At 39.9% G+C, this 71394-nt stretch overlaps 6 protein-coding genes across 12 annotated transcripts in view; 3 read left to right on the forward strand and 3 right to left on the reverse strand.

Annotated features, from left to right (window-relative positions):
- The first annotated feature begins 17931 nt into the window (after positions 1-17931).
- Positions 17932-23070, forward strand: LOC116188296. Of its 3 annotated transcripts, none has more exons than XM_031517562.1 (4): positions 17932-18694; positions 20445-20531; positions 20635-21628; positions 22235-23070. In XM_031517562.1, exons 1-4 carry the CDS (start codon positions 18260-18262, stop codon positions 22282-22284), a joined length of 1566 nt encoding a protein of 521 aa, XP_031373422.1. In that variant the 5' UTR covers positions 17932-18259; the 3' UTR covers positions 22285-23070. The 3 variants fall into 3 exon arrangements, with proteins under 3 accessions (XP_031373422.1, XP_031373423.1, XP_031373421.1); XM_031517563.1 differs by lacking the exon at positions 22235-23070 and having other exon boundaries at positions 17933-18694; positions 20635-21009; positions 21092-21594; XM_031517561.1 differs by lacking the exon at positions 22235-23070 and having other exon boundaries at positions 17934-18694; positions 20635-22061.
- Positions 23071-25390: 2320 nt separating this feature from the next.
- Positions 25391-27228, forward strand: LOC116187132 (ammonium transporter 1 member 4-like). The gene has a single exon (XM_031515733.1). The coding sequence runs from the start codon at positions 25591-25593 to the stop codon at positions 27076-27078; it is 1488 nt and encodes a 495-aa protein (XP_031371593.1). The 5' UTR covers positions 25391-25590; the 3' UTR covers positions 27079-27228.
- A 1276-nt stretch (positions 27229-28504) lies between these two features.
- Positions 28505-30084, forward strand: LOC116187502. Its single transcript, XM_031516245.1, has 3 exons — positions 28505-28936; positions 29495-29748; positions 29887-30084. The coding sequence occupies exons 1-3, from the start codon at positions 28902-28904 to the stop codon at positions 29940-29942; spliced, it is 345 nt and encodes a 114-aa protein (XP_031372105.1). The 5' UTR covers positions 28505-28901; the 3' UTR covers positions 29943-30084.
- Positions 30085-32032: 1948 nt separating this feature from the next.
- Positions 32033-37079, reverse strand: LOC116188328 (alcohol dehydrogenase class-3). The gene is made up of 9 exons (XM_031517607.1): positions 36906-37079; positions 36634-36770; positions 36343-36389; positions 35855-36180; positions 33703-33785; positions 33541-33616; positions 33083-33240; positions 32575-32736; positions 32033-32449 (listed from the first exon to the last, which is right to left on the reverse strand). Exons 1-9 carry the CDS (start codon positions 36940-36942, stop codon positions 32336-32338), a joined length of 1140 nt encoding a protein of 379 aa, XP_031373467.1. The 5' UTR covers positions 36943-37079; the 3' UTR covers positions 32033-32335.
- A 5002-nt stretch (positions 37080-42081) lies between these two features.
- Positions 42082-49827, reverse strand: LOC116187512. 2 transcript variants are annotated; one of them, XR_004152078.1, is made up of 2 exons: positions 49097-49827; positions 42082-44591 (listed from the first exon to the last, which is right to left on the reverse strand). XR_004152078.1 is itself a non-coding variant. In XM_031516255.1 (2 exons), exons 1-2 carry the CDS (start codon positions 46263-46265, stop codon positions 44374-44376), a joined length of 816 nt encoding a protein of 271 aa, XP_031372115.1. In that variant the 5' UTR covers positions 46266-46290; the 3' UTR covers positions 42082-44373. The 2 variants fall into 2 exon arrangements, 1 of the variants encoding a protein (XP_031372115.1); XM_031516255.1 differs by lacking the exon at positions 49097-49827 and adding an exon at positions 45668-46290.
- A 19807-nt stretch (positions 49828-69634) lies between these two features.
- The window catches only part of LOC116188500, a 4765-nt gene continuing 3005 nt past the window's right edge, over positions 69635-71394 (reverse strand). For all 4 annotated transcript variants that reach the window (XR_004152262.1, XR_004152261.1, XM_031517903.1 and 1 more), the window contains one exon: positions 69635-70183. Coding sequence is in view for 2 of the 4 variants with exons in the window: in XM_031517903.1 (XP_031373763.1) it covers positions 70131-70183 (53 nt within the window). In the remaining 2 variants the exon portion in view is untranslated. The remainder of the gene's footprint in view (positions 70184-71394) is intronic.

A 71394-nucleotide genomic window follows, 5' to 3' on the forward strand; every position in this document is an offset into this window, starting at 1 on the left:
GATTATGAGGAAGATGATGAAATTCCATCCGTGGGAAGTGTGAGGAGAGCCAAAGGAGTTAGGAATGAGGGGCGAAGACATGGTAGGCGAGATCAATCAATTAGAGATGGAGTAGATAGGAATATTGATGAGATTTTTCTCCTTTGTTCTTCATTGAACTCCTTCGAACGAACAAGTGTGACAGCTTGTGATTGTTCGGTACACTTTGATATTATTGGTTCTTGTTTCTTCATAAACAACGGGTCAATAATCCTTGTCTTGATATTGTTGGTTCTTGTTTCTCTATAAACAACGGGTCAATAATCCTCTTTATCTAAATCTGTGTTTGGCTATCTGGGAATCGATTCAAGTTGGTCGTTGGGTTTCACAATCCTTCGTGAGGTCCGCATCATTTTGGTGATGCGAACCTCGACGAACCTGCCGCGAGACCCAACAACAATAGAATGAGATCAAACCCGGGATCGTCCAATGAAGGTTTCAAGGATAGAGAATATTGACCCGCTAACTATAAAGAGCCAGAAACCAATATTATAATATGGAATATTGACCTGCTAGCTATAAGGAGCTAGAAACCGATATTATAAATGTCGGGAATCACAAGTCATCACACTTGCAATATCGTCGAAGTTGCTGCAAAACAGTTCAGAGAAAATGATGCAGACCTCACGAAGGATTGTGAAACCCAACGACCAACTTGAATCGATTCCCAGATCGCCAAACACAGATTTAGATAAAGAGGATTATTGACCCGTTGTTTATAGAGAAACAAGAACCAACAATATCAAGACAAGGATTATTGACCCGTTGTTTATGAAGAAACAAGAACCAATAATATCAAAGTGTACCGAACAATCACAAGCTGTCACACTTGTTCGTTCGAAGGAGTTCAATGAAGAACAAAAGAGAAAAATCTCACCAAAATACCAGAATAGTCTACCTCTGATCAGCTACTCAACCTCCTTTATATAAGCTTAGGAGAAACTGGAAACTAATAAATTAGGCAACTGGAATATCCTTAGTTTCCTAAAGCCAGAAATAACAGAGGAAACTAAATAAAGGCTATCTAGAATAGTTGGCAGTCTTTTATTCCATCTTCAGCATCTCATGGCAAGTCAAGTGAATAAAGGCTTTTGGAGACCCAATTGAATTAGACTCCTCTTGGCCCAAAAAGCCCATCAGCAAGCTCTCCATAGCTTGTTGGATTTGTTTGACTTCGCCCGTGTGATTGGCCCGCTCGAAACATGCAAGCCTCCAAGATCTTGTGCTTCAGCTCCCTCTTCATGAGTCCGACTTCCATGGTCGTGTGCATCAGCCTCATTGTCATGCCCATGATCCTCATCATTCTCCCGCTCTTCAAAAAGATTCGTCCTCGAATCGAAACCTCCATGATAATGCAGCAGCTACCACGTTTTCCTTTCCTTGCTTGTACTGAATCACGTATGGAAACATCTCTATGAATTCGACCCATTTGGCATGTCTCCGATTCAGCTTGTTTTGCCCTTTCAAATGCTTCAATGATTCGTGATCCGTGTGTATGACAAATTCCTTCGACCACAAGTAGTGCTGCCACGTCTCCAAAGCGCGGACCAGACCATAGAGTTCCTTGTCATATGTAGAATAATTCAAAGCGGCTCCATTTAGTTTCTCACTAAAGTAGGCAATCGGTCGTTTTTCCTGCATCAAAACAGCACCTATACCAATCTCGAAAGCATCACATTCAATCTCGAAAGTTTTCGAAAAATCAGGTAAAACCAATAAAGGTGCAGAACAAAGCCTTTCCTTAATCAAATTAAATGCTTGCTCTTGCTCTACTCCCCATTTGAAACCTATATCTTTCTTAACCACTTCCGTCAATGGAGCAGCCAAAGTACTAAAATCCCGCACAAATCACCTATAAAAACTTGCCAGACCATGAAAACTTCTTACCTCGGTTATGGATTTCGGCGTCGGCCAATCCTTAATTGCTTTCACCTTTTCCTCATCAACCTGAATACCCTTGGAACTAACAACAAATCCCAAAAACACAACTCGATCCATGCAAAATGTACATTTCTTCAGGTTAGCATATAATTCTTCATGTCTCAATGCCTGAAGCACGCATCGCAAATGATGAATATGATCCTTCAAGCTCTTACTATACACCAAGATATCATCAAAATATACAACCACGAATTTTCCAATGAAAGCACGCAAAACATGATTCATGAGCCTCGTGAAAGTACTAGGCGCATTAGTTAACCCGAATGGCATAACTAACCACTCATACAAGCCATGTTTTGTTTTGAAAGCCGTTTTCCACTCATCACCCTCTTTCATCCTAATCTGATGGTATCCGCTTTTCAAGTCTATTTTTGTAAATATCGTGGAACCATGCAATTCATCCAACATGTCATCTAATCGAGGAATGGGATGTCGATACTTTACTGTGATTTTGTTTACAGCGCGGCAATTAACACACATTCGCCAAGTACCATCTTTCTTTGGCACCAGCAACACCGTGACCGCACAAGGACTCATGCTCTCACGCACATGCCCTTTAGCTAAAAGCTCGTCCACTTGCCTTTGTAGTTCCTTTGTCTCATCCGGATTACTTCGATATGCTGGCCGGTTCGGAATTGCGGCTCCTGGCACAAAGTCGATTTGATGCTCTATTCCCCTTATTGGTGGCAAACGATTGGGTAACTCCATGGGAAAGACATCTCCAAACTCCTGCAAAAGAGAGGTAACACAGCTTGGCAAAGAAAAATTAAGGTCAGAGAAATAAACCTCCTTGTAAACAAACAATATCATTGGGCGATTAGTTTTGAATGCACTCTTGATCTCTCTTTCTTTTGCATAGAAACTCATTTTCTTATCTTTTCTCTCAACTAACTCTTTCCTCTCATCTATAGCTGAACTCTCTTTCTTTTTACTATCCCGAATTTCTTCCTCTCTAGTCTTACCAGTTTCCTCTCTCACTTGCTCACTCTATTTTTTTCTTTCAATCTCAGCTTCTACCCCACTTTTCTCACAAATTGATCTCTTGATTCGGAGCTGATCCTCATACACCTGATAAGGTGTCAATGGAACAAGTGTCACATTTCTACCATCCTTGACCAAAGAGTATCGATATATATTTCAATGAAATTGCCTAGAGCGTTTCCTCTATTTTCTTATCTAAACAAGTCCCTTGTTTAGTGGCGAAAACCCCGATTTTTATCGTTCTTCCTTGAGCGTGGCGAATCAACCCGACCTTTCTTACTCGTGGCGAGTCATCTTATCGAGTGAGTTTTGTTGGTTCTACCCTCCACGATTCTTTCTTATCAAGTTCTGGTTCGTGAGCCTATCATTTGGTATCAAAGCGAAGGTTCTATTCTTGTTGGCCGATTGAAACACATGAGGGAGTGTACATACGTGTTTAGTGAGGAATCATTCTGAGAAACGCAATGGATGAGGAAAACGTCCATGAGGTTCCGAGGGGACTCACACTCGACCAAGCCCAGTTCTGTAGATTCCAACAGAGGCAAGACGAACTTTCTGCACGTCTCGATAAACTGACCCAAGTTGTTGAGCGAATGGCCTTGGCACGTGCTGCTCTACCACGTGCACATCGAGTTCCCAGACGGAATGTTCAAGTAGAAGATAAAGTTAACCGGGAGGATGAACTTCCTGATGAAGAAGAGCAACCGGTTCCACGACGGGAGAAAGGAGACGTCGATAACAACGTCAAGCTGAAGATTCCGCAATTCAAAGGCACGAGTTCCCCTGAAGAGTACCTCGAGTGGGTCCAGCGCGTCGATAAGGTGTTTGAATACTATGAGTACTTCGAAGCCCAGAAGTGTCAGCTTGCTGCCCTCGAGTTCACCGATTATGCGAATCTCTGGTGGGAAAACATAAAAGCACAACGAAGGAGAGATGGCGAGAATGAGATTCGTAGTTGGTGGGAGATGAAAAGACTTATGCATAGAAGATTTGTGCCTGAGTACTACAAGCAACAGCTTTATCTTCAATTGCAAAGTATTAGGCAGTGTGGTATGTCCGTAGAAGATTATGTTAAGGAATTCAAGCTGCTGACCGTGGGATGTGACCTGCGTGAGTCTCAAAAGACCACCATTGCGCGTTTCTTAAGAGATCTGAATACGGGGATTGCGGATATGATTGAATGGCTGCCTTTTGTGTCCCTAGAGGATGTGATAAAACTGGTTGTTAAGGTAAGGCAGCGGAAACATGGCCAACTAACTACGCCAAGAGTGTTCAACCTGAAGCCGGTGATTGCTGGATCCACACCCCAAGGGTCAGCCTCAAGGTGGAACGAGCCACGAAAGGAAGTTGAGGACTCGCTCAAGTCTCAAAGCTGAGTCGGCCAAGGTGAAGGAGCAGGAGGTCGATCCACAACCCCCTGTTCAGTGCCGAGACATTAATTGCCTTGAATTTCATGGATTCAGCACTTTATCTCCGAATTCCCCAATTGGCGAGATGTGACCATCCAGAACCCTCACGCTATCAAAAGTAAAGTTGAAGAGGCCGTTGAAGATGTTTGTGGAGTTACGAGTAAGGAAAAAGTGGAATATGCTGATGAGGGTGAGAAGCTAAAGGTTCAGCAAGTTGTGAGTTCGAAATCAAAGTTGGAAGAACAGCGAGAGTGCTTGGAGAACATTCCGAAGATACTGATTTCAAGCTCTCCAAAGCAAGTTATGAAGGAACCCATTTTAAGCTCAGCCCAAGAGGAACTTCAGGAAGAATTTGCTATTGAAGATCTATCGATGGTGTTTCATCAAGTGAAACCTGAGCTACCTGAAGCGCACATGACTCCGCTGAGGAAGGGGCAATCCAGCCAGAGAGTTGATCGGGGAGGAAGAACAAAAAATCTGATCTATGAGGAATTACAAGAGAGAGTTCATACATAAAAGTTAGTCATTAAGTGGCAAGCTAAAAAGCACCAAAACGCACACATGAAGACCAGCAGAAGATTGACGAAGACTCGAGGACGCGTCTTTTTCCAACCGAGAGGGAATGATGTGCTTCAGATTACAGCTCAACACATATTTGAATTTTCGGGTCCAAACGCATGTGCACACTCGAATTTCATCTTGTCGGGGCACGCGTGCGCGCGCCTAATGCAACGAGGCTTAGGAGTGTCCACCTTCCCGAGGACGCGCGACGGACGCATGTGAGAAGGAGTCGCCACTTGTCATTTTACGATCCGAAGGTCGAGGGCCGGCAAGTTACCCGGGTCTAGGGGTACGAGGTACACCTAATTACTAAGGCATATGGTCTGCGAAACCCGAGGTTCGGAATTCGAGGGTTCTGTTACATGCGAGCCTATATCTCACATGTCCTATTGGTACTCTAGCTTGTCTAGGCTTGCCATTTTAATTTAATTACCGCTTAATTAAGTTCCGCTCATCTTACGCGTTTTGACATCGTAAATTCGAAGAAACACTCCAACCGTCCACTCTCTGATCGGGATTCTTACATGAATAAATGTACAACATAAATCATTACATTGTCATCTCGAATAAAAAAAATGCGAATTACAACAACTGAATCCCGATCGGTTCGCGTTCGGTTATTATTCCACTCGTGCTCACCGTGTGGTTTGAAAAGACTGGAATTGAAATTAAGACTCCCGCTCAGTGTTAGGAGGATTGGACCCCGTGATCTACGATTGGGCGTTGGACCCCCTATGAATCGTGCCCTAAAGGATCGGGCTCGATCCGCATAACAAACAAGTGCAAGAATGTAACAAGCGGACACAAATAAACAAACAATGGGGTTTTGTTATTGCCGAATTTACGTGAATTAAACGATTATTAACCGGGGTATCTTGACATGCAAATCCTATCCTAAAGCAGACAAAGTGGGTACATGGTGTGAATCAATCAAGGATCGCCTCGGGAAGGTATTTCGCATTCGGCATTATTTTCCGAGGACCTGACAGACGTGACGTCTGTAGTTAGGTCTTGTGTTTATAGGTTGCTTTTAGGATGTTCTATGTTGTGACACTGCGGTTGTTACAGGTTATTACAGAATATGGATTCCGCCCGTAAACCCTAGAGCCTAGTGCCTAACCCGCTATTGCCCGTTTTTGTCTTAACCAAGTACACAATTAGTCCAGTATTTGTATTTTGAGCTAATCCACCCGAACTAACTACCCGAGACTATGTTATAATAATAAAAATTCATCGGTCAGATAGAGCGGGCTATGTAGATAAAGCTGCGCCTAGATAGGTAGCCCATCCCTACCCTGATACCGTAGTGTTTCTGTTATTCTAACCCTAGGGGTGTCGCTAAGTTGCAAATAGACGATTTTGCCCTTGAGGTGAAAATTGTTTTCGGAAAAGAGAGATTACGTGGTGCGGGCCACCTCGGCCTGTAACCGGCGCTAACCGATCCCCTGGACCTTCCAGGGTTGTCAAGAACCCTAAAAAGCCAAAGGATCGGTTAATCTATCCAGAAGTGATCCAAGAAGAACTTCCACGCCCCGACCTGAGTTTCCTGTAATCAGGTGAGGCCTCGAGTCAAGACGCGCAAGTCCTTCCTAGACGTCCATGTCACATTGAGCCACGTGTCTCGGGTTTTATAAAATTTGCAAGTTTTGAGAAGGGCACCAACGCATGTTTGCAACCTATCGACACGTATTATCGGTTTATTACCAATTCGTGCAAAAAATTATTAGGGCTAAGTGAGTTAATTAATCGCATGAACGTCCCAATTACCTCGTTAGTAGAATTATTGATAAAATTAATTAATGCTTTGCCAAATACTCTAAATATGCGGGTTTCAGACCGTCGAGCCGATCATTGATGGACCGTCCGATGCGAATCCTAATTCCCTACCACCTTGGGATTTAAAAATTAATTTTAGGTCTAATTTGCATGATTAAACCGATTCGTGTGAGGTTTCGATTAAAACGAGAAAATAAAGCGGTTGAAACACGGATCAAGAGCACATTATCACGTTAAGCACAACAAACATACGTATTTTACACAATCAGTGTCGCCATGATCATGATAAAAACATACAAACATACAATAACATAATATTAACGGAATCGATAAAACGGCACTGACTCATGGAAGTGGAAAATCATGCAAAGAGCACGTATTATCATGTTGTGTACATATAATTACAGAAACAAAATATTTAAACGGGACACACACGTTGTCGGTCGGGGATCCAAGTAGGAAAGGGTTGGGTATCTTTAGAAAATGTCCAGGGACTGATTTGAATCATTTCAAAAGAACAGGGACTGATTTGAAAATTCTGGAAAAACTGGGGACTGTGAAAGAATTACTGAAAATATCCCAGGACTTGTTTGAAACGAATTTGAAAATTCGGGCTGATCTGAAAAGTGAAACAAATGCCCCAAGGACCAAACTGAAACAACTTTAAAAGTTTCTGGAACTGGTTTAAAAATCCTGAAAAATTCAGGGACTGATTGGAACGTGCTAAAAATGGCTGGGACTCGGCTGAAACGAATTTTAAAATTCGGGAAAGATCTGAAAAAGACGGAAAATAGCCCAAGGACTAAACTGAAACAACTTAAAAAGTTCCTTGGAGTGGTTGGAAAATTCTGGAAAATTCAAGGACTGATTGGAAAATGGTAAAAAATGGTTGGGACTTGACTGAAACGAATTTTAAAATTCGGGGCAGATCTGAAAAGGGTGAAAAATGGCCCTGGGACTAAACTGAAACAACTTGAAAAGCTTTTTGGAGTGGTTGGAAAATTCTGGAAAATTCAAGGACTGATTGAAAAATGGTAAAAATGGATGGGACTTGACTGAAAAGAATTTTAAAATTCGGGGCAGATCTGAAAAAACAAAATGCATCCTCAGGACTGAAATGAGACAAAATGGAAAGTTCGTAAAATCGAGTTCGGGACAAATCCGATCACCCACGCAACCCAAGAACGCTCATTTCACGTCACATCCATCCAAGCAAACATTAATATTCAGAAATGGAGCCCTAAACATGCCACTAAGTCGAGAATTTACCTAGTTTTGGAAGTTGAAGGGTGATTTTGTAAATAAAAAAATAAAAAATGAAAAATATGGACTAATTGGGCTGCTGGGAGGACCGGATCAGGCCGGATTGGGCTGTTGGGCCGGACTGGGCCCAATGGGCCGAACTGGGGAGTTGCTGGGCCGTTGGGGCGACGTATGGACCGGGCCGTTGGTGGACTGGGCTGGGCGGCTGCTGGACGCGGGCCGGGCCGCTGGACGCGGGCTGGACTAGACCGCTGCTACCTGTGTTGACCCGAAAAAAAAAAAAAAGAAATCACCCCGATTAGCTAAACTCGAAACACAGAGGGAGAAGGGAGGTCCGAGGGAGCGTGGGAGTTGAGCTCCGGGAGCACGTAGCCCGGTCTGGAGCTGAGGGAGTCATTCGAATGAGCTGGAGGTTCGGCGAGGGAGAGCTGCCGGGTCTTGGAGCGAGAGCAAGCTCCGATTTTTTTCGAGAGAATTCGTGAGCTATGGGGTTTTCTTCCGAACGTTCGTGAGCTGAGGGATCCGCCGAAATCGAGCTTTGGGTTTTTTTCTTTTCCTCAAAACCGAGAGAGAGAGAGGATCCGAAAAATTTAAATAGAGCTCCGGCCGTGGAAAACTCGAGCCGAGGTTTTTTTTTTTGGAGAGAATGGGCGAGCTCCGGGAGAGCGTCCGTGAGCCGAGAGCAGCTGGGTTTTTTTTTTTCGACCTCGAGAAATCGAGCTGCATTTCTTTTTTTAAAAGAGCCGAGAAAGAGAGAGAGAGAGAGAGATGGCGTGCACAGTGACGTTGGCAATAAGGAAGAAGAAGAAAGAAAAAAAGAAAAGAAAACAGAGAAGGAAAGAGGAAGAAGAAGAACAAGAAAAATGGGGCATAGAGTCAACGGTCAGAAGTCGTCTGACTTATGACTGGTTCTGACTCTTTTTTTTTTTTCCGAATTCGACGCGCGTACAAAATTGAAAATTCTGTCTTCTTGATCGGACGTCGGAAAAATGATTCGAGACCGCCATCGTGCTCAGAAAAATTCGTTGATCGATATTATGCAATAAAATTATTTTCAATCTCGAATTTTATTCCGAATTTTGAAAAGTGACGTCGATGTACGTGAAATTCGAAAACGTCCCAAATAATATTATTTTTGAAAAATCATAAAATTGGTGTTAAATTAGGGAAATTTGCTGTTTCCAAAAAGTCGCAAATACTCGAGTAATTAATCGGAAATACTTCCCTTCCGGGTTGCAAAATGACAATTTTACCTCTCTAGAGCCGGTGGACCAAAATTGGGTGCTGACAACGCATATTCTAGAAAATTTCGAAACAAGAATTTAGCTTAATTAGATATTAAGTTTCCATATTGCTATAATATAGTTTCCCTTAATTAGATATTATTTCCTATATTAGCTTGAGTCAGTAATCTTAAGTTTCATATTTCAGATTGTTTCCTTATTATATTTTAGGAAAATAATACGGAGAATATTAGATGTCAATTTCCTATTCTAGAGTCAAGAGGGGTGTCTTCCCTCTATATAAATATGCAGCTATTGTAAGAGAAGACAGAGAATTTGATGAATATTTGAATGAAATTGCCTAGAGCGTTTCTTCTATTTTCTTATCTAAACAAGTCCCTTGTTTAGTGGCGAAAACCCCGATTCTTATCGTTCTTCCTTGAGCGTGGCGAATCAATCCGACCTTTCTTACTCGTGGCGAGTCATCTTATCGAGTGAGTTTTGTTGATTCTACCCTCCACCCTCCTTTCTTATCAAGTTCTGGTTCGCGAGCCTATCAACTTCCGAGAGGGGATGGTCCTTTCCAAGTCCTAGAGCGTATCAATGACAACTCTTACAAAGTAGATTTACCTGGGGAATACAATGTATGTGCTACTTTTAATGTTGCTGATTTACATCCTTTTGATGTAGGTGATGATTTGAGGGCAAATTCTTTTTAAAAAGAGGGGAATGATGCAAATCGTAGCACAACTTCAAGGGATCCAGTTCAAGTTCCAATTGGACCGATTACGCGAGCACGAGCAAAGAAGTTTAAAGATGAACTCAACGGCCTGATTCAAGAGGTTTGGGCTCAAGTAAATTCGTGGAGGCCCATTGGACATGAATCACGTGATCAACAAAGATCCATTAACGTAATTCAAGTTATAGAAGATTCCGAGCAAGGCTAAATTCAGCAAGTATTTGAAGAAACTTCTAGAATATTTGATGATCAAGAGAAGATATCATCAGATTTGTTTAAAGTTTAAATCTCATGGAGATATTCTCGTGATATTTAGATTTCATATCTTTATAGATTATGTCATATCTCTATCGATATTTTAGGTTTTATTTTCCTTATCTATAGGAGGAGATATGGCCATATTAGGATTACTTTATGTCTATATATATTTATCTTAGTGAATTTTAATAAAAATGAACATTCAGAAAATTGTGAGAGTATTCTCTTTGGTTCTTGAAGAACTAATTCGAACTTATCGGAAGTTTCCGTGGCGTTCATCATCGACTTATCAAACGGCTTTCCACCACCGTTTGTGGCATCTTCCTATATACCGAGGTTCTTGTTCCGCAATAAATAACGGGTTGAGGTCAGTTATACCAAGGTTCTTGTTTATGTTGTAAACAATGGGTTGAGGGTTCGTCAATCAAATCTAATCGTGGAACGATCTTGGGTTCCTTTAGTTGTCGGGTCTCGTCATTCTTGGCGGGAATCACCAACGGAAATCCAAATTGAGTCCACGAGGAATTGGACCATTCCAAGTCATAGCCAAGATAAATGATAATGCCTACAAAATAGATTTACCATGTGAGTATAATGTTAGCCCAACTTTTAATGTTTCTGATCTTTCTCCGATTGATGTAGGTCTCGATTCGAAGACGAATCCTTTTGAAGAGTGGGGGAATGATGAGGATTGTGGGCATGACAATGAGGCCGATGCACACGAGCTTGGAAGTCGAACTTGTTAAGAGAGAGCAGCATAAGATCATGGAGGCTTGCATGTTCCGAGTGGGCCAATCACACGGGCGAAGGCCAAACAAATCGAACAAGCTACGGAGAGCTTGCTGATGGGCTTTTTGGGCCAAGAGGAGTCTAATTCAATTGGGTCTCCAAAGGCCTATATTCAACTGACTTGCCATGGGATGTTGAAGATTGAATAAAAGACTGCCAACTATTCTAGAGAGCCTTTATTTAGTTTCCTTTGTTATTTCTGGCTTTAGGAAACTAATGTTATTTCAGTTGCCAAGTTTATTAGTTTCCAATTTCTCCTAGACTTATATAAAGGAGGCTGTAGCTGTTCATAGGTAGACTAATCTGGTATTTTGGTGAGATTTTCCCCTTTGTTCTTCATTGAACTCATTCGAACGAACAAGTGTGACAGCTTGTGATTGTTCGGTACAATTTGATATTATTGGTTCTTGTTTCTTCATAAACAACGGGTCAATAATCTTTGTCTTGATATTGTTGATTCTTGTTTCTCTATAAATAACGGGTCAAGAATCATCTTTATCTAAATCTGTGTTTGGCGATCTGGAAATCGATTCAAGTTGGTCATCGGGTTTCGCAATCCTTCGTGAGGTCCGCATCAATCTCCATCGTCATCTCCATAAACCTCACCATCCCCTTCCCCTTTTACTTTTGGCTCTATGTTTCTCTGTCAAGCTCGGCTTCCCCCTTCTACATGCCATCAACGCCACAGCCACCATCTCTATCACCATTAACTTCAATGTTCATCAACTTCCATCTCCATCACACTCTTGGCCCCCTACCACTACCGTGATTTCCATCACCTCTTCCTTCCATCTTCATCCTCTTTTCCTCTTCCTCTTCTTTCTGCTATCACCTCTTGGCCCTTATTACTGCCTCCCTCTCTATCACCTCATCCTCCCTTCCATCACCATCCTCACCTTCTATTGCTCTCCTATGCTCTTGCCATCACCTTCCTTTCCTTCAGTCTACCCACAGCCACTTCCATCTGCATCTTTTGACCACCATCTCCTACTATGCTCCTTCCTCACGCCCCCTCAGCTCTGCAGAGATGGTGATGATGATGGCGGTGGAGTAAAGGTGATAAAGATAGAGATGGATGGTGAATGAGATGACGAAAGAGAGAAGAAGAAGAAGAAGAAGAAGAAGAAGAAGAAGAAGAAGAAGAAGAAGAAGAAGATGATGATGAAGAGGAGGAGGAGATGGTTGAGGTGGTGTTGCTGCCGAAAAAGAGAGAGAGAGAGGGCAAAAGCAGTCGGGAATAATGGTGATGGTGATGTGGGTCCCACACGTGTCCACCATGGCGCCCAGCTGTGCACGGTTTGCCCCAAAAAAGAGTCACGTCAACATTCCATCAAATTTTGAATGGAACTCTAACGAAATGCTACGTAGTGAAAAAAAATTCTTGCTGCATAAAAAAATAATTTGAATTCGTGCTACAACAAGAAAAAGTCAAAAAACGTACTGTATGGTATTATTTTTCCTATCATAAAATATTGTCAAGTTATATATCCCTGGAAAGCATTGAAATTATATTTTTCAACGCAAAAAGCCGTATGAGAATTGGAGTTTTTCTCAATGTAGTTATGGACAATTTATTCCCGCCTTCACAATATAAATCAAGAAGACAAATTCGAACTTAAATAAGGAACTTGAGTATCAACTGTCATTGAATGTCGTCGAATTATATATTTCAAGGATGCTCTGGAAGTGTAGTTTTTAACGTAAAAAACTGAAAGAGACGTTGTCAGCACCCCATTTTGGCCCACCGGCTTCCCACACGAGGATTCCCGACCAAAGCTCGGGACGCTATTCGCCATCCGGCAATCAGGGGCAAATAGGCGGGCACGGAGTCATGAACAATGGGAGAAGAGCTGGGTCCACTGAGAAAGGCGGAAGAGAGCAGTCAGAAGAACGAACGAACAAGGAATCCCGAAAACAACGGAGCTGGCACTGTGGCACTATTCATCACCAAGTCACCGAAGCACCAAAAGGTACCCAATATGGGACTCCAAAAATCCCTCTCAGTGCTAAAGTGACCAATGACACGTCCGGACGCATTTCCGGGGTAAACCACATGAGCCGGGACACCCCGATCTCTCACGGACGCCTTTTCTGACAGAGCTCCCGGGGCCCGGCCCACTGATAAGTAAACGGCACCCGGAAACGGGCCTACAGGCACCTAAGGACCACCAAGGTCGGAGAACAAGCCTCAGATGACCTTCCGGAACTCGACTTGGTTTCCCGAGGGATGTTCCAGTGGTCACGAACGTCTCCCGGCGAGCCTTCGGGGCACGTCCACGAAAAACAGAGATCATAACAATCCTCGAGCACCTCACAACGATCCCCGAGCACCTCAAGACATTCAGGGAACACTGAGAAAATCCCGGTCACAAGTCCCTAGGCCTCCCCGGGCTAACGGTCCTCGACCGAGGGCGACGAGCCAACGATCCCCCGTAGGGTAGAAAGGTCACCGAAACGAATTTCAAAATGCACAAAGAGCAATCGGGGACCGGGGGGCACTAAACTCCACTCCGAACGTCCAAACAAGGCAAAACCGACTCTCAAGGCGCCGAGTCGCCCGAACGTTCGTTCACACGACGCATGGCGATATTAGGCTCATTCAAATCCTCGTCATTCAAGCATTCCAAATCTTCAAATTAATCGGACATCGGAGATCGGATGCGAGCTCAATCAAGTTTCAAGCATTTTCCAGCTTTTCTCTCAATCGAATGGGACCCACAGCTCAATCAAGCCAAGCCGTCAAGCCGCGGCTCAATCCCAAGCCACGGCTCAACCCCTCCAAGCTCGGCTCGCCTGCAATGAGCCATGGCTCAATCCATGGCCGGCGGCTCCAAGGCCTCCCCACCACACAATTTGAATTTTCCTTCACATCTTTCACTTCCTATCACACCCATCACTCTTTCCCTTCCTTTCCCCACACTCTACATGACACTTTCCCTTCCCTAATCTTCCCTCCAATTTCGGCAACCCCCTAACCCATTTTCGGCAGCCCATTAAGCCCATTAAACCACAATTAACTTCCCCAAAGCAAGTCATTAGCATAGCCTATAAGTTCTCATTCCTCATTAGACTTAATGACTTCTTCAACTCCACTCTCTCTCAAGCCAACTTCTCTCTAAAAAAGCTCTCAACCTCCAGCCCACACCCAAGTTCCGTTCAGCCCTTTGCCAAGGCCGAAACCGGCCAAAATCGCCGGAAAATCACCCGGTATTCCGGTAACCACCCGACCCGACTTAAGCCAAAAATCATCAAACTTCCTAGCCTACATATTTCCTACCCCCTAAGTCCATTTCCGGGCTTAGATTTTCGATTTGAGGTCCCCAACACCCCGTTCCAGCCGCAAGAACATTCGGGTCCCGAGACCTCCCTAGCCGCGCACACCGAGCCAACCATGTGCCATTTCTTCCCACGACTTCGGCGAGTCGTGCCATCACGTTCAAAGGGTTCCTCACAACCCTCACCCTCCCCCGTGAATAGGTGGTCACGATCCGAGGGCCGATCAACCGTGCACAACCGTCGTTCATCCGCTTCTCTCTTACCAGGTTCCTCACAGTTTTACCGAACTTTCTCTCACATTTTCGGGTTTGTCCAGGCCTTGGCACGTTCGGGTCTGCCCACGATCATCTAGATCTGCCTCTTAGGAGTCCAATGAACCCGACCTCGCACCGTGCCGTGGTCAGAGCAAGCGTGCCAAGCCGTTTTCCCGCGACTACACCTTCACCTGGGTCACCCACCCGTGACATCCAACCCGAGTCTTGCGACTCCCACGGCCGCTTTTCCGACTCTTTTCCTCGTGCATCGAGGCTAGGTAACATCCCTCTACAACCTAGAAGGGTTAGGATCTTCGATCTTTACTTATATGGAGTGTTTATGCGTTTTAGAGATTCGGAATGCATGAAAGGTTGCATTTTTCCTTTAGATCCGGATTTTCCCATGCAAGTCATGCATCGTCACGTGTTCCATTTCTTTATCACGTTCATATGTTGTATAAACATGCATGCATAACGTGAAATGGTCCGAATCCGTGAGGATGAGACCGCCATAGACTCGAGGAAGCCCTTGAGCCTCTCGGCCGAACCTCAAAAAGGGGGGCCTTGAGCCTCTTTGGCTCCCTAGGGTCCATGACCCTCTCATCCTTCCGGATTTGACAATTTCCACGGTCATGATGTCCGTAATCGTGCTTAAAATATGACGGCATGACGAGAAAGGCTCGAAATCTCGAAAGGAGAGGCCTCGGGGGGTTCGGTTGCGCCAAGGAGACCCACGGCCATCTCCTTGCTACGGGGGCCGTGAGGATCCTTGGTCCACCCGAAGCCCTAGGGCTCTCTTTTTCTTGAAGTCATGCGATTCCCGTGAGTTATTCCCAAATTCATCGTAGAGTAAGTTAACATCGCGTCGTTAATTCCTTGAATGCGGTGTTTTGGGTGTACCACATGTTTATTCGTGTAAATTGGGGTCGTGTCGATGTCGATTTAGTGAAAATGTGTGTCGTTATCACGTGCATATTACATGATGAATGCAAGGGATGATTAGGAACAATGCGAGAGACCCACCGAAACCTGAATCGGGTCAAGGGGGCATTCGGCCAACTACTCTAGTGGGAGTGGCCGACTCCTCCATGACCTCTTTCGGAGTCGCGGTTGGTCTCTTCGTCGTTCCGAAGTCTATCCTTGGAATTGTTCGTAGTTACGCTCCCTCTTAATCGTTGTCTATATGCTTATTACGTGCGGGACTTGTTAGATCCGGATGTTTCCCGTTAAAACCATAACCGCGACATGGAATAATAAATATCGAAGAATCTCACAAATGGGATAAACGGGACGTGTCATTCGGCTAATTAAGTCACTTGGACTAAATAATTGGATAAATTGATTATTAATTCGTAAACGCATCGATGATTCACGGAACGGCGAGAATGCCCTTCTCCATTAAAAACTCACAATTTCAAAATACCGAGTCGTGTAACACGAATAGAATTGATGTCTAGGGAGTACTCACGTGCCACGACTCTAGTCCGGGCCCAATTTGAGGCGGCCCGAGTCGGGGCACGAGAATCCTTCTTAGACTCCTTCGTGTGACGCGATCTCCAATTTATACACGAACATTGCAATTTTATTATCCAAGGGCACAATCGTCATTCCGTGATTCACCGATACCTTAGGCGCTAGGGAATCGGAAACGCCTCGATCTATGGACGGAAAAGGGCTACCCGTTCGGGTATGAGTCTCATTCGCACGGCCCATTCCGTCCACTTTCGGTGTTTCTATCTTCCTATCATAGATTCGGTGAAGAGCATTTTATTTCAGTTACAAAACACAAAGAACCGGACTAATCATACATCCGACCTAATCAAACACTAGATAATGGATAGGCGGAATGATAGATTCCAATCTAGAGTCAAAACACGAGTTTGGCTAATTCGGTGAAACCGCAGTGACACTTAACTGAATAAGAGTCATAAAACAAACACACACATGTAATTGGATTAGAACCCTATTCTAATCCACCATATATGTTTGCCTAGGTTATATACATTGTTTGCTAACCAACCCCGGTTAATAACTGATTAAATCACGTACATTCGGCCTAATACACAACTTGTCTGTATTCACTGATACTTATCAGTTGTTGTCTATATTGTGTCAGTTTTATCAGTTTTCTTTTGTTTTGTCTTTGCATATGATGATTTATTGCGGTTCGGGCCCGAGCCCATAGGTCACGTGCTGCACGGGGTCCAACGCCCCAAATCACCGAACACGAGGTCCAATGCCTATTAACTCACCGAGCGCGTGCAACCCAAGTGCGGAATGGGATCTAGCCTCGATTCACCGTCACACTCCGAATGCGGCCTATGTGGAAGGCAATTTGGATTGGGTGTGTGAAACGTGCTTAGATATCACCCGGGAGCTCGATCGGTCCAACAGTTACAGTAGGAATCAACCGGTTCCCTTGCATACCGTTGGTTCGATCGGACCCGACCCCCGGCTCCTTGAGCCCGCGTTGCCTTAATTCATTTATCGGTTATTCAAAACACACGGTGAGCCGGAGCGGAATATTGGCCCAATGCAAATTGATCGGGATCCATTCACTTATTCAGTTACATTTTGTAATTATTCGAGAGAACATTGTGAGGATTTTATTTGTACACTCACTCATTCATTTGTAAGGATCCCCGATTGGCGAGCGAGAGGTCCGAGTGTCGAACTGGTCAAGTCGGTCTATTGTTACTAAGAGATGAGTAAGCTCGAATACTCGCGGTTTCGGTTCGCGCAGGGAATCGACCATCACGGCTCGATGAACTGTAACGCTAAGATAGTGAACCGATTCCTCGACACGCAAGCCTACTCATCTTTCGGATTCTTGGCCCAACTTGATCAATTCATCGATTTTACGGTGTCAAAACGGGCGAGTCAAGTGCAACCCTAAATCACGCGATAAATAAACTAAACGGCAAGCCTAGCAAACTAGAGTACCGAAAGGGCGTGCGGGATATAGGCCCGCACGTAATAGAACCCCCGAATTCGGAATTTCCGGTTCCGTACGACCATTGCCTTAGCATTTAGGTGTACCCCGTACCCCTAGACCCGGGTAACTTGCCGGCCCTCGACCTTCGGGTCGTAAAATGGCAAGTGGCGACTCCTTCTCACGTGCGTCCGTCGCGCGTCCCCGGGAAGGTGGACACTCCCAAGCCGCGTTTGCTTAGGCGCGCGCATGCGTGCCCCGACGAGATTAAATTCGGGTGCGCACAGACGTACGATCACGAGATGAGGAATTGTGCTATGTGCTTATGTGAAAGGTTCTCGTTGCACGAACGGAAGAAATTTGTTACAGTAAGTCGAGTTACTATATAAATTTATATATTCCTCCCCTACATTCCCATTCGTAATTAAAATGCTCCCATTCTCGTTGGTAAGGGGTAACCCTTCTTTGAATGCAAGGGCTACTAAACGCCGGGAACATCCGAAATTTACCAGTTCTGTTGAGGGCTCTCTCTCTCTCCCACACGCGCGCGCGCACACCCTCTTGTGCCCTGCTCTACTACTACTACATCTTCTCTTTCTGCCACTCTTTCTTCAAAATTTCCCTGAACTTCCTCCTAAACCCCTCTCACCATGAACATGAACTGCTTCTTCTTTCTCCGAAATCTCAACTCCCGACTCTCCTTCGTCCTCCCCTCCAACATCATCCACCTTCCACTTCCCGAGAAACCCTCGAAATTCCCCTGAAAATCCTTCCTCCCTTCACTTCCATCTTCTCACTCTCTTCCCATTTCAGTTTCCATGGCGGAAGGGATTGATGTTATTCCTAGCGATTGCCCGGCCAACCCCGGGCATCTATTCCCGACGGACCAATGTCAGGCTCAGAGCCCTTTCGTGCTCGACATCAGTTCCGACGAGGATGGCAGCGGCCTCCTCGTGGAGGAACCCAAGTTCACAGGGAGCGACGACTTCGATTGGCTCGCCCAGCTCCTCAGGGACGAGAGCGCAGGGGCGTCGTCCGGCGGAGACTCGGATGAGGTCGTGGTGGTCAAGGAGGTCAACGCCAAGTCAAAGTCGAAGGCTCCCCGATTGGCTGTGGACGACGAGGATGATGATGATTGCGTCATACTAAACAGCAACCCCGACAAGGCTGCTGCTGTTGCTGCTGCTGCTGCTGGTGCCCTGGCAGATGATTCCTCTTCGGATGATTTGCTGGTTGTTGGAGAAAAGGGGCAGGTATGACATTTCTTTCTTGTGAGTGATCAATGCTTATACTATTTGGTCTGGTGGTGTTTGGTATACGCTCTGTTACGTTTGTGGGAGTTAATCCGAAGCCCGGTCTGATCGATTATTTGTTGTGATAACTCTCCGGAATTCGAAACCTCAAAGCTTAAGAAATGACATCATCATTTCTGCTTGTAATAAATAAATACAGTGAATTTGTGCTACTCAATGTACTCATCCTTATTTGTTATGGAGTTAAGGTTTCAGCAACTCTTTTTCCTATAAGGGAAAGCTGCCTAATCCATCATTTCAAGATCTCATTGATTCCACAACTCTTCGATGGTGATCCGCATTTTTCTTTTGACTTTGACGGTTGGGTTCACGTGAAGTTAAGTATAGCAAAACGTAGTCTCATGATGCTTTGGGAAACCTTGTCTTAGGCTACTTTTATTTTTTGGTTTACATAGGAGGCCATGGGCCTAATACTAGAATAGGGACAATGAGATAAAGGGGCAAGGGAAGTCTCATTGGCGAGGATCGAATCCGGGATCTCTTGGTTCCAAGTTGGTGACTTGTGCCACTGCACTAAGCCCCATTTCTCCTCTTATGCCGCTTTATAGAGACTGAGGATGACTGGTTTCGGATGTTTCTATCTCTCCACCTCTGTGCCTCAGTATGTTTGATGCTTAACTATAATCGCATAGCCTAGGCTAAGGCAAAGTTTGGACATTGAAGTCATTTGCTCTGTAAATCTCAGGCTGTTGTACCTCTCTCGTGTTTTAATTTAGATTATTCGTCCAGTCTATTCTAGTGGCCTAATCTGCAGAGTTATATGTTTGGAAATGCTTGTATTTTGATTGTGCTGAAGGGGGGCAACAGATTCCAATTGTTTTGAGCTAGAGCAAAAAGCAAGCCTTGGAGTGGGGAGCCTGCAGTCAGGTTGCTGGACAATTCTTTGTATGGCTCGACTTTCCATGAAAAGCGCTTATTGACTTTATAATCTAGTCTAGGCATCATTATGGCAGGGGTTCAACACTTCAGAAATTTTCCAGATTGTTTAAATACTTCTTATCTTCAGTGAGATGTTTTCTGATGTTAGATTACATGAGCTAAACATGACTTAAAACTTTTGCTTGATCTCTGCTCGTTTTGCCTTATTGTGGCATCTTGTAGGGTTGGAGGCTGGCTCCAAACTTTCAAGGTTCCTTTTTGTTTCGAGTTTTCCTTTCTTTGTTGCTCTTTGTTCCCAGTAGTTTGATATATTTACTTTTTGGCTGCGATGAGGATGTGTAAACCATGCCTCTTTTGGATATTAAACCTGATATGACAGTGCTTCAGGGTTTTAGGGTGCTTCAAGAGATAATACAGTACTCCTTTTCTTTAAAAAAAAAAAAAGGATATACAGCGTACAGAGGGAAGCCTGTTGGCTTTCTCCACCTACTTTTTGAGGATGTTAATGATTCATTTGTCTCCAATTTGCCCTGACTTACTGAATTGATGTTTCAACCATATATAGAGGTTAAATTGGTCTGCATAAGCACTCCCGACTTATATGCATCACGTCTCATAGTTTGTAGATTCATTTGGCACTCAACCTTGATGTGTTCAACCTATAATGAGTGTCTCTATTATGTAAACTTGCATAAGGAATGAAATAAGATATTCGTTTTAGGTTCAACACCCTGTTAATATATAGTGTACCTTGTTTCTACAAGTTAAAGTGCCATACTGCTGACTCGCCATAAATCTTTCCCATGTGCAGATTGCGTGCAGAGATTATCCTCATTCTCGACACCTGTGCGTTAAATTTCCTTTCAGCAGCACCTCGCATGAGAAGCACTGTCACCTCGTGAGAATCCCACTCTATATAAGAGCATTTAGGATAATCTGTTACTGCTTCTTACCTGCATTCTAGTTAACCATGATTAACGACTGGCAAATTTGTGATGCAGTGTCACTGTTATGTCTGTGATGCACCTGCGCCATGCATATATTGGGGTACTGGTGTGACAAACACTGACCACTGTCATGCTACTGACAAAGAAGAGCTCTGGAGAGTTTGGAGAAAACAATCAAAAGGGGAGAAAACCGGTCTGGTCCCCAGTGCGAAGCTCCCAAATGTTTCTATTCCTGTGGTATCCCAGTGTACTCCTGCTCCAGTGCCACTGGGCTCCACCCATACAGTTGCCAACTCCATATCAGACAATTTCGCTACAATACTAAATCCTTGCTCTGCCTATGCCTCTTCAAGTTTTCCCACAGGAAATGTTGCTACAGGCTGTAATCCTGGACTGCATTCACACTCGGTTTCACAGCATCTAATTCAGGTAAATGGAGGGGCAGTGCACAGATTCCGTGACCATAAAAATGGCTGTCAGCTGACGCCTCATTCTGTCTCCTCCATTACAGCATTCAAAAGATTTGGACCAGTCAGGTCGTCTTTTCCCTTAAACAACTGCTATGAGAGAACTACTTTACAACATGGTAGGAGTCAATTGGCCAGTACCGTGAATTCTGTGTGTGTACAGAAGCACCCTAACAGGAGGCAGAGTGAACTTCCGGGTGTGAGGCATATCCAGCACACCAAGGCAAGACCCTTGCCTCATCAACCGGTCAATGTCTTGCCACATCGAGGTCCTTCTCCACCCTTGAATAGCAAGGAGATCTACAGACATTCCCCTGCATATCCAGTTATTGCGGATGCTAATCATGGGTCATCAAATTATCTCAATCAAAGCTTTCAACCGCCGTCACCTGCTCAAGCTCTCTGCAGAAGTGGTAGGCAGATTCAGACATGTCAACCGGCACTTGTGAGTGAAGCCAATTCCCACTCTGCAGGAAATTGCAGCCTCACTGCAGCTGAAATTGAGAATTGGTTATTGGAAGACATGCCCTGTGAAGATCTTGGCAGTTTATTGGGGGACATGCCGGGTGAGGATATCGAAGGTACTCTATCATTCGATTTAGAGAACATTTTGGAAGAGGCCAATCATAACATGTAGCTGATTTTATCATTGTCCTTGGGATGAGGAGGCGAAGTTTCTGTTTAGGTCCTCGCTCTTTTGGTTAGACTTTTGAAACTGCAACTGGGGCAAATCTAGTTGGATGGATAGACAGTATAGAACTCAACGCGTCTTTTCAGTCATAAAGTTGTAAATATGCTGACTGCTCTCTTTATCTGCAATTTGTAGTGCTGGGGTTTAGGGCCCTTATTCAATTGGATTGAATATAAAGTCCGTATCGGGAAGTAGTAGGACCAACAACTTCTTCCAAGTTGATTTTGGTTTTTGTTTGGTCGATGTACTGGGAATTTGAGATGAAGCATTTGATCGCTTATTTGATTGGTCATGTTCATGTGTAAAGCTAGTATGTACATTCATTTGCTTGACTTTTTTCTGCTCTTTGAACATGTCAGGTGACTTTTGCTCGGTCCTTTTGTTTTTCTTCTTTATTATATTAGTCATTGTTAATGAATGAACTGCTTGGTGAAAGGCAATTCGCATGTGGCTGCAAGTTGGAGGTGTCTGGAATTACGGTTTACTTCTTGTGTAGGTGGTCTTGATGATACCATCTTGTACCAGGTCCACAGCTTTGCCTTTTAATTCAGATATAATATAATGGGAAAGAAGCAGCAGTCTACTGGGAAATCTTTCCATTCCACAAGAGGCTGGATCTAGGCTAGGTAAGGCCTATCTTCGGGCTGCACTTGGCATGGGCGGTTCAAACACACAGCAGAGGCCATCCTTGCATGCTTTTGATCATAATTCGTTTCAGCCTTAATCAGTGGAACAATGCAAACATCATAACCCTTACATACAATTCCCGATTAGTCCTTGTATCCATGTCGCTGTCGGTGCCCTAATTTGTTTTCGGGTAGCTAAGTTTTAGGAACTTACCAGATGGGATTTTGGAGCAGGGTATGATGATTATTAGAATATGCGATTCATGGGGTGGATGTCTATAGTGATTGGCAATTTGCAGGGCAGCAGTCAGGAGGAAATGAAAATGACCAAATAAAAACCTCTATTTGCTGTTGCTGGTGTCGTGCGACCACAGCAATCCCCTGTGGTGATTGAGGATTGCTGTCACCTGCATTGGTTGGCGGCCAGTGATGCCCGCCGATGATGATTGGTAAGGGTCCATTGGTTGCTGCAGACCATGATCATCATTGTGGAGTGGGGTCGACGCTGATTCGCCTTGGTTTGAAGGTGCATGGTGGCAGTGTCGCTGTTTTTTCATGAAACCGTGATGTGACCATTTGGAGGCTATCGCGAGGCTGAGGCTGACCGAGCTTGTCCTCCTTTTTCTCATGGATACACTTTAAATTGTAAATTTTAAAATATACACTATTATTTATTATTTTTAGTACATCATTGAACGTTTCGGCCTATTTTTGTTTTAGAGATTTATCTCTAATTATTGCATGCTTCCAAACTTTGAAAAACAACGGTTTTGTCATCCAATTCGTTGTTTTTATTTATCAATCACCCTCAATCCTAACATCTCCTTAGGTACAAGTTGATCGCATTTGGGCTTTTTTTTTTCAATTATAATGGAGACTGATGGGTCTCAATATAAAAATGATGAAAATGAAATAATGAATTACAGAGTTCCCACGAGCATGGATCGTCTCGAGACCTCTTGATTCCGAGCCGACAACTTGTGCAAGTGATGCGATTCCCGCCAAGAATGACGAGACCCGACAACTAAAGGAACCCAAGATCGTTCCACGATCAGATTTGATTGACGAACCCTCGACCCGTTGTTTACGACAAAAACAAGAACCTTGGTATAACTGACCTCAACCCGTTGTTTAATGCGAAACAAGAACCTCGGTATATAGGAAGACGCCACAAACGGTAATGGAAAACCGCTTGATAAGTCGATGAAGACGCCACAAACGGTGGTGGAAAGCCGTTTGATAAGTCGATGATGAACGCCACGGAAACTTCCGATAAGTTCGATTAGTTCTTCAAGAACCAAAGAGAATACTCTCACAATTTTCTGAATGTTCCTTTTCTTAAAAATTGACTAAGATGAATATATATAGACATAAAGTAATCCTAATCTGGTCATATCTCCTCCTATAGATAAGGAAATTAAAACCAAGAATATTAATAGAGATATGACATAATCTATAAAGATATAAAATCTAAATACCCCTAGAATATCTCTATGAGATTTAAACTTCAAACAAATCTGATGTTATCTTCTGTTGATCATCAACTGTTCTAGAAACTTCCTTAAACACTTGCTGAATTTAGCCTTGTCCAGAATCTTCTATAACTTGAATAATGTTGATGGATCTTTGTGGATCACGTGATTCATGTCCAATGGGCCTCCACGAATTTGCTTGAGCCCAAACCTCTTGAATCAGGCCGTTGAGTTCATCTTTAAACTTCTTTGCTCGTGCTCGCGTAATCGGTCCAATTGGAACTTGAACTGGATCCCTTGAAGTCGTGCTACGATTTGCATCAGCAAGCCCCTTCCTAGCTCGATCACATACTTGAATCAGCCTTTATTGATTTCATCCAAAATTTTGAATTTTTTATTAAGAAAATGAGAAAATCTAGTATGGGGACACTAAATAATATCTCATGGGGGGACACATACTTTTTACATCCTTTAAGTATTAAAACTTAGATTTTGATCCACAGTTTTTTTAATCTCGTTACAATATTATTGGGTCATATTTCAAAACAATGTTGGACTGATGATATATCGCATTTAGACGCCGAATGTCTTCTACATGTGTTATTGACTACGAATGTTTACAATAAAATGCAACATATTTATGACCAAGTCTGGCAAATAAATTGTTAATTTTATCAACTGCACTAAATGAGACTATATGCATGTCACCTACACTCCTCCAAATGATGATGAACTTATTGCCATGGCAACCGAACTTTCTCCTGGGAATAAAATTCCTTTGATTCACATGGATAAGAGCATGGAGGATCTCCCTCTGGAATCTCTGTTCGAAATCCTGAAACCTGCAATTTGGGTTTTGCTTGAGAAGGGCCTTAAAGTAGTCGTTCTGTCTCTCGGCAAAAACGAGGTTTTAATTTGTTCTCGAGGTGGGCCCAATTTTATGACAACCGTTTCTAAGAATTCTCAAAGATTCAGTTATCGGAGACAACTCTTCAATGCAGTCGCTTCTTCCTTTCCCTTGAGAATGTTTGTCAATCCCGGAAAATCATCCGAGGATAGCTTCCACCTCTTTGCCCTGCATCTCCCTGCACTTCCTGCTACGGTTAAGAAGCTCAATGGGGCGAGGAAAAAACTGAACAAACCGATTTAATAAATAATACCAAATCGGAGTTGCAAAAAATCTATTTACCAGTTTGGTTTTAATCCGATTAATCATGGTCGGGTTGTTCCCATTACCCAATTACATTTTCGCCGCGTGTGGACACGTGTGACGATTTGATTGGGCCACTTGTCAGACGAGGAAAGGACAAGTACAAACTATTGTGGACAAAAATTGTAAAATTAATAGTTAAAGGACTATAATTAAAAAGATAAAATATATAAATTATGAATGACGAAAATTTCAAATTAAAATATTTAATAGATGCAACTAGTGTCTTACAATGAGACCTTATTTAGTGTCCATTAGAAGCGCTAAAAAAAAAAATTTAAGTTGGGGAAGTTTGACCGCTCCCTATTTCCTCGGTCCAACATACCATTAATAACAAACCCTAAAAATACTTGGCAACTCAGCTTTCCTTAAGAATCTCTCAAGAATCTCGTGGATCTAATAATCCCTACCCCGGGAATCTCACCGACACTGTATATTCATCTATGCCCATAAATCTCACTTCCCCCCTGCCCCAAGGTTCCCACCGCCACAATTCCGAGCGAGGAATTCCAAATAGTCTCATCCCCCTCGATCCGCAACCAAGATGGGGGCGCCAATGGCCTGCTCCGCCTCCGATCTCCGCCCCCTCCTAGGCCCCAACGCCACCGCCGCTGCCGCAGAGTACATCTGCGGCCGCTTCGACGCAGTCTCCGCCAAGTTCGTGGACACCGGCTACGCTGTGGACAACACCTACCTGCTCTTCTCCACGTACCTCGTCTTTTCCATGCAGATCGGGTTCGCCATGCTGTGCGCTGGCTCCGTCCGGGCCAAGAACACCATGAACATCATGCTCACCAATGTCCTGGACGCCGCTGCAGGCAGCTTCTTCTACTACCTCTTCGGTTTCGCCCTCGCGTTCGGGACACCGTCCAACGGATTCATTGGGGCCCATTTCTTTGGCCTTGACAAGTTTCCGTCCCAGTCATTTGACTACGGATTCTTCCTGTTCCAGTGGGCCTTTGCGATTGCTGCGGCCGGCATCACGAGCGGTTCCATTGCCGAGCGAACCCAGTTCCCAGCGTACCTTATCTATTCGTCCTTCTTAACTGGCCTGGTATATCCGATCACATCTCACTGGTTCTGGTCTGCAGACGGTTGGGCCAGCCCAGCCCGGTCGGACAACCTCCTGTTCAGGTCAGGTGTGATAGACTTTGCTGGCTCAGGGGTTGTTCACATTGTTGGGGCAGTGGCGGGCCTGTGGGGAGCGCTGATAGAGGGTCCACGCATCGGGCGGTTTGACCATGAAGGCCGTGCAGTGGCCATGCGCGGGCACAGCGCCACCCTCGTGGTGCTCGGCACATTCCTACTGTGGTTCGGGTGGTACGGGTTCAATCCAGGTTCCTTCCTCAACATTCTCAAGGCCTATGGGGAGAGCGGATCCTACTACGGGCAATGGAGCGCGGTGGGGCGAACGGCGGTCACCACCACCCTGGCGGGCTCCACTGCTGCCCTGACCACCCTGTTCGGGAAGCGACTACTTGTCGGGCATTGGAATGTGACGGACGTCTGCAATGGCCTACTGGGTGGGTTTGCAGCCATAACTGCGGGCTGCTCGGTGGTGGACCCGTGGGCCGCCATCATCTGCGGGTTCGTGGCAGCCTGGGTCCTGATCGGATGCAACAAGCTTGCTGAGAAGGTCAAGTACGACGATCCCCTGGAGGCGGCACAGCTCCATGGAGGTTGCGGGGCATGGGGGCTGATATTCACAGGCCTGTTTGCGAAGAAGGCGTATGTGAACCAGTTGTACCCCGGGGTAGAGAACAGGCCGTACGGGCTCCTGCTAGGCGGCGGAGGGAGGCTGCTAGCAGCCCAAGTTGTGCAGATTGTGGTGGTGGCAGCGTGGGTGAGCGTGACCATGGGAACGCTCTTCTTCGTGCTGCACAAGTTGGGGTTGCTCAGGATATCGGCGGAGGAGGAGATGGCCGGAATGGACCTCACCAGCCACGGCGGGCTCGCATATGTGTACCAGGACGAGGAAAACGAGAAAGGAGGCGCCACAGCTGCCCTAAAGCAGCACAATTCGACAGTGTAATTAATCATCTGGAGGGTATAATTATTCGATTGGCAGGTTAATTGGATTAATTAATCAAATGGCGAATTGGGAGAACTAACTTGATTAGACGTAATATAAATGGTTTGGCATTGTGAATTATAGTGAAAATAAAATCATTGATTTCATCATCTGAATGCGAATCTATATTTGAGCTATCATATATTTCCGCGAAGTTGATGATTGATATTTTTTCTCGGCTATCCGGCCCATTATACTTGTCGTAGTCCATGGCAATGGAATGGTAGGTCATCGGTTCTGCATCGACTCTTAATACCAAGTTAACAATCCAAGATCATGAGGTTCAACAGTTCGAAATCGCTTCAAGAATCGCCAATCACCTAAAAATTGTTGAGAGAACCGAGATTTTCACAAGAAAAACAACGGGGCGCTGTCGATTTTAATTTGTTCGGATGGGATTTGAAATCGAATTCTAATGGAGCTGATACGTAAAACTGTACACTGCTGCTCATCACTCACGATTTCCACTGAGCATTAAATAGTACATAATTTCTCATATATGTCCTTTTAACAAAGTCTTGTATGAAAGGTGGTACAATGTGGCAGTACCGTAAATTAATAAAGATTTGTTATTTTAATTTTTAATATGTAAATAATAAAAAAATTATTATTGATAAAAATAATATTTTTTATGTATTTTGTGACATAATTTTACATGATACCAGCATTGCACACAAGATCTTCTTGTTTCCTTGATCACTTTCACAGGTGTATAAAAAGCTTTTGGCTGATTGGATTAGGAAACTTATTTATCTCCTATTTTAGTCTGCTGCTAAACAATCACAAAGACGGGCTAACAAATTAGGCATGGTTAAAAAGTGTAACCTTACTAACTCAGTTGAGTAACTGAGACTTTTTATCCCCAATTTAAAAAAATTTCACGTATTTTATGTCAAAAATGAATTTTGTGGAAGACGCGGATTTATTGGCTAGTTAGATATTTAATTTGAAGAAACAAAATAACGCCAACTGGTAGAGCACGAGTGCTCGTCATGTCAATAATAATTGAAAGATAAATAGTTACTTTTCATATATAAAAAAATTATATATCAATAATCTAAATCTAAATAATGATTATTAGAGATTTAGGTTGATAGTTTAGCACATACTTTTCATAATCTACGCGGAAAAAAAAACAATATCCTCAACAATCTAATAAAAATTAATTTCTAATTTATTCATTAAAATTTTTGTATTTTTAAAATAATAAAAATAAAAAATGAACTTGGCAACCAAGTGCGAGTCCCTTTCACTAGTAATAATAATAATATAATACAATTTTATGGGGATGCTTAAAACGCAAAATTTTATATTACGATTATTATAAGCCCGAAAGGAATAGATCATCCCTCAAATCGGTGAGCCCCATGTAGCTGCTGATTCATCTCTGTTCCTATTTTCTTTTTTTTTTACTGTCTTATATTTCTTATTTTCCTTTTTGACCTTTCCTCTATTATCCCACTCATCATCTCCGGACATTTCCCGAAATCTACCTACGTGTAAAATCCAGATTCCGTTGCTGACGAAAAACGACATTCCTCAAGATGGAGTCCTTATCTGTCGGACTGGTTTGAGTATATATAAATACAAGCCTCGCGTACTTCTGTTAAAGAACATGAAGATCATGAATAGTGCGATTCGATCACTAATCAGAAACTTTCCCCGGACTGTGCCCTTCTCGTCGTCGCCATCATATTTTGTCAGTCTCCGGTCGCTCTGAAGCTAGTGGTGTCGGGTTCCGACAAGCTATACCGCTTTCTAGCGAGCCGGAGAGGACTCCCATCATGGACAAGGCTGAGGAAGTGGATTCCGAAATTGGGTAAGTGCAATTGCATGTACTTTTTAAACTCAGTTGCCAATATTTACTTTTTGCAAATATAGAAATATTGCAAGCATTTGTAAGAAAATTAGCCGCCTTCAAAATTTCATATTCCAAAGAACCCACACGGACACGGTGGAGTCAAAAAATCATGTGTCCTTGGCTGATCCTGCCAGTCTTGGTCTTCATTTCGCTGCACATTCTCGATGGATTCCCGATTTTCCTCTTTAATGCATAAATCTTTGTCAGTTCAACTGAAGGAACACTTAGGATTTGATCACATGGCTATATGATGCTCGGGATATCCACGACCCACGGATATCTTGAGACAAATGGAACTTTAGCAGGTTTCCGCCCTTGGGCATTATCGGGTCTCGCAAGTCATGGCTTGGACTCGTAAATCGGGCCTTAGCACCAGGCCATCACCGCCAATGCTTATTGCTTAGACACTCCATTTCATAGCTAGCTTCGAAAGTCATAAACTTAGCTTGTCATGGGTGATACCAGTCATAAGATTTGTTAAAGATTGAGAGTTCTCTGTGTTGGGGATATTTGAAGAGATGTGATGTATCACTCATTCGGAGAGGGATATGCGACGAGGTGTGAAGACGAAGGGTTTGGTTTGATCTATGCCGGAAAACAGGCCGTCAGACTTGAAGACCATGATCAGGAGACAGAGACTGTCGATGTGATGTACCACTCATTTGGGGAGGGGTACGCGACGAGGTGCAAAGATGAAGGGTTCGGTTTGATCTATGCGGGAAAACAGTCCATTAAAGATCATGATCAAGAGATCGTCGAGAATCATTTCGGTAAGTCATGAATACATGTAAATACACCCAATAATTACACATCCGTTCGGAAACGGAACGAGAAATTGCACGAATATGAGAGGTTCAGTTGAAACGAATGCTTTTTTTTTTTTCTAATAGATTTGTTTGGATTTGCAGCCTTCGAGACCAAGGAGAGTCACATCAAGAAGGAGAAGGCACAGCACCGGAATTAAGATAACTCAGAGCATTCTCGTGATGTAGACGAGGTTATGAGTATGTGTAAACAGCAATGTTGCTTTTTTAGATTATCAAAACTAATCTCTACTTGTAAAAAAACCATAATAATTAGATCGGAGGAGTCACTTTTGAAACTAATCAGAAGTTCTTTATGTAGCGACTCGCAAAGGACCCACGAGGTCCAGAGTACTTCAGCATTTCAAAACTAATCAGATACTTGAGTTGGGCTTCGAGAGCCGAATCTACCCTCAGATGCTTAAATCAAACAGAATGGAGAGAAAAGGCAAAGGTAGTGTCCCTACCAAAAAATGGAGTCAATCAGTCTAAGAGACATCCCTAACGTGCACAGAAGACCTATTGTGTCGATATTGTTCCTCTATTATTAAAGTTCGATGCATATTCACGTGTGCATTGCGTGTCGGTTCGTACCTACAATGTGCTCGAATGCTCTACTAGCATATCCGTACGTTGGAACTCTTGGTACAAGTGTGAAGTTATGGCCTTGGTCAACTCCACCGTGGTGATCGCTCTATCTGAGCTACTCGATATATATATTCATTTCAAGAGAATTTCAACCTTTTATATATATATATATATATATATATTCTTCAGTTCTGGGTAAATTTCGATCCTAGCATATCAATTGCTTTATTGAAACCAAAAAGTAATGTCTTAATGACGCCTTGTGAAAACGGTGAGTTCATCAAATCTCGGACAAGGGGCCTCATTGATTAGGATCACGATTCACAACTGATGTGCTTCAGGATGCAGTACAAGATGCAATCAGATTTATTTGAGGTCCAATTAAGTGTTCAAAGGCCATGCCACACGGATCGGGCCCATATAATATTAAATGCATTGAATTAGGTGGTAAAACACATGATCAACTTGAGTAGGTAATCCATTTAATGTGCACCTGCATTTTAGACGAATTTTCAAAGGTAGTTGCAGCAAGAGAAGTTAGCAATTAATGTATTAAGACTTTTACTTTGCGTGTTTTCAAGGATTTTTTCCTTCTCATATTTGGGAACTAGTTATCTTTATCTATGCTTTCATTAAATCCCGTGATTGTAAGAACATTATATAAGCTCTATTTTGAAGATGTATGGAAGACTTGAATCTTGAATGAAATTGCCTTGTGTATATCTTCTATCAATCTTATCTAAATAATTCCTTTGTTGAGTGGGAAAGATCCCGATTCTTATCATTCATCTTTGAGCGTGGTAAATCAAAATAGTTTTTCTTACTCGCGACGATTTATCTTATCGAGTGAGTTTAATTAATTCTACTTTCCACCCTTCTTCCTTATCCATTTCTGGCTCGAGAGTGCGTCATTTGGTATCAAAGCTTAAATCTGGCATCGAAGCTCATCAACAAAGTGGTCCTTCAATGGAAATTCTTATATGTATGCGAGTGCTAATATACTGGGAATTAACTGTACTAAGGACAGTTTTATTCATAAGTTCCTTTTGAGAATGAATGAGATAATTTGAATATGAGAATTTGGTCAAGTATATCTTTTTACAGGAAAAGTCATGAACTTAGCTCATAATAATAACTAATAAAGGATTACAGATAGTCCTACCAAGTATCGAACTTAAAACTTATTCGTTATCAAGCAAGAGTGTGCACAACTGGGATATATCATTTTTGGATGGTCAAGTAGATGTTTTATTTGCTTGGTATTGTTAATTGCACCTTACAAATCTACAGTGGAAAGAACAGCTGTTCATTATCTTTGAAGTTGGTAATAAAACTTGGTAGACTTTTGAAGACTCGCAAGAACAAATTTAGAACAAATCTAGGATCGTGGAGAAAAAGGGGGAAAATGTAGCCTCACCTAAATTGTTCTGCTGAAGGTTGCTTAATACCTTGGGTTAGGGACTTGTCAAGAGTAAACTCTGATATAATTCATCACCTTTGCATTTTCGGGTTAAGAGGATAACCATGTACACACCCTGCTAGTAGGTTCAATTCCATGATTGCATCGTCTCCCTTCAAATCCTAATTTAGATTGAGCTTGCCAATTTATTAAGCTTCAAAGCAGACGTACATAACACACAATGATAACACCTTTCAATACGTCTCAACAAATACTTTTCCCACAGTAATAGAAGTAAAAAGGCAACATGGCATAAAAGTAACTGATGGTGTTCATGATCACATCACCATGGAGGAGTTTTAATAGTAAAACCAACTCATATTGAGTCTCAACAAATATTTCCCACCCTATTGGAAGTAGAAAGGCAACATGGCATAAAAGTAACTGAAGGCTGTTACCGATCACATCATCATGGTGGAGTTTAAACAGGAATACCAACTCATACTAGAAACAAAAAGCAGGCCATTGCAAACCCAACATTGAGGCAAGGGAGACTCATCATTGGCGTCAATCCATGGCAAGCACACAGCGAAGGCAGCCTCCTTCATGCAGTAGATCAAAAGCCTTGTTGATCTCCCCAAGAGTCAGATTGTGGGTTATGTACTCATCCACCTTAATTTCCTGCATTACACAAAGGGAAGGAAAAGAAAAAATTTAACTCACGGAAATAGGAAACCAAGTGAACAGCATGGTCGCATGTTGTGCATGATATTCTTTTTCTCCCTTTTCAATTTAAATAATTTTGCCTTCTTCATGTATTTGTCGACGAGCCATGGCACTTGTGAGCGGCTCTTGAAACCACCAAAAGCAGTTCCTTTCCAAACACGACCCGTCACAAGCTGGAATGGACGGGTCGAGATCTCCTGCCCTGATGCTGCAACACCCACAATCACCGAGGTTCCCCACCCCTGCACATGCCAATCCACCAATTATTTGCAACTTACATATAATTAGAGCTTCATTCCTCCTGCAAAAGTTTGTCTTTAAAACAAAAATTTGGCTAACGAGTTCTGCGGATAATTCTAGGGTAATTACTACGTCCTTCTGAGGCTCATCATGCCTCAGAGTTGTCTTAAAACATTCAATTGGCATGATCCTGATTTCAAGAGCAACCACAGATAGGCACGATTAGGAGGATGTCATGAGGAAAACATTATTTGGTTGCACTGCATAACATGTTACAAAATGGAATACACATTTTTTTCCTCAAGAGTGAACCCTAAATTAAAATCCATGTATTCAAGGACAACTCACCTTGTGACAACATTCCAGGGCAGCCCTCATCACAGAGACATTTCCAATACATTCAAAGCTGTAGTCAACTCCACCATCGGTATGATCAACAATAACCTGTTGAATTGGTTTATCGTGGTCTTTCGGGTTGATAAATTCAGTCACTCCAAAATTTTTTGCTGCAAATAATGGGATGCACATGTCCATGTAAGGTCCATTATACTAAACATAACAGAGAGATGAATTGAAATTTGGTTCGGGCACCAGCCAACAGAAATAAGTCTCAGGATATCATTCTAGATAGAAGCATTGAAAAACCAAAATAAAGCCTGTGAAGGAATTTACAGATTGTCCAAGGGGATTTCTTGGTAAAGACTTAAGGACACTTGTGATGGTTGTTTTGGGATTGGAGAAATATGGAGGAAACTTTATTTGATGTAGATAGCGGTTGCTCTGAAATATCAATCAGCAATTCTTACCTGTGTCAAACTTCTTGCTGTCAATATCAATGCCAATTATTCTTGATGCACCTGCGGCTTTAGCACCCTCAGCAACCTGTCTTAGCTCAAACCACAGCCATCATGAGCATAGGTACATACTCAACTGAAGAGCAACTGTAAGTAGTCCAAGAAATAACTCACAGCAAGTCCGACAGTTCCAAGACCGAAGACAGCAACAATAGATCCTGGTTCTACTTTTGCTGTGTTCCACACTGCTCCCAAGCCTACAAAACAAAGAATAACATGCTTCTTCAAGGTCATAAAACTCAATCATCATGAATTAGATTTATATTGATGAGAACACAGGATACATCTGTACTATATAACAGAGACAATGCATGTAAGTTCCATATCATTTCCTTTAAAGGGAGAATATGATTGTGGAAACAGTACTGGGTTACACAACATTGGGGTCTTTCTTATGAATGAAGCTTATTCAACAGATTGACGGAACAAACTTTTTAATATCTGATACAAAAATAATGTTAAAGATTACACTATGTAGGTTCCAACTGTAAAGCACATCACATGTTCTTCATTATACTTCATTGTAACCCTAGGAGCAATCATTAGATTTAATAGAGCTTATATCCCTCTGCATATTCTCCATGCAATCAGAAAACAGTCTCCACTTTATTTTCATTGAAATTTGTGCGGTAAAATACAAGCCAACATATTTACTGCTAGTCAGATTTTAATTCATTTTCACATCTTAGTTTGAAAAGATAAATACAAACAGCAAACCGATGAAACACATTTCCGCGGCTTCTGCTTGCTGAATTTTATGAGTACCTTCGGCAACTTGGGAATGAAATTCAGTGACGTCGTTTGACTGCCCAGTAAAATTGACAGGAATACAAGCTCTAAAACAACTCTACCTCCATATCTTCTACATTAATAGATTCTGTATTTAAATTCCCTCATTAAGAAAATAAGCCCCATGTACTTAGTGTTTCTGCCGTATTCATTTCACCAAAGTATAAGGAAACCATTATTGACATCTGAAAGAATGATGTATTAATCCATTGAAAAAACGAAAGAATGATGAATTAATCCATCTTCCACTGATGAGGAGATGATTTAAATGGAAATGAAGCAATATACTAAGGGCCCTACATTTTGAAATGGGCAATCCTTGGATCAAACAAAGCCTCAATGCGTTGTTGATCATAATAAAATCTTCTATCAATTTGGATTATAGGACTTCTAGGCAATCGCATTTTATCACTGTATCTCTCTCTCTCTCTCTCTCTCTCTCTCTCTCTCTCTCTCTCTGCCTTTTCAATACTTTATGACAATTATTCAGTATGAAGTATATAACAAACAGAATCCTAGCATCTACAATAATCTTTCAAAAAAGAAGAAAAAAGAAAAAGAGTAAATAGCTAAACCAATCTGCACTGGAGAAAGAAAAGAGAAAAAGCGATCACATTTTCCTTTATTCGGCTTTGGTTTGGGAAGAAAAGGTTAGGATCCTCAGCAGAAACTTGATGAACCGTAGATTGCACCAGGGGTGAAAGAATGCTTTTGGCTTGGGATAATTTGATCAGAACCCACTTGAAAATCTGAGTCAGCTACCAAGCTCAACCATCCTGATAGAAATCCATCTGTTTGTAGAGTTTTATGCCATAATAATACACTCAATTGTCCTAAAAACACTGAAGAATAGGAAAAATCAAATAAATATGGGATGCAATTTTAATATGAAAATTTAGATACTCTAAAATACTTATAGATCACTAAAAATGATAGAATGGTTACATACACTGGTCATGCAAATGCTAGAGGAAAAGGAGGCAAATATTATATTTCACCTGTAATCATGCATAGCCGTATCATTTAGAGAAAGCATTTGCATTACACCAAAGCAACAGTCGCATACATGGAGCATGTTCGGGGTGCTGTGGTTTCTAGCTATAATGCACCTAACTGTGGCTAGTTCGTTCATCAAAAAAAAAAAAACAAAAACAAAAACAAAAACAAAAAAAACAAAAGAAACTGTGGCTAGTTTGTTGAATTGATTATTAGCTCTATTCAGTAATTATGTACCTGTAAATATTAAATAGAAAAAGAATTTGTAAACTGAAACAACAAATGGGATTATGCATCTCTTCTACAATACAGAATAGGGAATTCCCCTTGGCTGATACTTCAACTCTTCAATGTTAAGGAGACTGAGAAGACCAAGCTATTTTTAATTTTTTCACATAACAGGGGAAAAGAAAAGAGCAAACTTTACTAACATGAAACATTCAATTCCCTAATTTAATGATAGATGATTGTAGATCCTCACCTGTGGGAACACCACAACCAAGAAGACACACTTTCTCCAAAGGAGCTTTGGGATCAATCTTTGCAACACTGACGTCATGGACAACAGTGTACTGGCTAAACGTAGAGGTCCCCATGAAATGGTATATGGGCTTTCCATTTACCGAGAATCGGCTCTTGCGGTCATTCATCATGACCCCAACACCAGTTGCAGTCCGAACTTTGCCACAAAGGTTAGTCTTTCCTGACTTGCAGAACTTGCACTCCCGGCATTCCGCCTGGTAACAAGGAATCACATGATCCCCCGGTTTCACTTCAGTTACACCTTCACCGACACTCTCCACAATGCTGCATCAAAACAACGAGTCAGATAGTCTAAATTGCAGAGTAAATGGGCCTCTAGATGCGGTATTTCATTAGTGATCCTCTCGGGACCTTGGCTTGTGCCATGGTTAACCTTTTCAGGAAATTTGCACATCGAAAAACATGACTCGGGACAGGTTACCATACCCAGCGGCCTCGTGTCCAAGAATGCAGGGGAAGAGACCTTCTGGATCCTGCAAACACAACATTAAACACCGATTTCAGCGTAGAAACGTTACAAATACCAAAATGTTTCAATTATTGTACATGAGAGAGGCGATAAAAGAACAACACAGTAGTGACTACATCATCCAGTGGAGAAGATTCAATTAACAATCTGCAGCTTATGCCTAAGCAGAATATGGAAAAATCGGAGGCGAATATTCAACAGATATTCAGGAAATGAGGATCGTAATGAATGATAGTGACAGACAGTACCTTTCCGCTCCAAGTGTAGGCATCGGTGTGGCACAGAGCAGTGAAGAGAATCTTGATTCTGACCTCACCGGCTTGCGGCGGAGCCACCTGCACATCCTCTATGACGAGCGGCTTGTTTGGCTCATACGAGACGGCAGCTGAAACGTTACGATTTCAGAATCAATCACAACAGTACATAGGGTTTCAACAACATCGGTCCGGAATCCAACCATCAAGATTAAGTATCGTCAGCGGAAGGATAAGGGGTTGAGGGCGGAGAAAGGGGGAAATACCTTTGCAGGTGATGACCTGACCTTCGGTGGAAGCCATTGGTGATGATGGGAGAGCTCAATGAGAGACAGAGAGAGAGTGGAGAAATTGTATGATGAAGATGAAAAAAATCAAAGCACGTGAAGAAGATGAGGAAGATTTATTGTGTGTGATGTGATCCGATGAATTAGGACATGATAATATTTAGAACTTTTGCTCCAGCAATATATATATATATATATATATAATCGAAAAAATGTGCATATATATAAGACGCATATCCGTATTACACAAACCCTCATGCGACTCTTTTTGTTATTTTTAAACTTTTCGACAACAAATATATTATAATTTTTTAATATTTATTTATTATTTTATTTATAGAAATTGTAGAAGGTTTATTAATTTTATTACTAAATTATAAAATTAATTTGGCCAAAAAAATTATGAAATTAGTAAAGAAAAGAATATACGAGGGAGGGGAAGTGAGAAGCCGTCTAGAGAAAGGAAGTGGAGAGAAAAAAGTGGAATGGTGTGAGAGTAACACTAACACCATTTATCATGACCTAGTGGTAAAGAAGAGTTTAAATATTCACTCGATCTCGAGTTCGAAACCCCTTGGAGCTACTGGAGCACTTTTGACGTGATTACCCATTCCGTGCACTGTCGGGGGTTCACGGAACCTTGAGAATTAGTCGGGCGAAGCCCAAACACTCTGAGTTAGCCAAAAAAAAAACACCATTTATCATGGAAGTCACTCATAGGGCATAAGGGGCATGATGACTTGACGTCATCCTCACCTTCCTCCGGCTTTTGGGTGTCGTTTGGGATACACCCAATGCCACATCACCCGAAGAGGTATCACACCTAAAAATGCACTTCCCACTCCAATGTGGTCACCCGTAAGATCTCCACATTTTATTTTTAAAAGAGAGGCTGAAAAAGAAAAGTAAAAATGAAGTAATGAGTGGTCCGCTCCCCATCACGTGATCGGAACCACCCTTAAAAGAAAGTGAGGACAATATGTGTCGTGCCGTGTTTAAACTAATCGTGTGTAAGCAAATTAATGTCAAAAAACTCTAAACCCGAACACGACACGTTTAATAAACGCGTCAATATTTTCAAATACAAACATAACACGTTTAATTATGAGTTTATACGGACACAACACGTTTAATCCATTTGACTAAACGTGTCTAAATGTGTATATATACTTACCTACACGAATATAACACTATTACTTTAGGTACCTATTATACCTAGATAATATGACACTATTAATTTTAATTACATATTACTATACGATTGACATGATAAAAACACCATAAACGAGTGATTTATATAAACAAATTTAGATGATTTGTATTTTCTTTTATAAATTGATACAATATGTGAAATAAAATTATTAACACGAAAATTTATAATATAAACGGGTCTAATCGTGTCTAAATGTGTTATACTGGTTAACACGATTATTTATCGTGTTTAAACGGGTTTGACCAATTTAGACACGAAATACATTTAGTTTTAACCCAAACCCGTTTAATTATGTATCGTATTAATGTCGTGGTACCGTGTCATATTATCGTGCCGTGTTAAATATTGTCGGTCCTACAAATAATGGCAGGCCATGTGGATCGAGGAAGGCCATATAGCCTGCTACCATTGGTGGGCACTTGGGTCGAGAAGTCTCTGGGCAGAGGCATTGTGCCCTCTCCTAGTGCCCTCTCTAACGGAAGTCATTGTGACGCAGAGAATTTTTAGCCCATATCTGTATCAACAAGTCCAAGCCCAAAGAAGCATATCTTGGATATATCAAGGAAATATTCTCGTGATGTGGAAGGGGAAGATGAGATATCTTGATCCATAAATTGGGAATATTATTATCTTAATTAGATAGTATATTTAATTTAGATAGAAATGTATTTAGAATTATATATTACTTGCAATTTTAGTTCGAGTCAAGAGTCTAAAGTTTCTAAGTTTGGAATAATTACTTGTTTTGTTTTAGGAAGTTACATAGTAAGGGCCTAGATTCTAATTTCCTATTTTAGTTTCTTATTTTTCTTAGGCCTATATATAGTCCATCTCAATGTACTAGAAGAGAGAACTACAGACTTTAGAAACACCTATTGATGAATGATACTTTGAGTTTGCCATAACTCTTTCTTTTCAGCATATCGTTAGGGTTTAGCCGTGTTCTATTCTCTTCAAGTCTAAATTCAGATTTAGGCGCGAGAAACCGTGATCCGCGCTGGGTCAGTCAATAGGTATTTTTGAGGTATATAGTTTTCACTTCTGGTACATTGAGATGAACTATATATAGGCCTAAGAAAACTAAGAAACTAAAATAGGAAATTAGAATCTAGGCCCTTACTATGTAACTTCCTAAAACAAAATAAGTAATTATTCCAAAATTGGAAACTTTAGACTCTTGACTAAAATTGCAAGTAATATACAATTCTAAATATACTACCTAATTAAGATAATAATATTCTCAATCAATGGATCAAGACATCTTATCTTCCCCTTCCACATCACGAGAATATTTCCTTAATATATCCAAGATATGCTTATTTGGGCTTGGGCTTGTTGATACAGATATGGACTGAAAATCCTCCGCGTCATTCTCCCTTACTTGTAAAAAGCTCGTCCTCGAGCTTTCGATGTGCTTAGAGTATTGTAGTCACCATGAAGTTGAATCGCTCGTATGGATGGATCTTCATTCACCAAAGCTTCAAATTCCATATGTGGAAATGTTAATATCAATGACACATTTGGAAACTTCTCTTCAAAATATAAATTCTTCACAATCAATATAGGCAACTCATGTGATTCTATAGTTAACTCGTTCTTCACCTCGATATTATCTTCCTTTTTAGGACTCTCAACAATCTTGGAAACTTCTTTAATCTTTTTCTCCTTGCAGTCGATTAGCGTTGGTCTCTCGTCTTCCTTTTCGTTTCTATGGTTACTGTTCAGAATTTTCTCTTACATCGCCGGATGAATATTTGCCTTATCACTAAGATTTACCTTAGCCCTTTCATGATGATGTTTGGCAAAATTAGCAAAATTTTCTCGAGTTTCTGTTCTAATTTGTTCATTGAATTGCAATTCAGCCTTAAAAGCTAAGCTGCAAGTTTCAGATAAAGTCGAAATCACCTTATTCCCCGTTCTTTCTTGTATGTCAGGATTTAGGCCTTCTAGATAACACATGATTTTGATATCTTCACTTTCCACTAGAAGAACGCATTCAGCCAAGTGAAGGAATTCCATGGTATACTCTTCAACCGTCCTAATTCCTTGAGAACTTTGCTGGTACAATTGAAATGAGTACTCTTCATACTCCACGGAAAGAAATCTTGCCTTTAGAAATCTCTTCATACGCCTCAATGTAAAAAGTGGATCTTTGCCATCTCGAACGCGATCTTGTTGCAATCTTTCCCACCAAGTAGAAGCTTTACCTCTTAAGCGATAAACCACCCGATCTACTCGGCTTCTGTTATCAGGGATATCATAGTAATCAAAGAAACAATCCACATCGAAAATCCACTATAGAAAATACTCGTCACTTACTCTTCCATCAAAAATAGGAATTCTTCTGGGATGATTATCTCCAAGATCCCATTGAAATCTTCCGTTGTCGCAATAATTCACAACTTGATCGTATCCTCCATCTTGATATGGTCCAGCATCGACTTGGAGTGTACGATTGATCGAAACGTGTCGAACAACAGGCTCCTCATGAGGAACAACTCGATATGCCCGATGTCCGTCAACCGCATTTTGACCAGCACATAAGCCTAGAGCACCAAGCATGACACGCAGCTCCTCGAACCTCTGGTCTAGCCTCCGCTCCAACCTTTGTTCGAGTGTCTGTTCCATCCTTTCAATCCTCTGCTCTCGTGCTTGAATCGCTTCCACCTCCCCCGCTTCGGCATTAGGGTGGTTGTGAATCGTCTCGTCCGTCATGATCAGATTTAGGCAACTCCTGTTTTGATACCAACTGACGCAGCGCAGATCACAGTTTCTTGCGCCTAAATCTGAATTTAGACTTGAAGGGAATAGAACACGGCTAAACCCTAACGATATGCTGAAAAGAAAGAGTTATGGCAAATTCAAAATATCATTCATCAATATGTGTTTCTGAGGTATCTAGTTCTCCTCTTACAATGAGGGGAATAATCTACAAATAGAGGGAAGACACCTCCCTTGACTATAGAATAGGAAACTGACATCTATACTCTTCTAAATTACCTTCCTATAATGGAACAAAGAAATAATCTGAAATAGGAAATTTCATACTCCTGACTCAAACTAAAATTGCAAGTAATATCTAATTCTAAATATATTTCTATCTAAATTAAATATACTACTTAATTAAGATAATAATATTCCCAATCTATGGATCAAGACATCTCATATTCCCCTTCCACATCACGATAATATTTTCTTGATATATCCAAGATATGCTTCTTTCGGTTTGGGCTTGTTGATACAGATATGGGCTGAAAATCCTTCGCGTCATTCTCCCCCACTTGTGAAAAGCTTGTCCTCGAGCTTTTGATGTGCTTTGAGTATTGTAGTCACCATGAAGTTGAATTGCTCGTATGGATGGATCTTCAACTGACGCAACGTAGATCACGGTTTCTCGCGCCTAAATCTGAATTTAGACTCGAAAGGAATAGAACACGGCTAAACTCTAACGATATGTTGAAAAGAAAGAGTTATGGCAAACTCAAAGTATCATTCATCAATAGGTATTTCTGAGGTCTGTAGTTCTCTCTTCTAGTACATTGAGATAGACTATATATAGGCCTAAGAAAACTAAGAAATTAAAATAGGAAATGATGAGGATTGTGGGCATGACAATGAGGCTGATGCACACGAGCTTGGAAGTCGGACTCGTGAAGAAGGAGCTGATGCACATGATCTTGGAGGCTTGCATGTTCCGAGTGGACCAATCACACGGGCGAAGGCCAAACAAATCCAACAAGCTATGGAGAGCTTGCTAGTGGGCATTTGGAGGCCCAATTGAATTAAACTCATCTTTGGCCTTCGCCCGTGCGATTGGCCCACTCGGAACATGCAAGCCTCCAAGATCATGTGCATCAGCTCCCTCTTTCACGAGTCCGACTTCCAAGCTCGTGTGCATCAGCCTCATTGTCATGCCCACGATCCTCATCATTCCCCCACTCTTCAAAAAGATTCGTTCTCGAATCGAGACCTACATCAATCGAAGAAAGATCAGAAACATTAAAAGTTGGGCTAACATTATACTCACCTGGTAAATCTATTTTGTAAGCATTATCATTTATCTTGGCTATGACTTGGAATGGTCCAATTCCTCGTGGACTCAATTTGGATTTCCGTTGGTTTGGAAATCTTTCATTCCTCATATGAACCCACACCCAATCTCCTGGTTCAAAAGTCACTTTCTTCCGTCCCTTGTTGGCACGTTCAACATATTGTTTATTCTTTTTTAAGATATGTTGCCTCGCTTCTTCATGAATCTTTTTCACCATATCTGCTTTTTTCTTTCTGTCAAGACTAGAAATCTCACTCATAAGCAAAGAGATTAGATTCAAAGGTATTAGTGGATTAAAACCATACACAATCTGAAATGGTGAGAAGTTAGTAAAATAATGTACTGTACGATTATAAGCAAACTCAATAAACGGTACGCAATCTTCCCAAAACTTCAAATTCCTTTTTATGACAGTACGAAGAAGAGTGGACAACGTCCTATTAACCACCTCGGTTTGCCCATCCGTTTGGGGATGACAAGTAGTTGTAAACAACAATTTAGTTCTTAACTTTCCCCATAATAAGCGCAAAAAAGGACTCAAGAACTTAGCATCCCGATCACTCACTATGGTCTTAGGTATCCCATGCAATCGCACTACCTCCCTAAAGAACAAATCAGCAATATGTGTGTCATCATCAGTTTTGCGGCATGGAATAAAATGTGTCATCTTAGAAAATCGATCCACAACTACGAAATGAAATCTCGTCCTTTATTAGACCTAGGCAATCCTAGGATGAAATCCATGGATATATTAGTCCAAGGCTCATTAGGAACAGGTAAAGGCATATACATTTCATGGAGTTTGACTGTTGATTTCGCTTTCTTACAAGTCACACATTTAGAGTAAATTCTCTCCACATCTCTCTTCATATGCGACCAAAAGAAATGTTCTTTCAAAATATCCAAAGTCTTAACTACCCCGAAATGACCTATAAGACCTCCCCCATGCAACTCAAGCACAAGTAATTCACACGTAGAAGAATTAGGAATGCATAGCTTATTCTTCATAAATAAGAATTCGTCGTGCTTATAGAACTTACCAAATGCACTCTTTTCACATGCACTATATATAGCACCAAAGTCAGAATTTTGCATGTACAACTCCTTAAGATGTTCAAACCCAAGAAATTTAGCATTTAGAGTAGAGATAAATATATACCTCCGTGATAATGCATCAGCTACCACGTTTTCCCTTCCTTGCTTGTACTGAATCACGTATGGAAACATCTTTATGAATTCAACCCACTAGGCATGTCTCTGATTCAGCTTGTTTTTCCCTTTCAAATGCTTCAATGATTCGTGGTCCGTATGTATGACAAATTCCTTCAACCACAAGTAGTGCTGCCACGTCTCCAAAGCGTGAACCAAAGCATAGAGTTCCTTGTCACATGTAGAATAATTCAAAGCGGCTCCACTTAGCTTCTCACTAAAGTAGGCAATCGGTCGTTTTTCCTGCATTAAAACAGCACCTATACCAATCCCGGAAGCATCACATTCAATCTTGAAAGTTTTCGAAAAATCAGGTAAAACCAATAAAGGTGCAGAACAAAGCCTTTCCTTAATTAAATTAAATACTTGCTCTTGTTCTACTCTCCATTTGAAACTTATATCTTTTTTAACCACTTCCGTCAATGGAGCAGCCAAAGTACTAAAATCCTGCACAAATCGCCTATAGAAACTGACTAGACCATGAAAACTTCTTACCTCAGTTACGGATTTCGGCGTCGGCCAATTCTTAATTGCTTTCACCTTTTCCTCATCAACCTGAATATTCTTGGAACTAACAACAAATCCCAAAAACACAACTCGATCCATGCAAAATGTACATTTCTTCAAGTTAGCATATAAGTTTTTATGTCTCAATACTTGAAGCACGCGTCGCAAATGATGGATATGATCCTTCAAGCTCTTACTATACACCAAGATATCATCAAAATATACAACCACAAATTTTCCAATGAAAGCACCCAAAACATGATTCATGAGCCTCATGAAAGTACTGGGCGCATTAGTTAATCCGAATGGCATAACTAACCACTCATACAAGCCATGTTTTGTTTTGAAAGCCGTTTTCCACTCATCACCCTCTTTCATCCTAATTTAATGGTATCAGCTTTTCAAGTCTATTTTTGTAAATAAAGTGGAACCATGCAATTTATCCAACATATCATCTAATCGAGGAATCAGATGTCGATATTTACCGTGATTTTGTTTACAGCGCGGCAATCAACACACATTCGCCAAGTACCATCTTTCTTTAGCACCAGCAACACCGGGACCGCACAAGGACTCATGCTCTCACGCACATGCCCTTTAGCTAAAAGCTCGTCCACTTGCCTTTGAAGTTCCTTTGTCTCCTCTGGATTATTTCGATAAGCTGGCCAGTTCGGAATTGCGGCTCCTGACACAAAATGGATTTGATGTTTTATTCCCCTTATTGGTGGCAAACGATTGGGTAACTCCGTGGGAAAGACATCTCTAAACTCCTATAAAGAGAGGTAACACAACTTGGCAAAGAATAATTAAGGTTAGATAAATAAGCCTCCTTGTAAACAAACAAGATCATTGGGCGGTTAGCTTTGAATGCACTCTTGATCTCTCTTTCTTTTGCATAGAAACTCATTTTTTTCTATTTTCTCTCAACTAACTCTTTCCTCTCATCTATAGCTGAGCTCTCTTTCTTTTCACTCTCCCGATTTTCTTCCTATCTAGTCTTACCAGTTTCCCCTCTCACTTGCTCACTCTCTTTTTTTCTTTGAATCTCAACTTCTACCTCACTTTTCTCATAAATTGATCTCTTGATTCGGAACTGATCCTCATACACCTGATAAGGTGTCAATGGAACAAGTATCACCTTTCTACCATCCTTGACAAAAGAATATCGATTCTTATACCCATCATGTATTGCTTGTTTATCGAACTGCCATGGCCTCCCAAGCAACATATGACTAGCATGCATGGGCACTACATCACAAAGAACTTCATCATTGTATCTCCCAATTGTAAAGGAAATCAGAACTTGCTTGTTCACCTTCACTTCTCCACTTTCATTCAACCGTTGCAGCTTATATGGCCTAGAATGCTTCAATGTACGCAATCCTAACTTGTCAACAAGTAACTTACTAGCCACATTCACACAGCTACCCCCGTCAATGATCAAATTAAATACCCGATCCTTCATGTGGCATCTAGTATGGAATATATTCTCCCTTTGCACATCAACTCTTTCTTCTTCCTTAATTTGTGCATTAAGTGCTCGCATGATTACAAAGGCATTCCCCTCAGCAGCATATTCATAATCACTAGAATCATCATGTGTTGGCATTGAATCACTTTCCTCTTCTTCAGTTTCAATTTCCCCACTATCTAGCATGATCATTGCCTTTTTATTTGGACATTGAGATGCAATATGCCCAGACCCCAAACACCGAAAACATTTGATATCCCTATTCTTTTGAGGTTGGGATGTAGAGTTACCTCTCTCCTTGTTGTTCCCTTGGATCTTGTTCATGCTCCTTTCAGCATTCAATTTGGGTTTCTCTACTGGTCTTGAGTTGGCACCCCATTTCGACTTCCAATTTGATGAAGACCCCGAATTCGAACCACCCTCTTGCCTTGCTAGTCTCCCTCTCTTGAGTTGCCGTTCTACTTTCATGGCCATGCTAACCATCTCTTCTATCTCCACATAATGTTGCAACTCCACCACATTAGCAATTTCTCGGTTCAAACCACATAAAAACCTGGCCATAGTTGCCTCTTCATCTTCTTCAATGTTTGCCCGAATCAAAGCTATTTCCATCTCCTTGTGGTAGTCTTCCACGCTCGTCGTCCCCTGCCTTAGACTTTGCAATTTTAAATGCAAGTCCCGATAGTAATACGAGGGAACAAATCGCCTCCGCATGACAGTCTTCATCTCCTCCCAGGTCTCAATAGGTCTTTCATGGTCATGGTGAGATTTTCTCCTTTGTTCTTCATTGAACTCCTTCGAACAAACGAGTGTGACAGCTTGTGATTGTTCGGCACAATTTGATATTATTGGTTCTTGTTTCTTTATAAACAACGAGTCAATAATCATTGTCTTGATATTGTTTGGTTTTTGTTTCTCTATAAACAACGTGTCAATAATCCTCTTCATTTAAATCTGTGTTTGGCGATCTGGGATCCTTACTATGTAACTTCCTAAAACAAAACAAGTAATTATTCCAAACTTGGAAACTTTAGACTCTTGACTCGAACTAAAATTGCAAGTAATATATAATTCTAAATATATTTCTATCTAAATTAAATATACTACCTAATTAAGATAATAATAATCCCAATATATGGATCAAGACATCTCATCTTCCCCTTCCACATCACGAGAATATTTTCTTGATATATCCAAGATATGCTTCTTTGGGTTTGGACTTGTTGATACAGATATAGGCTGAAAATCCTCCGCGTCACATTGCCAGGGCGGGAGACCATGGGAGTGCCTCGTGTGCCAAGGCACTCGGGTTAGCAGTTGGCACTACTGCTAGACATTTTGTAAGAGCTATAGGCTAGTTAGTATTGTTAATTAATAAAGATTCAAAAAGATAAAATCGTCCCTAACTCCGTGGTCTAGTGGCTCTCATTTAATTCAATTACTTTTCTAAGGATATTTTGGGAGAAAATGAGTTACTCCAACTATCTTCCTTTTTTCCTATGTAATATAAATAGATATAGATAAAAGATAGATAATATAGGAAATTAACTTGTTCAATCTATTAATTAAATCATATAAAAAGGATTAATGACCTAGAAAGTACTATGCCACCACCATGGGGATAAAATCATCCCTAACTCCATGGTCTAATGGCTCTCATTTAATTCAATTACTTTTCTAAGGGTATTTTGGGAGAAAATGAGTTATTCCAACTATCTTCCATTTTTTCGTATGTAATATAAATAGATATAGATAAAAGATAGATAATATAGGAAATTAACTCGTTCAATCTATTAATTAAATCATATAAAAAGGATTAATGACCTAGAAAGTACTATGCCACCACCATGGGGCTGCCCACCTCCCCAAGCCTTTTTTCTTTTTCTTTTTCCTCTTTAAGTTTTTATATTTTGTTAATTTTTTTTATATTTTTCATTAAAAATTTCAACTAGGACCACATGGTCAGCTTTCGTGAAACCCGTGGCACTATTGAACGCCACATTGGCAAATTTTGCCAAAATTAATGGGAGAATTGACATCATGCCAAATTGGCAACTAAGTCGATAGTTTGTGAGTGCAATTTTTGAGACATCATGTTAAGATTAGAAATTTGAGTAAAAGTTCTGTTGTTTTTAGTAATTAACACTATAAAACATGCAAAGGTAGCAGCTAATCTGTTCACTCTCTCTTTCTCTTGTTTTTTTTAATTTAATTTAACAAGCTTTTTATTATTTTATTTTAGCTTAATTTCTAATTTCTAATTTAGTATATTCATTTAAACTTTTATTTATTTATTATGCTTTATTTATTTCATTTTCTTTTAAAATAGTTAAAAATCAAAGAAAGGGTCCGTTCGATTTACATAAGGACCTAAATGATCAATAGTTAACACCGTTAGCCTAAACTTAACGGTAGGACCTAACTGCATTGAGCAAATATGTAAATTATTATAAGCCACGTTGGAAAAGAAGAATTTCGGATAAGACCATTATAAAATATACAACATAGAATTTGTATTGAAGTAAAATATCTGCAGCATATCCCAATAAATGATATATTGATACAGTATGAGAATGAATGTTAATTTCTATTTAAAAATTTCAACGGTGTAAATACATTCATTATTAGACATAACGTCCGAGAAAAAGTATTCCGAATAACACCATTTCAAAATAAAATCAAAAAAGAATTTGTATGTAAGATCTAAATATATGCCCTAAATCGCTATTTATATTGGTGATCAAATATATATGTATATGTACGTATGTTCATATTAAAATTAATTGGTTACAAAATTGTTATCAAATAATATAATTTCTATTAATAAAGAAAAATTGAGCATATATACAAGAGATTTCTTTTTAACATAAATATAAAAATTTAAGACAATTAATTGTAAAATAGTCAGTTAGCAATATAAAATTGGTCTAAAAATTAGGGATTATTCTTTCATACTTAAGATTAATTGTTAATATTTTTATTGTTCTTTATTGTTAAAAAATATGAATAATTACTAACGCACGGGACAGAAGGATTCTGCCTTCACACTCAAAGAAGAATTAGCCCTATTATTGTTAGGTGGTTTCTTCACCGTGAAAAGTTAATCAAATTTAAAAAAAAAGAGTAAAGATTTGTCCTGATGAAAAAAATCTGCAATAATGAGACATGGTTTCATGGTTAAGGATTGGTGTTATCGGTACATCGGACCCCACAGTAAGCCATCTAAGAAATTAATTTGCAAATATTCAAAATTTTACTTTTTCTTTGGAAAATATAACAATTTGGGGGGGGGGGGGGGGTGGGTTGGTTCGTTGGGGTGTTTAGGAATGTTTCAATTATTTGGTGCAGATTCAAATCAAATAATAATTCGGTATAAAAGATGAAAGAAGAAAAATCAAGTAATTTTTAATAATATGGTATAATATAGTTAAGGCATTGGGAGCTTTCTCTTAAAAAAAAAAAAGAGTAAACCTCAAGGCTATAAAGAGGAGCAAAAATATTCATCCACCTGTTAACGCTTGCCGCACTCTCTGGGTTTATCTTGTCATGTGCTCTTAGCATGCACAAGGTCATGGGGATTAGTTGAGCGTAATTTAGATACCCTCACAATATTAGAAAATAAAAAGTAAAAAATGAAAAAGAAAATAGGAAAGGTATAAAAAAATACTCAAATATAGGCATCTATTCCATTTATGCAGTGCAAATGGACAGAGTAGTACCTGCGGTGGGACAATGGCATCCGAAAGGCGAGCACCGCTAGGCCGGTGGAGGAAAGCCCGGCGGGGACGGCCTGAGAACACATCTAACCCGACACAAAGTCTAGGAAGACGTTGATCCCCATCAAGAACGCAAAGCGCACATGTAGTGTCAGGTCAATTCTGTGGGACCCATCCACCTCTGAAATCGATGATGCCGGTTAAGGTCGGGGCAAGAAATTTTGATGATATAAAATTCAAAAAAGCTTTTTCCTCCGATTCCTGCAAACCATTCTGCTTTTTTATCTGCCCTTGGTTTTGACGAAAATTACAATCGTGCCACTCTTCTCCGCTTTTGGCATGCGCGACTCGGATGATTCAGCAGTGCTCTATAAAATTTCCGAGGGAGAATCCGACTATAAATGGGGAAAAGATGCAACCATTGGGCTGGGATGATTGGGGATGTGGGTGTACTGCCCGCAGCAAGCACTACTTGTAATTGGAGAGGCAAGATATGGTTGAACATTGAGGTTTGCACTTTGGAAGAGTACGTTAAGGTTTCGTACTCACCTCGCACAGCCGATGAATTTGTTTATACTACGTTGTTGTACTGAGCAAGTAAGAAGAAGAAGAAGAAGCTTACGTTGGGGTGATCTTTCATCTTTGCTTTCAATGGCCGCCAATCGCCATCGTTCTTATCATACGTGAGCTCTTCCAGATGACGATATTATCTTGACATGGTATCTCCATCGTGTCCCACAATTGTATGTGCATGAGCTATGCGACTGTCATCAAATCTATTATATTTCTTGAGATTGTTGCGTCCTTGAAATGTGGAATTCAAACATGTAGAGATCTTATATTATGAATGTAACTAATTAATGTTCTATCCAGTGGGTTACACGTGCTTCTTTTTATATAATAATAATTAGGTTTTTTTACCGCGTTCGACTGAATTTTTACCACAAATATAATTGTATTTACCTATTTCAAATTTTAATTATTTTTAGTTAAATTTCAAAGTTGACTGCTAGAATTCATGGATTTGTTCCCCTGGTAGTCCGTTGGTTTTCCGCTGCTATCAATGGAAAACCCAAAGAATCAAGTCCCTCGGTAAATCGGGCCTATTTTAGTTAGGCCCTTTACTGAGGGTAAATTCCCTTGGTATTCAATGACGTTTTTGTTTCTAATTATAATCATAGGAAATGTGTACGTGTATAATAATTATATAAGATAAAAAGAAAATCATATAAAAAATCATATTATATTTCAGTAACATAAAATAAATAAGAAATACAAAATCTCAATAAATCCATTATTTAAATAGTTTTATTTTTTATTTTACTAGAAAGTTCTATCAAAATTTTTCCTACAAATAGTATTTTCTATCATAAAAACATCTATGTGAAAAAATAATATATATATATATATATACATATATACACACGTTTACCTTTTTAACTTAACGTTATTTAATTATTTACCTTTATAACCATATTTATTGCATTAGTTGATATGATCCAGCTAGAGGACCCTTTGCGTAGGCATGAGGAAGGATCCCAAGATGACGGGATTGGACAAGAAGGTGAGTTTTGGGACATACATGTGCTAGCTGGACCAAGTACAAGAGCACGAGCCAAGCAGATCCAACAAGCCATGCAAAAGCTGGTATTGCCCATCCTTGGAGGAGAGTCGAGCTCTTGGGTGATATGCATGTGAAACAAGAAGCCACGATCATTAATATCCTATAAATCTATTTAGAAAATGATCTAAATTCAAATGGCTGAATTTGAGCTATTTGTTTGAAGACATAATTAGTTGCTTTCAATAAGTTGGGTTTATTTCATTTTGGACTTGTTAAATTTAGGATTTATTTTAGCCAAGTCCAATATCTCATTTAGATTAATAGTTAGTATCTCTTTATAAATAGGCATGTGGCCTCCATAGAGAAGGATATATCAGATTTCATCAACATTGTGAGAGATATTTTCTCTGAGTTGTTCTTCAGCAACTTTACGAACATTGCAAGTGTGATGACTTGTGATCTTGATATTTATAATATTGGTTTTTAACTCCTTATAGCTAGCGGGTCAATATTCCATATTATAATATTTATTTCAAGCTCTTCATAGTAAGCGAGTTAATATTCTCTATTCTTAAAACCTTCATTGGACGATTTCGGGTTTAATCTCCTTCAATTGTTGCTAGGTCTTGCAGCAGGTTTGTTGAGGTTTGCATTATTGGTTTTTAACTTCATATATATATATATATATATATATAGATAATTAGATTAGATATGGATTCTAATAATAATCACAGTAATGTGTATATCAAATAAAAAACTATATTATATTTCGGTAACATAAAATAAATAAAGAAATAAAAAGTTTCAATAAATCCATTGTACAAATAAATATACGATGATTTTTTTATCGTTTTATTATTTATTTTCCTCGAAAGTTTTATCAAACTTTTTCCAACAAAATAGTTTTTATCATAAAAATTATATGTGAAAAATATATATACATTTGCCCTTTAACATTACATTATTTAAGTATTTATCTTTATAACCCTATTGATTAGGGTTGATTACTCCAATAATACAAAATGTTTGCACGATGTACCACTTTGATACAAAAAGATTTTTTGGTAATAATTTGATATAAAACATTTTAATTTACAATTAACTACATTCCGTCATCGGCCCCTTTAACATCATCAGCTTTCGATGACGTGGTAGATGACCTCTCAAATTGAATCTAACGTGGTACAACTTTAAAATAAAAAATTCTTTTGTAAGTTTAACTAAAATAAAATATAAAAAAAATAAATGCAAAAAATGAAAAACTCTTTCCTCATTGCCTAGCCCCCTCTCCTTCTGCGTTCTCTCTCCTTGTGGCTCACTGTGATCGTCAAAAACTCATTCTGGCAACTCGCCGATCGTTCGAGCCATCTCTCTCCTCCTTCTCCATCTTTAAATCTCTTGAAATTCAAATATCTTCTAAAAAAAATTGACTGATCAGGGGCGAGGGCGCCACTGCTGGCAACCCCACCCCCTAACCAAGATTATACTTTCATATTTAAGCAATTGTTAATATTTTTATTATTCTTTATTGTTAAAAAAATATGAATAATTACTATATCTAAAGAAGCCCGTGTAATACATGGGACAAAAGGGATTCTGCCTCCACCCTCAAAGAAGAATTAGCCCTATCATTGTTAGGGGGTTTCTTATGGATAATGACTGGTGTTGTTAGCACATTAGACCCCACAATAACTAGTAAGCACCCTGCAAAACAATTGGAGAGACCAGTTTAGGAATATTTCAATTATTTTATTTTATTTTATTTTATATTAGAACAATTTTATATGGCTCATTAACTATTTTACAATTAATTTTTCATCTTTTCTTTTTTCAGAACTAAAATGAATAAAATTACTTCAAAACCAAAAATAAAATTATTTTAACTAAAAATAAAATATATATAAAATTAAAAGAAATTAAGAAAATAAAGAACCCCTTTTGCCTTCTCTGTCCTTCTAGCTCACTATGGTCGCAGGAAACTCATTCTGGCAGCTCGCCAATTGTTTGAGCCATCTTTCTCCTCCTTCTCCATCTTTAAATCTCCCGAAATTCAAATAACTTTTTTTTTTTTAAATTGATTGATCAGGGGTGGGGGAACCACTACCGACGACCTCATCCCTCAGACCGAGCTCGCGGCAAGCTCGGTCGGGGGGTGGGGTCGCTGGCAGTGGAGCCCCCTCGACCTGACCTTAGATATCTCAGAGAGATCTCGGTTTTCAGGTTTCTAAACCAGATCTCTTAGGGTCGAGAGATCGGATTTTCATATTTCTCTAAGAGATATGCCCCCCACCCCCCGAATTCAGTCCATATATGTGTGTGTGTGTGTAAGAAAAAGACAATCGAAGAAGGAGGAGGAAACGGAAAGAGAGAGGCTCCAGCCGAGACGAGTTTTTAGCAACCGGTGGGAGGCTTCGAGGTCGACGAGCAAATAAGAGAAATGATATCTGAACGAAGAAGGGAGAGAGGAAAGGGAAGAAGAGTGGTTAGAGAGAGAATCTTTTTATTTTATTTTATTTGTTTTTATCTTATATATTATATTTATTTTAATTAAATTGAAATAATGAATTTTTTAAAGTATGGTTAGTACCAGGTCGGATGTAATAGAGTGCATCATTTGTCGCGTCGGCAAGTAGTAACAACGTCAAAGAAGCATATGACATAGTGTAGTTAATTGCAACAAATTAAAAGATTTTATATTAAATTATTACCAAAAATTATTTTTGTACAATGTGTTACATCATGCAAATATTTTGTATCGCCTGTCAACACCCCATTTTGGTCCACTGACTTCAACGGGGAGCAGCAATAGCTGCCGGGACTACGACCCGACAAGTGCGGCAAAACAAGGCATAGAAGAGTTTGGACCACTATTCATAGTCGGGGCAACATGGGCAAACACATGATCAGGGGGCATGGATCACAGAAGAGAAGCAAGGGCCCCTAGAAAAGACACAGTAAGAAACCGAAGAAGTCGAGCAGATAATGGACATCGGGGCAATGGAAGCCGGCACTGTGGCACTATTCACCGTCGGATCACCGTAGCGTCATAAGGTATCCAATATGGGACTCTAAAAATCCCTCTTGGTGCCAAAATGACCAACGACACCTCCGAGCGCATTTCATAAGCTTTCTGCTTAAGCTAGGGCACCCTCGAATCTTTGTAAACACCTTCCTAACGAGGCTCCCGGGACGTCCGATCCACGAACCAATAAACGGCACCCAGAAACAAGTCTGTGCACATACCCGAGGGTCACCGGGACCAGGGAACTGGTTTTAGACTACTTTTCGGAACTCATCTTGGCCTCCCGAGTGGATTCCGACCCGAAAAAAGGGGCCCTTTCTACACAGAAACATGGCTGGAAGCCCTTTTAACAAGTCGTCAATGCACGAAATCTGTGCCAATCAATCCTAGGGATCTCAAGGGCTTGGGAAATAAACCTTGATCACACTGCACAATCCATTTAGGTTTCCCGAGTACATTCCGACAGTAAAATGGCCCATTTCACGTGGAATCTTGCGCTCAGAGCTCTTTCGGGGAAATGTTGACATCCAAGCTTCGCACCATCCACTCCCAGAAACCCTGGGGCCTAGGAAATCATTTTGGCTCGGACCAAGCAAAGCATATCGGTTTCCCGAGTGACATTTTAATGGTCACAAACGCCTCCCGGCAAACCTTCGAGGCTCGTTTCTGACAAACGGAGATCGCAGTGGTCTCTGAACACATCATAACACTTGGGAAACACTAAGAGAGCCCCGTTCGCGGATTCCTAGAACGTTTCCGGTTATCGATCTCCAGCCGGGGCCGCCAAGTAAACCGTTCTGCCCAAAGCACAAAGCACGCCGACACAAGCAGTACAGCACGTAGAGGCTTGAATAGGCAACAAAAACGGATAACTTCTCCCCGATCATCCAAACGGAGCAAAATCGGCTTTTGAGTCTTCGGGTTACCCGAGCATCCGCTTACAAGAAGCATATCAATATTAGGCATATTAAAATCGTATTCGTGCATACATTGATAATTCGTCGCTCAAGCGAACCAAGGAAATCGAACGCATGATCAATCAAGCCCGAGCTTTTTCCGTCTTTCTTCTTAACCAAGTGGGACCCTCAAGCTAGCCAAGCCAAGCCAAGCCAAGCCATGCCGAGCCGCGAGCCATAGCTCCTCTCTATGGGTGGCTAAAAGCAAGCCAAGCTTCTCCCATCCACACAATTCAAAATATCTCTTACACATCTCTTACACCTCTCCCATCCATCCTTCAATCCATCAAGTCCATTTCCCTTCTCTTCCTTTCCCAACACTCAACAAGACAACTTCCCCTCCCTAATGCCATTCAAAAATTCGGATTGCTCTTAAGCACCCCCTAATTGCACTTAATTTCACTAATTTTACATCATTAGTATTCCTATATAAGCCTCTTGGGTCATTAATTTAATCACAACTCACTCTTGCACTCTCTCTCTAGCTTTATGACTCAAAAACTCTCTCAAATTCCACCCAAACTCCAACATTTCGTTCAGCCCAAGCACAGCCCGGTTCAAGGCCAAAATTGCCGGAAAACTCAACCGTTTTCCGGCGACCGCCACCCAACCCGAACCAAACTTGACCAAACTTCATATCCCACATTTTTTCGACCTCCTAAGTCCATTTCAGAGCTTAGTTTTTGCATTTGAAGCTTCCAGCCCTGGGATTCTGAGTTGCACAGAAACATCGCCCGTGAGCCTCCTCGAGTCCTAGTCGGGCCTCTAAGCGTGCCATTCCCATTCGCGACGTTGGCGAGTCGTGCCATCACTTCCTAGGGGTTCCTCACGACCCTCACTCTCCCTTGTGACAAGGTGGTCACGTGCTAAGAGCCGTTCAACCGTGCACCACCGCCATTTTTCTCCTTTCTCAATTTTTTTTCCAATTTTACCGGTATTCTTTGCATCTTCCAAGAAAATCTAGACGTGCAATCCTCACGAAACCACTGCAGCCACGATCCTCAGTCTTTTAGGAGTCGGGAGCCGCCGACCTTGCATCAAAATATTACCAGGAGCCTCCGGGACAACCATTTCTTTCTGACCTGCCCAGTCGGGTCAGTTCCGCCCAATCGGTTCTGTTTTCTACTAGCTAACCCGACTTTGTTTTTTATTTCCAGAAAATCTACGTTTACTCTCCTCCTGAAACCACCGCAGGCGTGATCCTCAGTCTCTTGGGAATCTAACGCAACTGGCCCCACGCGAAAAGGCCACCCCGATCAACCGGTACAGCCCCGACAAGTCGGACTGCCAGTCGACCCGACTACACCGATTTGGGTCTGTTCGTTCCAAGGGGCAGAACCGACTTCCCGAACCCCTTTTTTCCGACTTTCCTTGACTTTTTTCCGCATCCCGGGGCTAATTATAACCATTCCTAACTTAGAAAAGTTATGACTTTTACGTTTTCCTTGCATTTGTGAGGCGATAAGGCGGTCCATGACTGATTCGTATGCAAAGTTTATGTTTTTATGCGTTTTTACATCGTATTATCCATGTTCATTATTATAACAAGTTAGCTTGTCGTGAAAAGACCCGATTCGGAGTCGAGGAAACCGTATTGGCTCGGGCAAGCCAAGGAATCTTCTCGGCCTCACCCTAAGGGAGGTGGACGAGAGCTCTTCTTGACTCTCTCGGGCCATACACGGTTTCCTTGCCTCGACTTAAGTCATTTCCCGAGTTTTACATTTTTTGCCTCCATGAGTCGGTGCTGCTTTATCGATTCCCTTAAATACAATATTTGCATTTGCATCATGTGTTTGTTTGCGTACCTGAGATCATGGCGGTAGCGGCTTTGCAAAATGTATGTTATTATTATGTTTGACGTTTTATGCATGCAAGAAATGTTTAGAACGGATACGAGAGACCATCCAGAATTCAAATTGAGTCAAGGAAATATTCGGTCATCTCCCTTAGGGAATGACCGAATTCCCTGTGACCCTCTTTGAGTTTAAGCCGGTCTCTTTTGTCGCTTTGAAATCGGTTCTTGGAATTGAGTGTAATTGCATTCTTCGTTTAATCGTTAATTACGCATTAGTTTGCATGTTAGGCGCGTTAGTTTTGGATGATCGCCTACCGAATCCATAACATTAGTGACTCAAAGTCATAATCACTAATAATTCCATACATGGGAAAATGGGACGCATCATTTGGCTAAGTAAATCATTCGGCCTAAAATAAATCGCACGAATCGGCTATTAATTTGTAATCGTGTCGACGAGTCACGAACCGTCGGAAATGCCCTTTTAAAATTCACAATTTTAAAAACACCGAGACATGTAACGCGCGTAGCATGGGAATCTAGGGAATGCTCGTGCACTTTGACTCGAGACTGGGCCCGATTTGAGGCGGCTCAGGTCGAGGTGAACGAACTTTCCTTAGACCACTCCTAGGCGGAACGATTGCTTTCTCGGCTCTTTTGGGGTCGACATGACCCCGGTGGACCTAAGGGATTGATTGGCACCGGTTACCGACTTTCGATAGTCCGTGTCAGGTGATCTTAAATTTCACACGTACACTTTACACATTTTACAGTTTAAGGGCGTAACCGTTGTTTCGTGATTCGCCGACGTTCTAGGCATTAGGGAGATCGAAACACTTCGATTCGCGACCGAAGGCGGGCAACCCGTTCAAGCGCGAGTGTTATTCGCGTAGCCCGTTTCTTCCGATTTCGGTGTTTTTGTCATCCTACCGTAGACTCGGGTAGTTAGCACTGTTATCACTGTCGCAAAACATACAAAACCGGATTAATCATGCACTTGACTTAATCAAACATTAGATAATGGATAGGTGAAATACTGGGTTCCAAATCTAGAATCAAAACACGAGTTTGACATATTCAGTGAAACCACAGTGACATTTCACAAAATAAAGTCTTAAAAACTTACACATGTAATTGGTCTAGAGCCGTATCCTAGTCCCTCTCTTTGCTCATCTAAGTTAGGCACATTGTTCGCTAATCAACCTCGGTTAATAACTGATTAAATCACGTATATTCGACTTAACTCACAACTTGTCTGTATTCGTCTGTATTTGTCAGTTTTCGTTTGTTTTCCGTCAGTTTTATCAATTTTCTTCTATTTTCCATTTTTTTTGTTGATTTGTTGCGGTTCGGGCCCAAAACCATAAGTTGCATATTGCACGGGGTCCAACGCCCCAAACCACCGAACACGGGGTCCAACGCCCCTTCACACACTGAATGCGCGCAACTCAAGTGCAGAATGAGATCTAACCTTGAGTCACCATTACGCTCCAAGTACGGCCTATGTGGAAGGCGACTTAGATCGGATGTGTGAATATCACCCGAGAGCTCGATCGGTCCAACGGTTACAGTGAGAATCAATCGGTTCTTCTATCGCCCGTCGGTCCAATTGGACCTGACCCCTGGCTCTTTGAGCCCGCGTTGCTTTAATTTATTTATCGGTCATTTAAAACACACAGTGAGCCAGAGCAGAATATTGACCTAATGCGAACCGATCATGGATTCATTTATTCAGCTGTATTCTGCATTTCATGAAAGTACATTGTAAGGAACTTTATTTGTACATTTATTCACTTGTAAGGATCCCCGATTCGGCGAGCGAGAGGTCCGAGTGCAGAATCAATTGAGTCAGTTCATTTATCAGAAAGACAAGTAGATTTAATGTTTCGTGGTCTCGGTTCGCACAGGGAATCGACCACCATGGTTCGACGAACCGTAGCTAGGATAGTGAACCGTTTCTTCGACTTACAAACTTACTTTCATTTCAGATTCTTGATTCGAATCGATCGATTCATTGGTTTTACGGTGTCAAAACGGGCGATGAGAATGCAACCCTAAATCATGCGATAAATAAATAAAATGGCAAGCCTGGCAAACTAGAGTACCAAAAGGGCGTGCGAGATAGAGGCCTGCACGTAATAGAACCTAAGAATTCGGAATTTCCGGTTTTGTACAGACCATTGCCTTAACAAATTAGGTGTACCCTGTACCCCTAGACCCGGGTAACTTATTGGCTCTCGACCTTCGGGTCGTAAAATGGTAGGTGGCGATTTCTTCTCACGCGCGTCCCCGGAAAGGTGGACACTCCCAAGCCGCGTTACATAGGCGCGCGCATGCGTGCCCTGACGAGATGAAATCCGGGTGCGCACACCGTCGGAGTAATTAACCTTATTTATTGCAGTGATTTCAATTTTATATACGGGGTAAACTGCACTTACCTCCCTTGAGATTTAGGGAAATGAAAGTCAACCTCATTTGTTGAGAAAATATGTACTTAGCTTCATTTGACTTAGTTGATCAAATCATTATTTTTGGAAAAAATACCAAATAACATCATATAACACAGTGATAAATGCACTATTGTTCTCTCTGTGCGTTGCACGAATTTATTTTCATATAATTTATTTTTGTAATATTTGATGATAAATTTACTTAATAAGAAAATGAGAACACCCAAAGATTCATTTCTAATTTTGAATGTTAATCTATTTATATTATATTAAAGTTGGCTCCCCGGTTTCAGGCGATAAGAGGCTTCCATTCATTTCACGAGAGGTTGCCGTGTCAAATTTTCAGTATTTTCTAGGTTTTTCATCGAATGTCCTTTCAAATGCATCTAAATAAATAAATTTCAACAAATGAATTCATTGCAATAAAGAATATCAATCAATATCTATTTATTGCATCTAGCAAAAAAAATCTATTTATTGTAATAAATTACTCTCTTCCCTTCTCTAGAATTCTCTTCTTATTGGCCCTCGTATCCCGACTATATATAAATCATCTCCATCAAATCTCACTATTTAATGCAGTCAAAGCAGCTAATTAGTCACCAAGCCCTCCAGTAACCAACGAAAAGCCCTGAACGGCGCCATCTGAGCCAAGAAGAGCTGTCTCGTATCAACAAGGCTGGCCTCTAATTCCCTGTTGGCCGCATTGCGCAATTCTTCAAGGCCGATAAGTACACTGAGTGAATCAGCATCGGTGCTTCCGTCTACTTCACCGGCATCATCGAATTCTCACCACTGAGGTAAGGATTGTCTTTTGCACTTTTGATAATTTAATTTCAACCTTTTTTCAAGGATTTCAATTCAAGATTGAATGATTAATATTCTCGGATCAAGGTGGAGGTGGCGGCAGCTGCTGTAAGGTCTTGCAGTTGGCGAGGGATAACAAGAAGACACGGATCATGCCGAGGCACATTCGGCTGGCCATGAGGAACAATAAGTAGTTCAACAGGCTATTTTGGGAGGTGACAATCGCAAAAAGCGACGTCCGAACATCCACAACATGTTCCTCCCAAAGAAGGCCTTTGTCGTGTCGAAGAGCGACTACTTCGACGACGTTGGCCGAGCCCCTTCAGGATTGTTCTTCTTCCCATTCTTTTGTTGTTTCAGCTTTCATGTATGACAATGTAGTTTGAATTAACACTACAATTATGAGAATATTGTTTATTGCCATGGACTACTAATTGCATGAATTTACTTAATTTTTTTATTCAATAAGACAAAAAAAAATCGTCTAATGTTGGTGGATTGGGTTAATCTTGAGGACTCAAAATTGCTATCGAGCTATTCAACTATAAAATTTTCACAGTACAATGGTATAAAGATTTTGGTTGGTTGATAAATCAAAAAAGTTGAAATATGAGATTGTTATCTATGATAAACTTGATGAATTATTAGGAATGTAAACCAAGCTAATAATAAAATGTTATTTTCATAGAACAAAAGGTGATAAAATTCCAATAAAATGGAGAGAACTGATTCCAAATTTGCCCAATCAAGGGTTGCTAGAGTTATTTATTCATTTGTTGCCTTACCAATTGTTGTTGGGTTTAGCTCTGCCGGACTTGCCTTATTAATTATTTACAAAATATTAATTCAAACGTGACCTGCGCAACGCTCGGGTTAGAGGGCTAGTTTCTAATATGTTAGACCAATTTTTAAAAGGTTTGCGACTAATTCCGTAACTAATTCCCTTGATTAGTTTGCTTGGCATATTTATCATGGTTGTCAGAATCGTGATTCGAATCGTAGAATCGTACGACTCTACGATTCAAGGGGAGGTCACCGATTCAGATTCTACGGGGTGAGTTGGAATTGTAGAATCGCGCTGGAATCGCGCGCTAAGTCGTGAAATCGCAAAATCGGGTCGATTCTGCGATTCCACGTTCAGGCCCAATTCGGCCCAAGCCCGGGCCAAGAAGCGGGCCGAAGCCCAGACTCGGAAGCCCAGACCCGAAATCCTCTCCCTCCTGCCCACCCTTTCTTCCTTCTTCCCCGTCGGATGAACCCTAATTTCTCCCTCATTCCAATTCGATTGCTTCTACGAAATCTTCCATTGCTTCTACGAGATTCGACTGACGGTCCACCACTTACTTCTTCTGAGTCTCCGACAAGCTAGCTTGTCCACCTTCGGAGCTTCGGAGCTTCGGAGCTTCCATCCACCTCTTTCGGTTGGCAGAGCTGCGGTTACCGATTGTGGAATCGCCCGATTGCAGGTACGGTCTCCCCTTCCGTCGAACATTTTGAAGTCTGGCTGAGAGAACCCTAAGAGTATATGCTTAATTTCATTTCCAATGGCAAAGATTCGTTTCTTTCCCGCTCCCTCAATAACCATACGGTGACCGAAATTCACCAAAATTCAACCTACTGAAATCACCCTGAAATTCAAACTGTTCAAAGCACGCATTGCTGATTGTTGATTGCTGGTTGTTGATTGGTTGTTAATTGCTGATTGTTGATTGATTGAATTCGGCCGATTGCGAATCAGAAATCTGCCGGGAGTCGATTCCTAGTTGATTGCGAATTCGGCCCATAGTTGATTGTTGATTGCTGATTGTTGCGAGAAACAAGTTTCGCTTGGTATCGATGAGAATCCTGAATTGCTGATTGTTGCTTAATTCGGCCCATAGTTGACTGAAAATACTTTTGTTCGTGTTTTGCTGAATTTCTGGTTGTTAATTGCTGAGCTTTTACTGAAAATGGTTGTTAATTGCTGAGCTTCCAATATTCGACACAATACAAGTCTTGTTCCCGATCATCTTTCTTGTATTTTGCTAGTGTCAATTTGGTCTGTGCTTATGTAGTAACTGTACTCTCCCATAGTTGAACGAAATGAACTATTTTGATGTTTTTAAAGACCGAATCTGAATGTATTGTAGTAGGACCAACTCGAGTGGTTGAGTGAGCTAGCTTAGCTTCTCTGATGAAAGAGCCCACATAGGAGTTTGGCCACTGTTATTGATCCAAAGTTTTTGCATTCTCTCAGGCCACTGTCTTAATTGATTCTCCTTACAAGAAAATAGGAGTTGCTTATATAGCTAAAGAGCTGCTTCCCAGGGACCTTGTATGATGATGATGTAGCTGATGATGAAAATTTGAATGAGATTTGATATGGTTGTTTATTTTATGTTATGAGCTATGACATATGTTATGAACTTTTTATTTCGGGAATTTGAGTTATGATTTGAATTTTGGACCTTAAATTTCGGTAATTTGTAATGATATTTTGTATTTTTATGATTTATTGTTGATTTGTTGATTTGTGGTCTTTATTTGAATGAACAAGAATTGATTTTTTTTGCTCATGAAAGTATGTTACATATATATATATATATGTTTTTTTAATTATAGGTAGAATCTTACGATTCGCGATTCGAATCGCGATTCACGATTCTACGACTCTCGACCGATTCTAGGTAGAATCGCGATTCTGACAACCTTGATATTTATTTAATCGCCATTAAATTACACGAATTCATTACATGTATTAAGTTCACATTTTTGCAAATTATTTTTGAATATTATGTTTTGTAATACCCTTACTATCATGAGAATATCCAGAAATTCATTTCTAATTTTAAACATTAGTTTCTAATATCTTAGAATAATTTTTAAAAGGTTTGTGACTAATTTTGTAACTAATTCCCTTGATTAGTTTGCTTGGCATATTTATTTAATCGCCATTAAATTACACGAATTCATTACATTTATTCAATTCACATTTTCACAAATTATTTTTTAATATTACGTTTTGTAATATCCTTATTATAATAAATTAAGTTTTAATTTGTTTGTGACCATAATTTCGTAGAATTAGTAATTTATGATTTTTTTTAAATCTTTATCGACTAAATTGATTATATTCTATTAAAATTACATTATTTCAATAAAATTATGCATCTAATTGTTTTGTTCAATATGCATTGCGTATTTATTTATTTATTAGTATAATAGTTGTACTGCAAATATTCAATTTAGTCATACTAATTTTGATTTGGTTATGACGACAAATTGATATAATTAGTGACTTGTGATGATTTGTATATATGTTTAATTGATTATTTTTAGTTGAAATTATTCTAATATATATTTTAGTTTTATTTATTATATCAATATATTATTTGTAAGAATAACTTTTATAATAATTATAGCATTTGTTTTTTTTTTGTGAAATAACATTTATTAGCTTTATCTAATGCATGTGCATTTCATTTTACTATAAGTATAGATAGATAGATGGTCTTAAGAGAAAGATTAAAAAGTTATGGTCCAAACTTGTATTTGCTTCACCAATGTGGATTAGTTCAAACGATTCGGCGCTTATTCCCATTAAGCAAGGTATCAAGTTCGAGTCTTGTGAATGAAGAAAATCATTGCTTAGAGAGTTTTACTTCTTAGTAGGCCAATTTGGCTCAACTAAAATATTTGGGGCGTAATTGGACTTTCAAATACCAGAGTTCTCACCAAAAAAATGTATTTGCTTCAAAAAAATAATGATTGGTCAAAAGAAGTCAAATGGAGTTAAGTGCCTAATGGAGTTATGTGATATTTCTCTAAACCTTAAGGGAGCTGAGTGCATTTTACCCTTATATATAAATGGTATATACATTTACAATTATGTCATTGTTTATTATATCGTATTCAACTTTATATATATAGATAGATATTAGGCATTGTTTGGCAAAGGAGTAAATTTTTTTAACTCTACTCTACTTTAACTCAACTTATCTTCAATTCAACAACATAATTATTATTTTTCCCTTTTTCTTTAATTTTTTTATCTTAACTACCATTCAATTTAATTTTTAATACTAAATTTTCTCAACTATTCATTATATTTTTCCACAATTGAACAACATAATCATTATTTTCTCTCAACTATTCATTACTTTTTCTCACTTTTTTTCATAATTCAACAATACAATCATCACAACCCCAAATAAATATAATTATTTATAGTTGGAATGGAGTCGAGTTAAATTCCACTCCATTCCCAAACAAAGCCTGGATGGCCTTCCTAACCCTATGATATTATTACATTTACTTTTATGGTCATATTTATTGTCTTGTAGTCAAACTTATATATATATATATATATATTGATTTATATATGAAATTCAACTGTGAAACAAGAATTTAATTAAATTTGGATTATAAACAAAAGATTCATGAGAGTATTTTTTTGTTTATGTTTTCAAAATATTAAAAAATTATTTACACGAATCTATGTAAAAATGATGTAGATCGAATAATTTTTTAATTAAATTTATATTTAAATAAGAATTAATAAAAGAATATTTGCAATAGATGCACAAATATATATCATCACTTTATATATATATATATATAAATTAAATATTGTTTAAATGGATGACAATACAATTGTATGTTAATCTCTCTCGTACCTTTTTTTTTTTTGATACTCTGCTTTATAATTTGAGGAGGCTCCAACTTTTGCTATCGCAACAATAATTCTTCCATTATTACAAAATGTAGAGGCAACTATTCTAAATGAAAAATATTGGAGAATAATATGATCCTTCAATAAAAGGAAGTATCGCTTCCATAATAACTTTAGGAAATTTCTAATTTGATTTTTCATTTTTTTTATTTCATATTACAATTATTGGAAGAATTCTTGTTATGCAACAAAATAATTAATTTTTTTTTCCAATTTTATATTATTACATAATTGCTTTCATGCAAATTCTGAAAAATTCATTTCTCTAATAATGCATGATCTTTCGGTTGGTGAGTTAGAAAAATATACCATGTGAGTTCAATTATTAATTCCATGGATTATAGCTCATTTTAGATATATGACAACTAATAAAAAATAAATTTATGTAATATTTATTTAGCATTAAAAATAAACGTAATAATCTTATTTTTAAAGGGTTTTTACCTAAAATGGCCCATGGTTTACCCGTTTTGTCAAATCTATCATATGCTCTTTTTTTTGTCAAATCTATCACATGGTTTACTTTTTGCATCAAATCTATCCCGGCGTTATCTTTTTCGTCAACATCTAACGGCCGTACTAATGTGGCACGTGGAGAGATAGTGGGCCACACTTGCCACGTAGGCACCATGTCAGCACAGCCGTTAGATGTCGACGAAAAAGATAACGCCGAAATAGATTTGAAGCAAAAAGTAAACTATGGGATAGATTTGACAAAAAAACATGCGATAGATTTGACAAAACGGGTAAACCATGAGCCATTTTAGGTAAATTCTCCTATTTTTAATAGGGATGACTTATTTAAAACAAGATTTAGCTCTTTTATTATTTATTTTTTATCATCTTCTTTATTGGGTTGTTGTAAATAATAAAATACTTATTTTTCATATTTATTTTAACTCATAAAAATTCATAATTTATAACTAATAATTACTTCAAGCTTCCTTTTTATTTTTTTATTTTAACTCGAATATGTCGGACATCACTTCCTTTTCATTGTTTTTAGTTAAATACATATTCTAAAAAATTATGTACCGTACTCACCTTTTTGGATAATTAAAATTAAAAAGTACAAAAATAAGAATATTTTTCAATATTAATTTGGCCTAGTGAAATAAATGTTATCTAACCAACCCGTGTAAAGCAGGGACAAAAAACTAGTTGTATATAAATTTATTACGCCACAATTAAATGCAGTTGGATTCAATTATATATATATATGTACACCATAACTTAACAGTTTGAGTTTTTTTGTTGGAAATAAGCTCAATCACTAGTAAGTATAGTAGGAATTTTTACATGGTATTAAAGCTGGTACAATTCAAAGAGCATATGTGGACTCACACTACGCCAATGTCCAAACTATTGTCAAGGCAACCAAAGTGCACCTCATATTAGTCAGACTCAAGTATGAAACTTGCAATATTTCGAGCACGGAAATGAGCTTGGATGGTAGTCAGTTCTTGAGAACGAGTGAGCCCGATTCGTAGTTAGTATTGATTACTATAACCTCTTTTTATTTGTGAAGGTAAATCTCCTCGTCTTTTGAGGAAAATGTAAGTTTACAATGACCTATTTGACTAAGACTAATCATTGATTAGGTTTTGACTTGGCCATGACCACTTAATGAATTTTGAACTCCTATCCTACAAATAGAGTTTGCACCTAAAATTAGCTGGACCATTATTTAATAATTTATTTATTATTTTAATTTTTTTAGGATTTTCAGAAGAATATTTGTTTACCTATAAAAGATCTATTTCAATTGGTACCAGTTTAATTATTCTTTTGTTTCTTTTTTTCACTTTGAAACTAGAAATGTCCTTTTTTTTTAATGAAACATAAGATTATATCGATCTATTTATTGGAACTAATTCTTACTTGGATTTTGACTTGATCATGATCACGACATGTTTTTAATGAATTTCGATGCCTACACTCCAAGTAAAGTCCATCCCATTAAAAATACTGAAACCACTTAGGATCTATTATATTGTGATTAGCAAGAAGCAACATTAGTCTCTAATACTGCATGACATATTAATTACTAAGTTTGGATCATTTACTAACAATAGAAATTTCATAATTATTTTTTTGGTTTGTACCCTAATATTTAGAAATTCATTGGACTCCAACTAATCCAGTTCAAGTTCGGTTGGTCTACTAAGGAGTAAACTCTCTTAAATGAATTTTCTCAATTTATGAGACTCGAACCAAGACCTTATTTAATGAGAATTAGCACCGAACTATTTAAACCAAGTCATGTACGTCAAACTTCATAATTTTTAACATAAGTAGTTTTATACTCTATAGCGTGGGGGAGCAAAAAAGTCAACAATTTTGGTCTTTCGATTTCATCAGGTCTTTCGATTGTAAGGTTTTCCAACTATTGTAGTTGAGAATATAAACCCAGTTCATGTTGCAATGGCGATGTCGAGTGTCCTGGCAAAAGCAAATGGCAATTTCCGAGATCCCGACACACCTATATCAGATAAGTTAGGGGACTAGGCGGGATTGACCTTGACATGGTGTTCCTCGTGGCAGTTGTAGCGTGTTTCCAAAGTCAATCCTGCCGATTCTGATGAATCTCTGTTATGGCTTTGGTCACGATAATGAAATTTTCATTTGCTGGATCTTGGACACTCAACAACACCATCATGACTCGATCTGGGTTTCCATTTGCGAATATGGCAATCAGCCTAAAAGGGGTTAACGCTCTTCACTGCGGTCATTGCCAATATAATTATAGGACTATTGATATCTGGCAAAAAATTGAAATTACTAGCAATCAAGAGTATTATGCATACATCGCACACGAGAAGCCAGTGCAGGGTATCAAAGACGACGCAAGAAAACCAAAAACTCGATCATATGGATGTTATTAACTAAAGAGAAAACTTACAAGACTATTGGTGATGGGCTCACGAACCAAAACTGGGTAGAAAGAGGAGTGGATGGTAAAACTAACAAAACTCACTCGATAAAATGATTCGCCACGAGTAAGAAAAATCGGGTTGATTCGCCACGCTCAATGATAAACGATAAGAATCGGGGTTTTCGCCACTAAACAAGGGACTTGTTTATATAAGAAAATCGAGAAAACGCTCTTGGCAATTTCATTCAAAATATTCATCATATTCATATTTTTTAGATCTCCTTTTAGCACACATATATATATATATATATAGAGGGAAGACACATCCTTTGACTCTAGATTAGGAAACTGACATCTAATATTATCCAAATTACTTTCCTAAAATAGAATAAGGAAACAATCTGAAATAGGAAACTTATGATTACTGACTCGAGCTAATATATGAAATAATATTTAATTAAGGGAAACTATATCATAGCAATATAGGAAACTTAATATCTAATTAAGCTAAATTCTCGTTGCGGAATCTTCTAGAATACGCATTTGGACCCGAAAATTTGAATACGTGTCGTGCTGCAATCTGAAACACATCATCCCCTCTCGGTTGGAAAAAGACGCGTCCTCGAGTCTTCGTCGATCTTCTCCTGGTCTTCATGTGTGCGCTTCGGTTCTTTTTGGCTTGCCACTTAATGACTAACTTTTCTGTCCGGACTCTTTCTTGTAATTCTTCATAGATCGCCTTCTTTTTGCTTCCTTGCCAACCAATTCGTTGCTTGAACTGCTGCTTCCTCAGTGGGTTCGTATATGCTTCGGCAAATTTTGCCTCGATTGGATGAAACACCATCGACAAATCTTCAATAGCAATTTCTTCTTGAAGTTCTACTTGGGGTGAGTTTAAACTGGGTTCCATAAGGACTTGCTTTGTGGAGTTTGAAATTAGTACCTCCAAAATATTCTCCTCAGACGATAAATCGTTCATGATCAAGACATGTGTGTCTCGCTCCAACATAGCCTGGTTCTTCGACTCTACGTCTTCTTCCTCTTCTGTTTTGCTGTCCCCCTTGGAAGTTGTGTCTTTGACCAGCACTTTTTCATCTCTTATCACAACATCAACAATCTTCATGTCACCAAGAATTGTCTTTCCATGTTCAAGGGGACGGCTACTCTCCAGAAGACAACTTGAAGACTTGAACAATTGTTGCTCACAATCCAATGGCAAGAGCCTGTCCATCAAAAGTCGTTATGCCACCAAGTAATGACCAAATTCCTTCCATCTCGAAGATGATCGTTTTCCAATTTCTCCCACCAAGTAAAAGCTTTGCCCTTTAACCGACAAACAACTCTATTGACTTGGCTTCCATCATCGGGGATGCCGTAGCAGTCGAAGAATCGGTCCACATCTGAAATCCACGTGAAGAATTCCTCGGCACTCATGCTTCCGTTGAAAGTCGGGATTCTCTTTGGGGGATAATCCTTCTGCACCCATTGGTGTCTTCTTATTTCATTGGAACTCACAAGGGCTTGGATAACTCGCTCGAGCCGTGCTAAACTCTCTTCTGTTCGTTGTAATGTGGGGAGAAGGTCTTGGTCGAAGGTAAGCCCTCTTGGAACTCGTTTTGAGTGGTCTTTAGCCATTATCTCCGCATATTTAGCAAAATCCATTCAATCACACGTGTGTTCACTCGACCAACAAGAATAGAACCTTCGTTGATACCTAATGATGGGCTTACAAACCAGAACTGGGTAAGAAAGAAGGGTGGAGGGTAGAACTAACAAAACTCACTCAATAAGATGACTCGCTACGAGTAAGAAAAGTCGAATTGATTTGCCACGCTCAATGATGAACGATAAGAATTGAGATTTTCGCTACTAAATAAGGGACTTATTTAGATTAAAAAAAAAAGAGGAAACACTATTGGCAATTTCATTCAAAATATTCATCATATTCGTATTTTTTAGATCTCCTCCTAGCATATATATATATATATATATATATATATATATATATAGGGAATACACCTCCCTTGACTCTAGATTAGGAAACTGACATCTAATATTTTTCAAATTACTTTCCTAAAATAGAATAAGGAAACAATCTGAAATATGAAACTTAAGATTACTGACTCAAGCTAATATAGTAAATAATATATAATTAAGGGAAACTATATCATAGCAATATAGAAAACTTAATATCTAATTAAACTAAATTCTTGTTTCGAAATATTCTAGAATACGCATTTGGATCCGAAAACTCGAATACGTGTCGTGCTGCAATCTGAAGCACATCAATTGGTGGACGATAAAAACGAATTGTTTGCAAACAAGTCTCTTTTAATTGTTACCAATTCATGGGACTACACATTTGAGAATGATCGTAATCATGATATGCATAGATTGTAAGTCATCGACAGTAGTGATCACAACTCAAGTATAGACTAATCAATTATAAGGTTAAATTAACCCTAATCTTGTCACTAACATCAGAGAGATGATCACCTCTGCTCTAACTGAAGAAAAGAATCACCGGTTGTCCCTTCGTATGGCAAGTATAGGAGTACTGATCTCTCATGAACATCGACAAAACCTTGCTCCAAATGGGACCTACCCAAGGCATTTGCTATAAAGCAGATATCTACATTGACTAGACTATTATTCACAGATATGAGCTTTGGATCTCTGCAGTGTCACCTTTCAGAAGTCAGAAGTACGAGTTTCTGCCAATGTTACTTCCAGTCACTTTGTTGCTAGCTGCTTCAAAAATTTCCCCCCCTCTGTTGCTAGTCTCTCGTGCAATATTTTCTGCTTCTCCAGAAAAAGCAAAAAGAGTTCCTTCAGCTTCTTAGCTTGTGTGTATTCTTCAGTTCCCGAGCGGACAACTTGGATCTCCAGCTTCCTGCTTGATGGTCTTCTCTGCAAGACGTTGGCACCCAACTTCGATAAACATAAAAGGCACTATATACTTTGAAACTTATCTGCACAATTCACTTTTTTAACCACTGTCTAATGGAAAGTGATAGAACATACATACACACATATAAAAAGCTGAAGCAGCAGCTACGGAGGAACAACATGGCCAAAATTGGAATACCCTGAGCTCCTCTCAAAATGATTATACACATTCATTATATATATTCTAGCCAATTTGCTTTCTAAAAGATTAACGTGCCGTTATTTATTTGTCCATATTATTTCTATGTTTGGAAACACATCTAAGAGTATTTTCGGGAAAAACAAAAATTTCCTCAGCTTGAAAGAGCTTCTTCATATGTGCAAAGTTAGCCATTGCCATTCAAACTCAGCCATTACCACCTCCTGCCACATGTTTGTATATCATTAGGAAGCTACAACCATATTTTTCTAAAGGGATTTTTACCCCATATAGCTTATCATTTACCCATTTTGTCAAATCTATCATATATATTTTTTTGTCAGATATATCCCATGATTTACATTTTGTTCCAAATCTATCTCGCCGTTATATCTTCGTCAACGGTTAACGGTTTTGTCACTCTGACCCCTTTTATTCGAGATAGATTGGAGAAACAAATTAAAATCATGGGATAGTTTTGAGGAAATAATTAAAACCATAAGATAGATTTGGGAAAAAAATTAAAACCATGGGATAGATTTAGAGCCTATTAATTTTTCATTAACGGACAAGAAAACGCCGGGATAGATTTCGAGCAAAATGTAAATCATGGGATATATCTGACCAAAACAAAAAAGAACATAGGATAGATTTGCCAAAACGCATAAACCGTGGGCTATATGACGTATTTTCCCCTTTCTAAATAGTCCACTAATTCCCTCTATCACTTGATGCATAAGGCATTATATCAAATAACTATTGTAATAATTTTTCTTATGACTACTTATCGGGATTTTCTGTAACTATATCCAAAAAATCGATGTCAAATGTTATTTTTTAGGAACATGACAAAGTTTGTGCCAAAAGATGCGCCTCATGTAGCTTAGCAACTAGTCAGTAGGTTAATTTGAATAATGCATCATATTTCCTGTCTTCAAGTTTCTCGCAAGATTCTTTTCAGACTGAAAGCTTTATGCAAATGTTCAAAACCATTGGAAACCCAAAAACATTGATGCTTGTGCAAAACTACGAC

The sequence above is a fragment of the Punica granatum genome, chromosome 8, assembly GCF_007655135.1.
Source record: "Punica granatum isolate Tunisia-2019 chromosome 8, ASM765513v2, whole genome shotgun sequence".
NCBI classification, from domain to species: Eukaryota; Viridiplantae; Streptophyta; class Magnoliopsida; order Myrtales; family Lythraceae; genus Punica; species Punica granatum.

Bases quoted from the DNA above. Each gene is read 5' to 3' on its own strand.
- LOC116187132 (XM_031515733.1), top strand. From the start codon at position 25,591: ATGGGGGCGCCAATGGCCTGCTCCGCCTCCGATCTCCGCCCCCTCCTA.
- LOC116187512 (XM_031516255.1), bottom strand. From the start codon at position 46,265: ATGATTATTGACTCGTTGTTTATAAAGAAACAAGAACCAATAATATCA. The intron at 44,592-45,667 runs GTAACTCTACAT...ATTTTGTGTCAG, and splicing joins AGGGAACAACAAGGAGAGAG to GAGCCGCAATTCCGAACTGG.
- LOC116188296 (XM_031517561.1), top strand. From the start codon at position 18,260: ATGGCGGAAGGGATTGATGTTATTCCTAGCGATTGCCCGGCCAACCCC. The intron at 18,695-20,444 runs GTATGACATTTC...TCCCATGTGCAG, and splicing joins TTGTTGGAGAAAAGGGGCAG to ATTGCGTGCAGAGATTATCC. The intron at 20,532-20,634 runs GTGAGAATCCCA...TTTGTGATGCAG, and splicing joins ATGAGAAGCACTGTCACCTC to TGTCACTGTTATGTCTGTGA.
- LOC116187502 (XM_031516245.1), top strand. From the start codon at position 28,902: ATGGACAAGGCTGAGGAAGTGGATTCCGAAATTGG. The intron at 28,937-29,494 runs GTAAGTGCAATT...GGATATTTGAAG, and splicing joins GAAGTGGATTCCGAAATTGG to AGATGTGATGTATCACTCAT. The intron at 29,749-29,886 runs GTAAGTCATGAA...TTGGATTTGCAG, and splicing joins GATCGTCGAGAATCATTTCG to CCTTCGAGACCAAGGAGAGT.
- LOC116188328 (XM_031517607.1), bottom strand. From the start codon at position 36,942: ATGGCTTCCACCGAAGGTCAGGTCATCACCTGCAAAG. The intron at 33,241-33,540 runs GTAAGAATTGCT...CATTATTTGCAG, and splicing joins CAGCAAGAAGTTTGACACAG to CAAAAAATTTTGGAGTGACT. The intron at 32,450-32,574 runs GCAAAATTATTT...TGTGTAATGCAG, and splicing joins TCGACAAATACATGAAGAAG to GAAATTAAGGTGGATGAGTA.